Source organism: Schistocerca nitens, chromosome 1 (assembly GCF_023898315.1).
Source record: "Schistocerca nitens isolate TAMUIC-IGC-003100 chromosome 1, iqSchNite1.1, whole genome shotgun sequence".
In the NCBI taxonomy this organism is placed as follows: domain Eukaryota; kingdom Metazoa; phylum Arthropoda; class Insecta; order Orthoptera; family Acrididae; genus Schistocerca; species Schistocerca nitens.
In genome coordinates, this window is record NC_064614.1 from 184,748,323 (window position 1) to 184,820,411 (window position 72,089).

Genomic DNA, 72,089 nt, shown 5'->3' on the forward strand with positions numbered 1-72,089 from the left:
CAGTCACAACAGATGGCTGCTAGCCATCTCTACAAGGACTACAGTGGGTCTGCATCTTTGATGGCCCACCAATACCATTATTTCTACAAGGACTACAGTGGGTCTGCACCTCTGGTGGCCCACCAGTACCGTAATCTCTACCAGGACTACAGTGGGTCTGCTCTGTGATGACCTAACTACCAATATTCTTCAAAATGTCGACTGACTCTGCTGTGGGTTTACTCTGTTGTGGCCCATTACCTGTCTGCATGTCGAGTCAGCACTGTCTTTCCGTTGGAAGGACAACACTACTTCTTCAAGACTGCATGGAAATCCACTATGTCCGTGTGCATTGTCTTTTACTGCTCAGACTTTGAGAAAAACACGGCAATTTTAGTTTGATCAACGATCAGGACTGTCTTTATGGACTGTGAGAAAATTTTAGCTTTTGACCAACATTGTATCAATAAGTGTGTGTATTTGATTTCTTTGTTATTGTAATTGTGAAAAAAATTTTAACAAATATGTATTGGCCAGTGCCCAAAAAAATTTGTAAAATTTTTTGTGGGTAGCATGGGGGCTATGTAAGTAGGCTGTTTAGGTTTTTTTATTGGTAACGCTACCTCTGTATGAAAATCACTGGCTGTGCTGTGTGCAGTCTGTGGCTGCTTTGCATTGTTGTAATACTCGCCATTGTAGTGTTAGGCAGCTGGCTGTGAACAGCGCGTAGCGTTCCGCAGTTGGAGGTGAGCCGCCAGCAGTGGTGGATGTGGGGAGAGAGATGGTGGAGTTTTGTAATTTGTCATGAACTGCTATATATATTATGACTATTAAGGTAAATACATTGTTTGTTCTCTATTAAAATCTTTCATTTGCTAACTATCCCTATCAGTAGTTAGTGCCTTCCATAGTTTGAATCTTTTATTTAGCTGGCAGTAGTGGCGCTCGCTGTATTGCAGTAGTTCGAGTAACCAAGATTTTTGTGGGGTAAGCGATTTGTGAAATGCATAGGTTAATGTTAGTCAGGGCCATTCTTTTGTAGGGATTTCTGAAAGTCAGATTGCGTTGCGCTAACAAAATATTGTGTGTCAGGTTAAGCACAGTCTTTTAAAATTGTTCTAAGGGGACGTTTCAATCTTTTAAGGTTGCCATCACTATTTCATCCCTTAAATCCACTTATTCGTCTTCTGCTGTATTACTTTCCCGTATTCAAGTCAACGATCGCCTAATGCTCCCTCTGAACTCTCAATAACCTCTGGTTATTTCAATTTATCCATGTCCCATCTCATTCATTTCCTACCTTTTTAAAAATTTTTCAGTTTTAATCTACGTTTATAACCAATAAATTGTGGTCAGACTTCACATCTGCGCCTGGAAGTGCCCTAAAATCTAAAATCTGGTTCTGAAATATCTGTCTTATCGTTGTATAATTAGTCTGAAACATTCCAGTGTATATAGTCCTCTTCCACGTATACAACCTTCTTTCATGCTTCTTAAACCAAGTGTTAGCGATGATTAAATTGCGCTCTCTGCAAAATTCTACCTTTCGTCTTCTTCATTCATTCGTTTCTCCTATCAATATCTGCCTACAATTATTCCTTCTCTTCCTTTTCCTACTATCGATTTCTATTCCTCCACCACAATTAAAATTTCGTCTCCCTTAACTTTCTCATCATAAATTTGAAGGGTTGTACCTGATATGGTAACAATCTGCACTCTTTTATTTTAGCAATTTAAGGTTTTGTCAGTGGTTATGTTTTTAACCAACTGATGTCTCTATCTACATATCTTTTGGTGACATCTGTTATCGAAAAAAGTAGCTGTAGCTCTGTGTTGTTGTCTGCCATAAGATATCATTAACAAAAATTCTAGAGAGATAATCACAAGCCACAGAAAAGTGGTGAGAGTTAAGGAGCAGCTTTTACTGCACCCAAAAAAAAAAAAAAAGAAAATTTATGCATTAATTTTGCTTCAATAGAGAGTCGTACTAATTTTTCCGATAGTGAAAGTTTATGGAATCGTGAAACCGCTGGATCAGATTCAGAATGTGAATAGGTGGTACAGTACATTTTTACTTGCTTGTTTGAATATAATCTTGAGTGGCTTATAACTTTGTCTTCAAAAATGAGTGTAGCCTTTGTTTGTATGCAGTAAAATAATACTGAACAGAAGCAACAGACTCAAATTATATTAAATGTGTGTATATGTAGACTGAAGCAAGAAATTAAACTTTATATTCTTTAAATAGAGACTTAAAAGTCAAATTACTTTTTCGTAGATTGTGATTATCTCTCTGTTATATACGGAAATGTTGATTTTCTTCTGCAGGTTACTCCCTAAAGCAAAGAAAATTAAGCGAGTCTATCTAAAAGTACAAAAAGCAGGAAAAAAATGAAAACGTCAAAAGTTGGTTTGAGGCCAAATCTAAGAAGAGAAGAAATAGAGGAAGAACTTGTTGCTGTTGTGGTGAAATAACTGCCGCGTGCAGTAGCCGTGCGGTTTGAGGCGCCATGTCAGGGATTGCGCGGCCCCTCCCGCCGGATGTCCGAGTCCTCCCTCGGGCATGGGTGTGTGTCTGTTGTTCTTAGTATAAGTTAGTTTAAGTTAGATTACGTCATGTGTAAGTCTAGGGACCGATAACATCAGCAGTTTGGTCTCTTCGAAATTCACACACATCTGAACATCTTGAAATGACTTATCAACCAAAAATGGCTATGACGTCTTGCGTCCCATTTCTACTGCCTGCGCTTCAGTGTACTGGTTTTAGAGCATTTTTCGTAATATTTGAAAGAAGTGTGGTTGCAATTATTAATGCAATTTTCCAGGTTTGAAATTACATCTCAAAATGACGACTCAGTGCGACGTAACTAATTAGGCAACCTTTTAAAATTTTCGTTGTTTTACTGACTGTGGCTTGACGACCGTCTATAGTGTCAAATAAACATTTTATATACTACTGTGCGTCATCTGTTATGGAGTTACTCTCTTCAGACTAGAGGAACGGTTTTATGAAAAAAAGTACAGTGGCAATATATATGGCATTTAGTAACTTTGTCCCATATTCTCACAGGAGATACTATTTTGTACTATCCAATCTAGGAAATAAATTTATATAAACATGTGTCCGAATACATATACTTGTTGAGGTACGGAACATTTTCGAGAGTCGCTTCTGCCTGTGGCCGCATGAAGGGGATCCGCAAGATTGGTCACCATACTGACTGTCGATTGTGCGCCGGTCGTCGTCACATCGTCCATGTGGAGACTTGTCTTCCCCCAAACGAGCCCATTCCATGACTCAAGGTTCGTGACGTAGCCGTATAAATCTCGGTGGCATAGAGAACAATATGTTTAATCACTTAGGCGCTAGATGTGTGGGTGTATTGAGACCGTTCACGGAGTTGAGTATAGCTCTCCTGAATCCATCGATTCCACATTCGCATGACAATCGTGGGGTCCTGACAATCCAGGGCAGAAATATCGTGAGATGATGAAACGTAGTACCGATGAACCACGGTCCTGCCACTTTCAATTTCCGTCATGTGCTGCTACGTGCTTTACATGTTTATACGAGGAGTAACGTGATCGTCTCACGAGCAAACAACATTGCAATCTGATTTCTGAATGAGAAGCCTTCTGTGTTATCTTTCCATAGGTACAGCCTGGATATTGCGTTATCCCTTTCTACTTTGTGGTTGGTAATTTTATGTTTGTTGCATGCCGCCTTCAGGTTCTGTTTTAATGGCCAGTAGTGTTGATACACGCCTGAGGTTTAGGTAGTCCACGCTACTGTCGTTCATGTCATGTAATCTGATATCCTGGCAGACTGCACCACTGAGTTCCTAGGAGATCCAACCTACGGACATGCTTCATGGATCGGTCCAGATGTACCTGACTTAACGCTTATTTAATAATTGTAGTACGAGGTGGACGAAAGACTCTAACATATTTTCAAAATCTCCAGAATCAGTATTCACGCTGCAGCGGAGTAAGCGCTTAATTTAGGCTTCCTGGCAGATTAAATCTTGAACCCAGAACCATGGCCTTTCAAGAGGGAACTGATCCACTGACCGATACATCCTGGCACCGCTCAGCGCTCACGTATTTCCTTTCGTACATACGTGCCAGTCCCACAAGATATGCAGGAGAACTTCGGCAGTGATGGGTACTATCGAAAGCTGATATATCGTGAGCGGACGGTGTGTCGTACTTGGACAGGTCAGTCGGCAGAGCACTTTCCACTAAAGGCAGCGTTCCATTTAGAGTCCCAGGTCGGTGTAGAGTTTTGATCTTCCAGGAAGCTGCGCATCGTCTCAGCAATAGTTATTATATTTTTTTCTAAATCACGATTATGAGTAGTAGCAGGATGTATTTGTGTCAGCAACTCATCTCCATACATGTATAAATATGGAACCGTATCATTGACAGACATATTTTATCGTCTGGGATACATCTGTTTCCACATACATATTCCCACGGGTGCTGTACGCCGGAGGGTATGTTGAACCACTACTAGTTATTTGCTTTCCTGTTCCACTCCCAAGTGCAGCGTACTAGCTCTCAGTTTTCCTGTCTCCACATCCTGAAGCATAATGCACTTTTGGAAGGGGGGGGGGGCAGTGGAACCTTACCGCTATCAGGCGTAATTACCGGAATTTAAATTTCCTCAGTAGTGTTTCGTGAAAAGTTCGTCGCCTTCCCTCCTTGAGTTCACGAAGCATTTCCTTAATACTCTCATGTTGATCGAACATACTGACAACGAATCTAGCACCAGCGCCTGAACTGCTTCGATGTCTTCCACTAATCCAATCAGGTAGGGATCCCAAACACTCGAGCAGAACTCAAGAACAGGTCGCACTTGTATTCCCTACGCGGTCGCCTTTATGGATGAACTATACTTTCCAAAAATTCTCCAGATCACCCGAGGTCGACTGTACTACCAGCCTTAAATGCTCGTTCCATTTCATACTGCTTCGTTACGTTGCACTTAGACGAGGAGGAGAAGATTTATGTTTAACGTTCCGTCGAAAACGAGATCATTAGAGACGGAGAACAAGCTGGGAGTAAGGAAACTGGACAAGGAAAGCGGCTATGTCCTTTCAAAGGAACCATGCCGGAATTTGCCTTATGCGATTCAGGGAAATAACGGAGATCCTAAATCTGGATGGCCGGACGCGGGTTTGAAACTTTGTCCTCCCAATTGCGAGTCCAGTGTGCTGACCGCTCAGCTATCCCGCTCACTGTTAGGCATAGATACGTAATCTACGTGTCAGCCAGCACACCAATAACACTGTATGCTAACATCACACGATTGTTTTTCCTACTCATCTGCATCATCTCTATACAGCACACTACCCAACAGGTATTCTTGCTTAGTCAACCAGTATCCTTCTATAGACACTTTCCCGTGTATTCGAGCTTCACCAGCAAAGAGTTGCAGATTTCTGCTCATGCTAATCGCCTGATCAGTTGTGTATACATAGAAGGAGATCAGTACTATCACACTTGTATTGTACTGTATTAAACCGGGGACCTAGAAATGATGGAGAAGCTTCGTCCCGTCGGAGCCCTCCGTGGTTCACAACCCCACAACGGCCCCAGCAGTCCACCCACCCCATCGTCGCCCCACACCGAACCCACGGTTATTGTGCGGTTCGGCCTCCAGTGCACTCCCCTGGGAACGTCTCATACCAGACTAGTGTAACCCCAAACGTTTGCATGGTAGAGTAATTATGGTGTATTCGTACGTGGAAACAGTGTTTGTGCAGCAATCGCCGACACAGTTAACTGAAGCGGAAAAAGAGGGACCAACCCGCATTCGCCGAGGTAGAAGGAAACTGCCTAAAAAACCATCCTCAGGCTGGCCGGCACGCTGGACCTCGACTCTAACCTGACTTCCAGATTCGTGCCGGGTACCGGCAAGCCTTTCCGCTCGGGAAGCAGCGCTTAGACCGCGCGACTAGCCGGGCGGGCGTCCTATCACATTTCCTTGGCCCCTACTGACGATAACCTTGTTTCTGACTTGTCTCTGTGTTGAACGCCATGATAAGCATCCTCAAAGAGATGCCAGGGATCTTCAGCTATTAGAATGACGACTTCAAGTAGGCACTCAATCGAAGGAAGGAGATTAGGGTTTAATGTCCTGCTGACCGGCTCTTTTTAAGAAAACAATTCTTGAAATTCTCTTAAGCGATTTAGGGAAACCATAAAAATCCTAAATCGCGATAGCTAGACTGCGATTTAAGCCTTCGTCCTCCTGAATGTGTGCCCAGTCTCTTACAGTGTTGTACACATTTCGCTTTCAGTCTGCCCACGTTTTCCTGTTAGCCAAGCAGGCAAGCTGCCGTACGTCATCAGCAGAACAGGCAAGTTGCTTTACTCTCATCCAAGCCAAGTATCCCCAACCCAAGCTGTCTCAAGAAATCTTGCTAGCCTGCCCGTCTTCCCACTGTACTATGCTACAGGTAGTGCTATGAATAGTGTTCAGAAGTCTTTTTTTACCTGAGATTCTAAGGGTGAGGCTGAGAGGGTTATTACAAATGATTGAAGCGATTTCACAGCTCTACAATAACTTTATTATTTGAGATATTTTCACAATGCTTTGCACACACATTCAAAAACTCAAAAGTTTTTTTTAGGCATTCACAAATGTTCGATATGTGCCCCTTTAGTGATTCGGCAGACATCAAGCCGATAATCAAGTTCCTCCCACACTCGGCGCAGCATTTCCCCATCAATGAGTTCGAAAGCATCGTTGATGCGAGCTCGCAGTTCTGGCACGTTTCTTGGTAGAGGAGGTTTGAACACTGAATCTTTCACATAACCCCACAGAAAAAATCGCATGGGGTTAAGTCGGGAGAGCGTGGAGGCCATGACATGAATTGCTGATCATGATCTCCACCACGACCGATCCATCGGTTTTCCAATCTCCTGTTTAAGAAATGCCGAACATCATCATGGAAGTGCGGTGGAGCACCATCCTGTTGAAAGATGAAGTCGGCGCTGTCGTTCTCCAGTTGTGGCATGAGCCAATTTTCCAGCATGTCCAGATACACGTGTCCTGTAACGTTTTTTTCGCAGAAGAAAAAGGGGCCGTAAACTTTAAACCGTGAGATTGCACAAAACACGTTAACTTTTGGTGAATTGCGAATTTGCTGCACGAATGCGTGAGGATTCTCTACCACCCAGATTCGCACATTGTGTCTGTTCACTTCACCATTAAGAAAAAATGTTGCTTCATCACTGAAAACAAGTTTCGCACTGAACGCATCCTCTTCCATGAGCTGTTGCAACCGCGCCGAAAATTCAAAGCGTTTGACTTTGTCATCGGGTATCAGGACTTGTAGCAATTGTAAACGGTAAGGCTTCTGCTTTAGCCTTTTCCGTAAGATTTTCCAAACCGTCGGCTGTGGTACGTTTAGCTCTGTGCTTGCTTTATTCGTCGAATTCCGCGGGCTACGCGTGAAACTTGCCCGCACGCGTTCAACCGTTTCTTCGCTCACTGCAGGGCGACCCGTTGATTTTCCCTTACAGAGGCATCCAGAAGCTTTAAACTGCGCATACCATCGCCGAATGGAGTTAGCAGTTGGTGGATCTTTGTTGAACTTCGTTCTGAAGTGTCGTTGCACTGTTATGACTGACTGATGTGAGTGCATTTCAAGCACGACATACGCTTTCTCGGCTCCTGTCGCCATTTTGTCTCACTGCGCTCTCGAGCGCTCTTGCGGCAGAAACCTGAAGTGCGGCTTCAGCCGAACAAAACTTCATGAGTTTTTCTACGTATCTGTAGTGTGTCGTGACCTTATGTCAATGAATGGAGCTACAGTGAATTTATGAAATCGCTTCAATCATTTGTAATAGCCATATATATATATATATATATATATATATATATATATATATATATATATATATATATATTCGTTTTGTTTCATTGTAGGCCAGAAAATGGTTAATTTCATCCTCATTTTTTCCATTTTCGGCCCGTGTTTTGGTATTCTTGATTTATATCGATATGAACGGTCTTCTGTGCAGCTCCACCCCAGTTCGAAGAATCATCAGATCACCTCTAACAAATGTTTTCTGTGGTGAACAGAAGCACCTCTGAAAGTCGAGACCCTTTGCACCTAAGAACCTGAATATGTGCATATTATACTGCAGCGCCAAGTAAAATGAAGTCTGGTTCTGCATCCTTACTGCATTTCAGCCAACTAGGACCCCAATTATACCAATTTTAATTACTTTCTACAGGATGTGTATTATGGATTCGCTGAGTTCATTCAAAGGGGCCAAAATAGTCCATTCCAAATTTCCCAAATGCCTTTTGGTAAACACGAAGTTCGTTTTTCAAGTTATATGCAGGTCTGAGAGAAGAAACTTTTTTTCGCACGAAGTTCTCTTCACACTAAGTTGCATACCATCAGAATGTGGTTTTTAATATCCACTGAGCCATGTTCTTTCTCCTGTTTCAATCAATGTTTTCTCTAAATTTAGAAAGCCTGTACGCCGCTAAATGGCCTACAGTTCTTAGTGCATATTTCCACACACACTTGTCATCTACAAAGTCTTTGTCCTGTTTCAAAATATTTATGGAATAAGGAAACTGACGGTCAGATCTACCAAAATATCATAACGCACTCGCCGGCCGCTGTGACCGAGCGGCTCTAGGCGCTTCAGTCCAGAACCGCGCTGCTGCTACAGTCGCATGTTCGAATCCTACCTCGGGCATGGATGTGTGTGATGTCCTTAGGTTAGTTATGTTTACGTAGTTCTAAGTTCTAGAGGACTGATGACCTCAGATGTTGAGTCCGACAGTGCTTGGAGCCATTTGAACCATTTCTCATAACGCCGAATGAATGCTTAGTATCTTTTCACACAGTTTGTGTTACGGGACAGCTACCGATTTATCTGAATCTGCATCATAAACATAAGAAAACGTTTTCCCTGCTGTACTTGGGCTCTGTTTTGTAACTGGTACGCATTCCTCAATTCGTAATTTCTCCTCAGTCTCCTTCAAGTTTGGTTTACTCATTTTGGTGGTCCCATCGTTGTGATAAATGAGGGGCAGCGAATCTACTCATGCGAACATTCCTGATTGTCACGTTGGACAGATAGCGCAACCTGTTCTCAGGCGCAGCAGGCTGAAGAAGCGTGCCAGGCTTGTGGAAACCCAAGTTAGCCTGCTTTAACCGCTGTGGTTCAGTACACATTTACTCTTTTGTCACCATTTCAGCAGGTTGAGCTGCTTTAGTGGTTGCTGCGGAGATAGGGGCAGGCAGGCTGGAAGGACAATTTATGCACCGGTGGTACATAACTCGCTCGATCGCTCCCTAGAAGTCAGTTAGGTTTGGTCTTCAATGAAGCTACAAAAAATGTCATTCTTATTGAGGCCACTTGGAACAGAAGAGGACAGCCTTTCATTTCCGGAATGAGGCTGCAATTTGTCTGCAAAAAGTGTTTCGCCCCCCCTGCTGCTACAGAGGCTGGGAGCGGCAGTGGTGCCGCAGAGACTGCCAGGCCGCTGGAAGCGTGTAATGGGCGCCCAGCTCTTCCCACCCCACGCCACCCCAGCGCCTGTAACGGGAGGCAGCCGGCGACGGCGTGGGCTGTCGCCCTAATGGTGCCCCAGGGCCCGCGCCGCCGCGGTTACGGCTGGCATCCGTCGCGACGAGCTGGTCTGACGGCGTCGTCTCTCGCCGCTGCTGCGCTCACTCGTAGAGCTGGCTGACCCGTCGTATCAGTGGCTCTTCGCAATGTCTGCGCACTTTCAAGTTGCGAGACGATGAGTAACCTGCGAACCTGGCAATGTTTCGCAATTGCTTAATATCTACGGAAATTGTATATACGTCCTAATATCCTTCTCCCACCTCTCTCTGTCCATATCCTACTCCCTCTCTCCTTCTCCATCCCCTCGTCTTCCTCTCTCTCGTTCTCCATCTCCTCATCTTCCCCCTATCACTTTCGAACTCCTCCCCCCAACCCAATCTCTCTCCATCTACTTGGCATCTCTCTCTCTCTGACCATTTGCTCCTTCCTCCCCCCCCCCCTCTTCATCATCAACATCCACATTATTACTCTGAAATTCATAAATGCGTAAATGTCTTCAGATGCTCCATCCGACCCCCTTTAAGCCATTTCCTTACCGTTCCACTGCCGAACACCCTACGGATAAAACAAACACACAAATCTCCCCATACATCAGATTAAAAACCGGCAGGCAGCTAGATCCCTCAAAATCACCTGGGAAGAAACATCACTAGAACACTGTACGTATCCCAGATACCTAGGGGTCACCCTTGACTGTGCATTAACATAAAACAGGCACTGCCTAAATACCGAGCAAGAAGTGGCAGCCAGGAACAATATCGTCAGAAAGCTGACAAGCACAACGTGGGGAGCACACGCCAAAAACTCTTCCCTTGCATTGTGTTACTCTGTCAGAGAATACGCAAGCCCAGTTTGGTTAAATTCTTGCCATGCCAAAACGGTAGATATCACTGTTAATGTCACATGTCGTATCATCACCGGGTGCCTAAAGCATACTCCTCTGGATAAACTATACAGCCTCGCGGGAATTGCAAACCCCCCCCCCCCCCGCCCCACCATCGGCCGGGAGGTAGCAGCAAAAAGTGAGAAAGTGAGAAGAAAAAATCAGAAACTTCCGAAACTCACCCACTATATGGCTATCAACCAGCAAACCCACGACTAAAATCCAGAAGAAGCTTCCTCAGATCTACCGAGGCTCTAGTTGGGCACCACAGCAATGCCGATTCGAACTATGGCGTGCAAGGCTTACCAGTACTGTGGGATTGATTACACCAAGTGAAAGACTGCCACCCGGCCTCACAGAGAATTGGAGTACATGGAGATCCCTCAACAGGCTACGCTCGGATGTCACGAAATGTAAGAGCAATTTGACTAAATGGGGTTTCCTACAGAAGCCACCACTCTGTGAGTGTGGAGCAACGCAGACGACCTTCGACCTGCTCCAGTGTACCCAATGTCCAGTAACATGCACAACAGAAGACCTGCTACATGCAACGCCAAATGAAATAGAGGTCGCTAACTTCTGCGCGGAAAAAGTGTAAATAATTGTCTTGTAAATATTGTACATTATTTTATACATCGTAAATGCTTCTGATACGAATAAATAAATAAATAAAATTGTGATGATCATTTCACCCAGCGTAATTGGGCACCAATAAACTATTTTTCCATTCTGAGGAGATAGTTGGTGATGGTAAATGCATGAAGAGGTCTTGCTGCAGCGAAAAACGCCTTGGTTTTAATAAATGCCGCCCCAATTCATGTATCATATTCGTGGCATTGTCTCCCTTAATTCGCGGTAATACAAAACGGGCTGCCCTTCTTTGAACTTTTTCGACGCCCTCCGTCAATCCACTCTGACGCTAATCCCGCACCACACAGAAGTACACCAGGAGAGAGCGGACAAGTGTACTGTAAGTAGTCTCCTTAGTAAACCTGAGATATTTTCTTAGTGTTCGGCCACCAAAATCGCACATATTATCTATGTGATCGTTCCAATTAAAATTATTCGTAATTTTAATCCATGAGTATTTAGTTGAGTTTACAGCCTTTAGATTCGAGTGATTTATTGTGTAACTCAAATTTACCGGGTTCTTTTTAGTGTTCATGTGGATGATTTCACACTTTCGGTGATTTATAGTCAATTTCCACTTTTTGCACCGTACAAACCTCCTGTTTAAATTATTTTGTAATTCGTTTTGATCATTTGATGACATTTCATGACGGTAAATGACAGTACCAACTGCAAACAATGTGAGAGGACTGCTCAGGTTGTCTCCTAATTCGTTTATGGGACTGTAGCACTTCCTTTGGGAACCCAAATACTATTTCTGTTTTACTCGATGACTTTCCCTCAATTATAGCGAACTGTGACCTTGCTGACAAGAAATCACGGATCCAGTCACACAATTCCGACGATACTCCGTAGGCACACAAATTCCTTTTTCGAAGAAATTTCGAAAAACTGTATTAAGTAAATCTGCTTCAGTAGCACTGTCATTAATGACATCACCATTGTTATCTCTCAGTGATGGTATTGACTAGAGATAGGCACTCTGCACCTGAACTGCTTCAAAGAGCCCAATCTCTCTAAAATTCGGAAAAACTAAATGGTTGCTCATCTGATTTCAAAATGGGTCTCTGGTGGCTGTAATGAACAGACTGAAAATTCTGCACTAGGCTGCTACAATGGCGCCCTACACCATACCCTTAACACTTACCATGCTAAGCCCTTAGCTGCATGCCACTCCCTGTGTGCTGGCTGATTTTTTCTATTTTCAACAGATTTTAAATAGCTGTAAAGGACGTTTAGTTGGAGATACATAAAAACTACAGGTATGGTTTAAAACTTTAAGGTTTCAACTTTACATGGGTTAACAGTCATGTGTATGGGGCATACACTGTTTCCAAGAAGTGATGCTGATTTCTCCTCGATTTTGCGAAAATAAATTTTTGTCAACAATTTATTTTTACTATTTTATTCTATTTAAAGAAGAAATAAATGTTTGAAAGTGATCATTTGACACTGAAAAGACATCTGTTATACCATTTGCACATAAAGCATATCTACATACACATAAGCTATTTTTCATAGTGAACCACAGTGTGATGAAGCTTGAAGCACGGGGTGACACACAAACCTACATTACACTCACTGCACTCATAAGAAGTATCTTTCCTCCCAGCTCTCCTAGTAATGTTGTTTTGTTTTCCACTACACACTACACAACGTCTTTGTGCTTTCTTCTTCCCTTCTGCCATTTCCACACGGTTCGGAAAATGTTTCTGCGACAATCGAGCAATCGTTGCAGATCCATGAGAATCCTCAATTCTCTCTCCTCTCTGTAACACTAACGCAGTGCAGACCTCCTGTATAAACTTAGGAGTGCTCAGTTTCTTCTCATTGATACAATTGTGCAAAATACAACCATTGGAAACTGCCATAATTATACAGTGGAAGGCAAGCTTTCTCCACCACTTCACTGTTTTGGGATCAAGTGCTCCATATGAAAGACGCTGATCAAAAAGGTCTACACCAGCTTTATGTTTGTTGTAATCCAGCACTGCCACTGGTTTCAACTTCTCATTGCCTTCTCTTGTAGCAACAGGCAACATTGAGGATGTGTGCCTGGTACTTATCATCCACACATCCCTCTTGTCTTTCCATCGCAATGCTAGCACATCGTTCTTGCGGCGAAATATTTGTTCACCCATTTTGAGTTTACCCTCTTTGAGAGCCTTGGGCAATCCTTTTCTGTTTGGCATTACAGTCCCTACAAGACCAGTGTTGGCTCTAGCCAGTTCCTCGGCTAGCTGAACACTGGTGTAAAATCTGTCAACATATACAGTGTGGCCCTTACCTTGGGGTGAGCCGAGCAATCGCTTTACCACTGCAGAAGCACTGTTGTCCAGTTTATTGTCCCATCCGTGAAACTTCAAAGTTGTATACGTACCCAGTTTTGGATTCTGCAAGAATGTGTAGCTTCATGCCATATTTGCTTGGCTTATTAGCCATATAAACTTTGAAACCTACACGCCCTCTGAAAGGACACATGGTTAGCGCTTCACCTGGCTGTTAACTTTCTTTGAAATTCCTTACCAAATCATCCAGAAGAGGCCTGACCTTATGAAGGGCATCAAAGTCTACTTCACCTTTCTTTTTGCTTTGAATTGTCATTTATATGGAACATAGACAAAATATTCAGAAATCTGTCCCTTGGCATAATATTGGGGCAAAAATTGCAGCTAACCACTGGATCACTACACCAGTGACTAGCCATACTTGGCCTCTCACTGATTGACATGTGGAGGATAATAGCCAGAAACGTCTTTGTTTCAGCAGTTGTTAGCGTCCTCCACTGCTTGAATCTAGAATTGGGCCCTAATTTGTTTTCTGCTATCAGTGTGGCCAGCTTCTGTCTAGCATATAGATTTGTTTGTTCCTTCATAATTGAAATAACCCTGTCATTTATAAAGTGAGAAAAAAAATCTAAATATTCACTAGACTGACTGAGTCCTATATTATTTAGCACACCATGAGACCCTGTAAATAACAAAATATTTGGTGGTTCATCCACTATAGTCCAGTCATTCTGTGAAATGTCACTCACTCTTGGCCTCTTTCGATGATGAGTGGGGGGGCAACACAGGCGGAGGCTCACCTTCATCTGACGACAAATCTGTGTCTGAAATAATACAGAACAAATCGCAACATGAACTGTCTTGTTCTGCATCGATTTAGTAAGATGTTATACTTACCTGGACTATCGTTATTTTCCGGCATTTCGTAATCACTGTCACTATCGAAATCCGAAAAATCATCATCAGTAGGTTCAGCAAGTACTTCTTCAATCATTTTCCGAAGTTTTGCATCCTCATCACTCGCCATTGTGAGTAAAAAGAAGATAAACAAGCGAAAACCAAAATACTAGCGCCAAAATCAATGGTAAACAAGCGACAGGACACCACAGAACGCGTAACATACGCGTGAAAAACACACATGAATTCGTTCGGAAATATATACGGATATATCGCATTACCTCACTAGGTGCTGCGATCTAGCGCTAATATGATGAACAACAAGCATTACAGGACCTACAGATTGCAGCGGGAACGCTAACAATGCGTTTGAAACACTAAACCAATGTGGAATGCGGCGGGACGTAATATTACGGCGGCCGCATTTTTTCCGTTTCCTCCCGCGACGTAATGTTACGGCAGCCGCACGGTAAGTGTTAAGAAGGCGTATCCCAAGCTACAAAAAACGTGTTATAGACGATGTGCACATGTGGATTTCCATACCTTATTAGTAAATGAAGTTTCCCTCATCCATGAAAAAAGAAAACAAAGACAGCTCCACTTTTTTTTCTTTCAATTATTGACTGTCGGGCAGTACCCATTGGGCCATCTCAGTAGTAATACTGATTATGACGTTATGAAAGTAAGAGTAACACAACACCCAGTCTCTAAGTGGAAGAAAAAATTTTTGGCTCAACTTGGAATTAAACCTGGGTCCCTTTGCTTCCGATTCCGCTGCGCTAACCGCGCAGCTAGCAAAGCAGGTCTAGCCAACTATGCTTCAGTAAGACACATTAAAGTAGAAAACACTTCCAGCATCATGTTTCCACTCTTGATTTCAAAAGAATGTCTGAAATTTCAGAAGCTCAATAAACGTTTACATACTTTTGAGTGTGTTTTACTTTTTTTGCTTTGACTTAGCGTCTCACTCAGAATGTGTGAGTAACCAGCATAAAAGCGAGCGTATCGCAAAGTGACTCAGGCACCACTCCCCTCCCAACGGCTCAGCACTCCCCACCACTCTCACCGATAAGACCGTAAGCTGGCTGTTTCGGGGAGGAGACCAGACAGCGAGGTCATCGGTCTCATCGGATTAGGGAAGGACAGGGAAGGAAGTCGTCCGTGCCCTTTCAAAGGAACCATCCCGGCATTTGCCTGGAGCGATTTAGGGAAATCACGGAAAACCTAAATCGGGATGGCTGGACGCGGGATTGAACCGACGTCCTCCCGAATGCGAGTCCAGTGTGCTAGCCAGTGCGCCACCTCGCTCGGTAGACCGTAAGCCTTATCTCTGTGCTCACTGCTCGCCAAGATTCTCTGGGGTCGGACTGCAAAGTAGCTCGCTAGCTCATTGCTTCCCCACCACCCTTACTGACCAGATTGCAAGGTAGCTCACTGCTCCCGCCACTCTCACAGACAAGATCGCACTGAGAAGACCACATGACGACTTGAGGCGTCACTCTGTTCACTGCACTTTTAGCACAGTGATGCAGCTTGCCACTCGCTTTTTTGCCTGAACATCTCTCCATCCGAGTTCACCTCTTTATTCTTTGTATCCTTATTTGATTTGTACTAGTAGTCGTATTCTTATTTTGTTGCTCTTCTGTTTTGCTGTCGTGTTCGTGTTCCTGTTAGGTGAACTAATACGTCTTCTTCTGTGTCTGTTGCATTTATAATTGCTGTTGTTGGTGTGCTGCCATCCTTTAGGCAGGTTTTAATTACTGTGGTTGCACAGGATACTAAATATGATGGTACGAATAGCACATAACTATTTTAACATACATGATAAATCATGTACGTATAAAGGCTGTCTCAGGAGAAATCGCCAACATTCAGAGATATGACATGTACAATCATTTGAAGAAAGAAACTAAATATGAACATACTCTCTATTCCAAATGGATATGTAAAGTTACTTTTGTACGTTTTTCTTGAATAATAGGAAATCCGCGGCTTCCAGCAAAAACTTGTCACAGTACAAAATTAAACTACATTAAGTTTACTTTAAAAAGGTCCAGTTCACTTTTCCTTTTCCTCGAGGACTTACAGATTGTGTGCAGAGAGCGAGAGTATACAGAAAATCTTGCACAACGTACATGCGTTGAGGTGTAGATAAGTCAGTTTGCAGTAGTTTCCCTGATTTGATAGACCATGCGTCCTATATCAAGTTATTCGCCTCGACTTCGTCCACGCTACAATGGTACATTGTAAACAATGAGTGTACTGAACAATAAAGAAAATAAGTGACAATATACATTAATTATGTTATATCTCGGAAACGATTCATTACAGTGCGTATACGAAACGAGCAAGTTAAACACTTCGGCTTAAATACAAAGAAATAGATTCTCCAAATTTTCGATAACTGTGTAAGCAGAAACCAAATTCCAAAGATATGGCGGAAGAGTCGAGTGATTGCTTTGCTGAAACCTGGCAAAGAAGGAAATGATCCGAAGAATTTTAGACCATTTGCACTAGTTTGACATTTTTACAAAATGCTGGAAAGACTGATTTTAAATCAAATGATAATTAAATGGGCACCCTAGCTGCAAACAGGCGTTGATGTACTTCATTGGGGACATGTTGAAAATGTGTGCCCCGACTGGGACTCGAACCCGGGATCTCCTGCTTACATGGCAGACGCTCTATCCATCTGAGCCACCGCGGGCACAGAGGATAGTGCGTCTGCAGGGACTTATCCCTTGCACGCTCCCTGTGAAATCCACATTCCCAACATGTCCACACCACTACATTCGTAGTGCGCCTAATAGATGTTTGCCCATTATACTCATTACTCGTGGCAGATTAATCTACCAAGTCCCGTACGAGTTCGGGCATAGCGTGTGCGTTCGCACAAGAAGGTCAATGGCCGGAAGCCATATTTTTTAACTATATATGACGGTAGTATCTGTTCTCGAAAGAACAGTTACCGTGGATGACCATGCAGCTTTGCTAGAAATGAAATGATAATTAAATGGGCCCATTTAATTATCATTTCATTTCTAGCAAAGCTGCATGGTCATCCACGGTAACTGTTCTTTCGAGAACAGATACTACCGTCATATATGATTTTAAATCGCCTATCACCTGCAATTGACCCCTCACTTATACCTCAGCAATCTGGATTTCGTCCAGGTAAAAGCTGTGCTGGACAACTGCTAAATCTCACACAGTTTATAAAAGATGCCTTTGAAGCTCGAAAGGTGAAAGGAGTGGCATTTGTCGATTTATCAGCTACTACTAATCAAGGTCTACAATCTGACCAAAGATTTAGGTCTAACCCGACTCACCGCCTCCCTTCTGCAGAATCGCGGGTTCTTCGTCGACTTTCAAGGATAGCGTAGTCGATGGAGACTACAGAAGCATGGCCTCCCACAAGGAAGTGTTTTGGCTCCAGTTCTGTTTAATAAGAGGCTTGGAACTTAAATAGTGGCAGCAATTTGTTCACAACCGATACAAAAGAGTTACATGTTTGCAGCTGTTACTGCCCTTCAAAGTAGCCACCAGCGTTGTGTAGAACCCGTTGCGAGCGATGTGGAAGGCGTAGTATACCGTTAGCAGAGCCTGTTCTGGTGATGGTGCGAATGGAGCGGTCTTCTGCCTGTAGGATCTCTGGAACAGTTCTGAATCGAAGGCCACGAAGTGGTTCCTTCATCTTTGGAATCAAATGAAAGTCACAAGAACTGAAGTCCGGGCAGTATGGTGGATGGTACAGTACTTCACAGTCCCATCGACCGAACAGAGCAGCCACAGCTTGCGCTGTATGCGGCCGCGCATTGTCGTGCAAAATGATCGGTGGGTTGGGCAGAAAGTGTCGCCGCTTCTTTCGCAAAGCTGCTCGCAGGTGATGCTCCAAAAACGAACAGTAATACTGTGCATTGACGGTCTGCCGTGGCGGAACGTAATGCGTTAGGATAACACCATCACAGTCGTACACGAGAATCGCCATAACATTAGACCGCACCGGGCCGGCCGCGGTGGTCTAGCGGTTCTAGGCGCTCAGTCCGGAACCGCGCGACTGCTACGGTCGCAGGTTCGAATCCTGCCTTGGGCATGGATGTGTGTGATGTCCGTAGGTTAGTTACGTTTAAGTAGTTCTAAGTTCTAGGGGACTGATGACCACAGCAGTTAAGTCCCATAGTGCTCAGAGCCATTTGAACCATTTTTAGACCGCTCCATTCGCACCATCAACGGAACAGGTTCTGCTAACGGTGTACTATGCCTTCCACATCGCTGGCAACGGGTTCTACACAACGCTGTTGATTACTTTGAAGGACAGTAACGTGCAAACATGTAACTCTTTTCTATCGGTTGTGAGTAAATAGATGCCACTATTTAAGTTCCAACCCTTGCATATGTATGGCCCCAAATACCAGGAGTTTTTTATATGCTGTCGACCTAGCTATAGCTACCCATGGCACATATTTTGAATCAGTGGAGAACAATCACACGAATGCCCTTGAAGATCTATCCAGATACTACAACAGAAACCAGCTTAAATCAAACCCTTCAAAGGCCCAAGTGTGGGCTTCTCATCTCAGAAACAAGGAAGCCACTCGTAAGTTGAAAATGGTATTGAACAGTGAATTTACTTTCAATACCTTTTCTTAAGAATCTACTTTATTTACTAGCGATTCATCAACAACATTAACACATTTAATCACACTATGTGAGTTACAATTTATTCAGAGGCAGAAATAACATTTTTTTGACAGTACGAGCTTTCGGGCTGAGAACCTTGCCGCTCCCTTTTAACACGGCCGTAGTCACGACCGCTCACAACAACCACTGAAAGACTACACTGGTGCAAATCTGCAACACATCAGATTACTTTAAACTAAAAATTTTAACAACTTACACAAACACATAAACTATGCTCCCCATAGGAGGGATGGAAATGGTACAAAACACTCACATCAAAAAAATTACTTGTAACCGAAAGTGCAACTTGTTTTTATAAGAAAACTCTTACGGTGGAAGAGTGGCAACTTTATATACTAAAATGACCATTTAAATAAAAACCCATGAAATGCAGTCTTACATAAAATGTACAAACATGCTCTACATTACACAAGATGATAGGCAAGATAAAAACATATTTCAGGAATTTTGCCTTTACACCTTAAGCAATAAATTCGTTAACACCGAATCCGACAAACATGACAGAGGCAACTACTAACGTATGACAGACCGACAGACAGAGAGGCAGACAGACACTAACTGCCTAACAAATGCGGACGGGAGACGGAAGAGCAAGCTGGGGACGAGAGACTGACCAAGAAAAGAAGTAGAATTTAACAAGTAATGAAACAACATATCACGAATCAGTTAAGTTCTGACGAAGACCTGGCGCAGCACTCCCAAAACGCTCTCCCGAACCGTCCGCTGCCAGCCGCTTCAACGGACGCAGGAAGGTTCGCCGATCTCCCGTCTCACGGCGTCGCAGCTCGCACCGGCCAGCCCGATGTCGTGAGTTGGCTCCTGTTGCTCTCGTGTGGGCCGCGAAGCAACTACCCCTGGCTATGCGGCGCGGCCCAGTGGACTGACGTGGCGATCTCACATGCGCCGACGCTCAAGACGGACAAGTCATCTTGTGTCCCAGTGCGCGACCGACCAACTGATCGATCCAACCGCTAATGCCATTACCTGAACAAACTCGAGCAGACTGGCGGCCTAACACAAACTAGCACTCCGGACTAGTGATGGGGAGCTCGTGAATGAGTCGTTCAAATGAACGCTTCACTTCAGTGAAGTGTGAACTAACCACTCAATTTCAATGAACCTTCAAACTCTTCACAGATAGCACACTGAACACTTTTTTTCTAGTTCACTCACTCTCTTCCCCTCTCCCTCTCCCGCTACATCGGCGCTACGTCACTCACTTCACTTCAGTCCTCCCTCTGTTGCCTGTCGACGAATCGCGCGGAGTTTGTGGGGAACGATAGGTTTACGAGGGGTTGGGGCGGTGAGGGGCGAGGGGAAGGCAGCGTCAGCTGCTACGTGCAGTGCTGACATTACCCGTGACTATTTGTGCAGCTATACTTCGCGTCTACGGGTAGCCTACCGTTGGCAGCGCTTGCAGACAAATGAATATTAAAGATATAAACGAAGGGGCTGGCTGTGTGAGCACGCACAGCCAACATGAAAATAAAAGGTTTGTTAATAACACTGAAAGAGGGATTTTACCTGAAATCGTATCAATGACTACAGGTGACAGTTTACGTTTTAAATCTGGAGGGTTATTATTCTCAACAAAAATAAAATCTACAGGAAAACTTCTGAATAATTACTTAACGTAGGTATATAGACTGTGACAGTGGTAAACATACTCATTCTATTTTGGATTAAATTTTACAAGGAACATAAAATTGGACTGCATTTCGTTGGTAGCCCTATTTTTCAGTTCATGAATACAACAAATAATATTTCATTTGGCAGATAAAGACTTTTCTGGACGCTTCATGAGAAAATTTCGAGCAAGATTAAATGTAATACCTTCCTTATATGTAACAGGCTTCTCTGTTTATCTTTCCTTTGTCCCCTTCGACCATGCTCTATTTAAGTTAACTCAGACGCTGTAAGAGCGTAAAACGTTGCGTGCACGTTACTGCATAGTTCAGCCATCTGTTGGTAAAATTATGAAGTATTACGAAGCTTCATTGTACGAGCGAGGCGAAGCGAGCGTAGCAGCGGCTGAGCGGCGAACTGGGCAACTTCGACAGGCTTCCGTACTTCACGAATGAACTACTTCATTTGAACGCTTCACGGCAAACAGTGAAATGAATGAAGTAGTTCACTGGAATGAACGAGTTCGATCCATCTCTACTCCGGACGACAGACAGACACTGACTGCCCCACACTGACCCGCCTGACCAACTGACCAGACTCATCCAGACTGCACCGACTCAGCCTGCCCCCCCCCCCCTGCCGAGCTCATAGCGCCCCTTAAATGCACGTAAACAGGCAACCCTTCCCCTTTCCCACCAGAGGGACACACCAAAGCTGCGATTGCCACAGCGGCGCCACCGCCAGAAACTGAGGGCGACTGCTTCACACTACGCGCTGCGGCGCGTTGTTCAAAACAGCAATTTTAAGTATGGTCGGCGGTCGAACTGGAACACTACAAGACTCCAAAATACCTAGGAGTGACACTTGACAGATCTCTTACTTTCAAAAAGCAATGCATGAAAAGCAAGTCGAAAGTTTCCACCAGGAACAGTCTCCGACGAAAATTCGCCGTATCACATTGGGGCAGTCAACCTGAAACAATCCGAACATCTCCATTGGTACTATGTTATGTGTGTGATGTCCTTAGGTTAGTTACGTTCAAGTAGTTCTAAGTTCTAGGCGACTGATGACCTCAGATGTTAAGTCCCATAGTGCTCAGAGCCATTTTTTGAACCCACTCTACAACTTCTGATTACAGAACGTGCTGAATTTATATTTGCTCTCGCTATAAGCTTTTATAATTTAAAATGGTTCTGTTAATAGTAAACATTTAAATTTTACCAGTGTACTTTTCAGTGATGCACAACGATATGTCATCCATATTGGCTTCGCCTAGAAGAAATACGGGAGATGTTTGGTACCATTTTACCAAATGGAAGAAAAAGGAAAATGCCACTACTATCAGCAGATAATTACCTTGGCTTCTGGCTCATCATCAGACCTGAAGACAAATCTAAAATCGAAGCATCCTACAATAGCAGTGGAAATATTTGGGTCAGGAAACAGATCACGCCCATCAATCGATGCAGAAATTCGAGAAATCATTTCTCGTGAACCTCCTCACAGATCTGCTTCTGCCTTGGGTGAAGGTATCCTCTCAGAAAGGCCAATTGAGTCTCAAGATGCGTCCAGCCCACCAATATCGTCACGTTATGGATCAAGTCCTGACTTATATCCTTTTGTGATGCCTTCACTGGCAACTGATTTTCATTTACTACAAACAATAAATATTTTTTTAATATTATAAGTCCACTCACATTAAATAAAAGTATGGCATTAGATGTACAGCTTTTAAAAGTGATATGCAGACAATACCATCCTTTCTCTGTAGTGTAGAGACAGAATTATAAACGTTGTCAAACTCTCTAATGCCCAGTCAGCATCATGAGCTATCTGAAAAAATTGAAAATAATTTGACAACCGCAAAAGCAGTTTGTGTTCCATCTGTTGCGTGGACGAGTGTAAATAACATTAGTTTCTGTACACTCGCTGCACATTTCATACATAAGAGTGAACGAAGTCATACCTTTTAGAGTTCTCACTATTCAAAGACAGACACATTGCAGAAAACATCTCAAACTGGGTAAAGCCTATTATTCCAAATGAAATATCAATTTTGAAATCACTTCCAATAACAACAGAAAATGTATCAAATACGAAATTAGCTGCCATGCTTCTGAAACTTCCACATATCCCACGTTTTGCAGTCTTTAAACCTCACTGCGCAGCTTGCAATTCGGAAGTCCATACAGAAATCCGTTGACGATGTCAAATGAGTTGTTAACATTCCCTTGAGCTAACTTGCTGAAAACAAAAAATTTAAAAAGAGACAGACTGAAATTGAAACAATATGTCCTAACCAGATGGAACTCCACTCACGAAATGTTGCTAACATTTGCTGTACATAAAAATCCCATAGTTTCTTGTCTCGCATTTTAGGTGGAAAATGGGTCACTTTAATCTTAAAAGGTACAGACTGGGAGATAATGCAACAGACTTTACAGATTTTGCAAGTTTTAGATGAGGTAACCCAAGAAGTGTACTCAGAGAAAACTGTCTCACATTTAAAAATGAAAATCTTGCCAAAATTAATGGAATGGTAATTAAAATCTTTTGAAGACAAAAATAAAGAATGTACTCAGGAAACAGAGTCATTGGTTGATAATTTGCGTATAGAGTTAGCAGAGTGGTTTGGGACTATCTGCAGCAACGAACTGATTAGTCAGTCAACGTTACTGGATCCCCAATCCAAAGCCAAGGATTTTCAGACGACAAAACATTTCAAGACTTCTACATTAAGGGTACTGAATAAATGAAAACGTTGGTTGTTCTAAACAGAGCTCATTTCTCAACCACTGTAGCACATGAGCCTTCTTCAATCTGGGAGGAATTCAATGAGACTGTTAGCTTCAAGCAAAGCCACAACCCAGAAGGTGCAGCAATTGTCGAAGTGAACAAATGTTTAGTGAAGGGACGTTTGCCTAGAAACAGCAATTCCTTAAACTGCTGGGAAACAAGAAAACTGCTTTTGTTCTACAATATTACTTTGATTGTTAACCGGCTTTTGGCTTCAGGTGGCCTTGTAAGCCGAAAACAATAAAAGTAATATTGTAGAAAAAAAAGCAAACTGATGCTTTTCAGTTATTATAATGTTGCTCTACCAAGAACCGACTGAAGATTCTGTTAACAAGAAAATTGCTGTGTCATGGTTCAAATGGCTCTGAGCACTATGGGACTCAACTGCTGAGGTCATTAGTCCCCTAGAACTTAGAACTAGTTAAACCTAACTAACCTAAGGACATCACAAACATCCATGCCCGAGGCAGGATTCGAACCTGCGACCGTAGCGGTCTTGCGGTTCCAGACTGCAGCACCTTTAACCGCACGGCCACTTCGGCCGGCTGCTGTGTCATGCGCTGTGTTAATTAGTTCTAAAAGTATTATGTATCACAGCAACATCTGTGGCCTGTGTGGATATTTTCAAAAGCAGATAAAAGTGCACTAATAAGAGATAGAGACTTACGTCAACTACAATTGGTCAAATTTTATTTTTGAATGAGAATACTGATTAATTTTCCTTTATGGGAACATATATGGTAATACTGACTGTAAATTATGACTGCTGATACCCTTCAACTGCAGCTGAAATAATTTTTATATTGATTTTTTTCAATAAAAGTATCAAAATGTAACAAGAAGCAGTCTTCAATCTAAAAACTTTCTACTTGATAAAAAATATTTGGGATTTTGTTGTAATATTTATAATTTTTAGATCAGATGAAATTTAAAACTTTTGTATCTGAAAATTACTGGGGACGTAACACAAAATTTTACTCCTCTTTGTATGTTCTTTCAGAGTAGGAAAAAATTACATAAAAATACAGGTTTAGAGACCAGAATTAAAAAGGCAATGTACCTTCCATTTACTTATTTTTTTGAGTGAAAGGTGAGTGCTGAGTCACGAAAAAGAGCTAGTTCATTCAGTCAATGACTTGATGTGATTTGATCTCTGAAAAGAACAGTTTTCCCCATCTTTAGTATTAACTGCGTCTCGCCACTGGTGTAATTTACATATGACCGTAATCTCTTGGGTTTTCCCCCAGCCGACCAGAGTAGCCGAGCGGCTCTAGGCGCTACAGTCTGGAATCGCACGACCGCTACGGTCGCAGGTTCGAATCCTGCCTCGGGCATGGATGTGTGTGATGTCCTTAGGTTAGTTAGCTTTAAGTATTTCTAAGATCTAGGGGACTGATGACCTCAGCAGTTAAGTCCCATACTGCTCAGAGCCATTTGAATCATTTTTTTCCGCCAGATTTCGAGACACATTTTAGTTGTGGGAACTATTGAAAGCATATCGGACTGAAGTTCGCTCTTAATTTCGAGTTTCTGTAAAACTTGGTCACTCCTGGGGAGGTTGCGTTCTTTTAAATTTGAGATGCTTTTTTCGTTGCTTTAACAACAGTGTTCTGACCCATTTGGTGTATCATGGGGAATCAGTAACATCTCTTATTAATTTATTTCGTATACACCTCTCAATTCCCATTGATCTGTTTCTTTGAATTTAAACCTCGTCTGGTTTACGCTTACACAGTCAGACTGAAAGGACTGAAGACTGTCTCTTTGGGAGGTGTCAAGCAGATTTTTATCTGCTTTCTTAAATATATGTATTTTGTGTTTGTTTTTGTTGGGTTTGGATGTTACGGTATTCACTCTAGCTACAACAATCTCGCGGTCACTAATCTCTGTGTCTGTCATGTTGCCGCTTATTTGGTTAGGATTATTTGTTGCTAAGAGATCAGCTACGTTTTCGCAGTCACTTACACTTAGAATGGACTCCTGAACTAGTTGTTCAAAATAATTTTGTGAGAAGGCATTCAGTACGATTTCGGACGCCGTTTTATGGTTACTACCGATTTAAAACCATTATTTTTGGCAACATATCGAGGGTAGATCGAAGTAACCACTAACTATAATTATATGAGTGGGGTACTAATTTCAAATGACACTCAAGTTTTCTTTGAACTATTCAGCAGTTGTATCATCTGAGTCAGGGGGTCGGTAACAAGAACCAGTTATTAATTTATTCTGGTTGTCAACTATAGCCTCTACCAATACTATATCACACTAACTTTCTGTCCGTTTTCCTACCTCACCGTCTCTGTATTCCTCTTCTTAAGCACTCACTCTGCCTTTGAGCCTTGTTTATTGTCATTCTGAATGAAACCTCGACTGGTAAAACAAGTCACTTAAAATGAATGGATAAACTGGTTAAGATCATTAACGTAAGGGGGAGACACTTCTCCAGTTGCTGGATCTTTGCGAATAGTACCTTCAATGACAGTATTTTGCATGGTTTTAATCTGCGAATGGGAAGGACTGCAAAGTTTCGGGAGATACAGATTGTATTCTAATCGTCATTCCATAAGCCGTAATTAGGACATTCGTCTTTCATCTTAAAACTGGTTGCGATGAGGATAACAAAATAGCACACTATTTTGCACAAATTTTTTGTAATGTCATATACAATGAGAAAGAGTATAAGTGTGGAAGAAACAATTTGCCCAATGATAGAAATGCCGTGATATCTACGTTAAAACTGACTGTGAGGAAAAAAGGGAAAAACTCACACATCACAGCATTTTCTTTCCCGCAGTTTTAACAGATAATCTCTACATTGTTGTTTAAATGTATATGTAGTCCGTCTGTCTGAATATTAGTAGAGTACTGTGTGACAAACTGCCTATTGGCTTCTGTCTCGGGTTCTTCGGCCGACGTTCATGTAATGATTTTTCTGACGTTTCACCAGCACGAGTGGCTGGCATTGTCAAAGCTTCACCCTCCATTGCCGGTGGTGAACTGGAGTCGAGCTCCTGTTCACCACCGGCAATGGAGGGTGAAGCTTTGACAATGCCAGCCACTCGTGCTGGCGAAACGTCAGAAAAATCATTAGATGAACGTCGGCCGAAGAACCCGAGACAGAAGCCAATAGGCAGTTTGTCAACAAGTGGCCACGAAAGCCTCAACAATTTTGTAGAGTACTGTGTAATATTTTGAAAGAAAACGCTCAAGAACGTCTCGAAATACTTGCTAACTACCTTTCCCCTTCATATATTACATACATATGTATGTGCCATATATATTAAAATATCTTTCCTATGTCTGCCATAAGACATATTAGAGTCTGCTGCAATATTTGATGTAATTCGATCAAGAACTTTTTAGTTTCTTATATATATATATATATATATATATATATATATATATATATATATATGAAATATGTAGCATACGTCCATCAGATAGTGTATTAGAGTAACCTGTAGCAATTGGAAATAAATTGGTCAAAGCTTTTCGAGATTTTTGCTAACAACTTTTCCACTTAATGTTTTAGACATATATTTATAAACCATATATACTCAAAAGGAAATAGCCTATGTCCACCTGAACATTTATTACGGTAACCCTGAAAAAATTGATGTAAATTGGATAAGTGCGTTTCCAGAGTTTTTGCTGTGTTTCCCATTTATGTAGTATGTGTTTATACACCACATATAGTAAAAATATGTACTGTATGTATGTCTGATCGTTTATTACGGTATCGTGTAAAAATATGATGTAAACTAGACAAGAACATTTGGAGAATTTTACTAACAACATTTCACTTTTGTATAGTATATATGCTTCTATATGATACATATTTTTTTTAAAAAAAATAGCATGGATCTGTCTGTATATTTATTAGACGATCGTGCAAAAATTTGAAATAATTTAGTAAAGAACTTTTAGAGATTTCTATTTACATAGTGTATATACACTTACATGCCACATATACTTTAAAATGTTTAGCTATATCTGTTCAAGCGATTATTAGAGAATCATGTTTAAATCTGAAGTAAATCCGTGATGAACTGTTTGATATTTTTGTTAACAACGTTAAACTACAACTTCTCTTTATATAGTAGCATAGATATACAGTAGACGTACTTTCGTTTTAATACATCCGTAATTGAGGAGATCCAACAGCGTATAGAACATGTCGTAAAACAATATTACGTAACTAATGTTTACAGGCAAAAAAATTCTGATCATCCACAGATCTAAACTGAAATGTTCTTCATGGATGCTGAATAAATAATAATAATAATAATAATAAAAGCTTAAACATATTTTCATTTAATAGGTCATATCAACGTGTCACAAAACATGTAATTACAGGATGCTTTATAGGCTATTGCAGCCACGCTCATCAAATAAAAAATTATTTTACAACACTTACAGCGATCGCATTACTGCACTGAAATTGTACAGAAGTCATATTGTACGTAATATTTGCAGTATTTGATATTGTTAATAACAAAAACATCGGTTGGTTCTACCAAGAAATTCGTCAGTAAGTAATGGGAGTTTGGCACTAACAAATCCTCTAAGTTCTTCTTAAACTGGACTTCATTAAAGCTTTGAATTCAGAAAACCCCTAATCGGGATCGCAAATATGTTGCTGATTACTAATTTCGTCTCCTGTACAAATCATCTTCAGATCATAAAAAAATACATTGATTAGTGTACAACTGCCGAATAGATGAGGTCAACCTGCAAGGAATCCTTGAATGTAATCACGGAATCTGCTTGACAGTTCACGCATACAAGCTGTCAACTAAAATATTATTCAGAAAAGAATTGGAAAGGTAATCGAGGATATATCAGATAAAAATCAGTTTAGCTTTATGAAAGGTAAATGCACCAGAGAGACAGTCCCGAAATTGATGATGGAGGTAGAAGTTAAGGAAAATCGTGACACTTTGGAGCCTAGAAAATCTTTGGAAATATTCAGAAGATACGTGTACTTTACATTGAAAATACGAGAACCACGAGAGAACATGAGGACGAAAACCATGAAAGAAGAACTCGGATTAAAAAAGACGTAAGCCGAGAATGAAGTCTTTCTCCTGCATAACGAAGAAGAAATGAAGAAAATAAGAGAATTTGGACGTCAGATTAAAGCTCAGTGTGAAAGAATATCAGTTATCTGTTCTGTCAGACACGTCTTAGAGAGCAGATACCACATCTATAATTAAGATGAGGACAACCAAATGATCACTTCAATGCAGATGCAAACCACGGACATGTCTGACACAACAGATAGCATATACATATTCAAGGTGAGGTCGACCAGTTATCCACTTTAGTGCAAATGCACAACACGCTCGAACTCATAGGAATCATGGAAACGCCGCAGGTAATGAGAATACCAGGCAATGGGCACTACAATTATAGTGTGTGAATAAGTTGAGAATTTCAGTCTCACGGAAGGCGTGCTACCGTAGTTCGTGAGTTTTCCATGAACACTGTTGTACGGATCGCGAAGTGGTCAGCACATCTGCCTAGTAACCAGGGGACTTGGGTTTGAATCCCGGCCCAACACTAGTTTCCAAGTCTTACCACTCCCTTTAATCAATGCCCGCTAACAGCTAATGCCAGTCATTTCTTTGTGTCTCAGTATTATTTATGATCGTCCTACGTTGCAGCAAAATTGTGTACCCTATGACGCGCGCTCTAATTCTAACGTATTTGTATAGCTACGAGGACATGCCAAATTTGGTGACCGCGCAGTTTATGATGTAGACGAAACGCCACCAGGCAACGGACACGATCTCGTGGAATGTTCACACTCATTTGATATCTCGTCACGAGAGAATTGTTTCTGTATTCCACTACATCTCATCAGGCTGTTGTGATTTTGTGGCGTACATGGATAATCATACGCGACTGTAATACAGATGTATGTATAGGAGCAAATGAGATGACATGGCAGCTAAAAAAGTCTACTTTTACACTGCCAGGTTTGGTAAAAATTCTGACCTTTTTGGTATTAATTGCATCAGTGACGGAGGACTTTATCACCCTATATACAGTGTTACGCATCAGGTTTCGGATCAAGCAGGTACAGCGCCAGTCGGGAATGATGAACAATGTCGCTTAATTTCTCTCCTGAAGAGAACATACGCTGCACGTGGCTTCGCGCGGGGCGAACACGCGAATATTTGACGCTGACAAGCGAACGCTGCGGCGCTTTCATAACGTTTAATTAGTAATAGAATACAGATTAATAGCGTGAGCTATGGCCGCGCCGACAGCACACACGCCGCGGTTGCCAGGTGCTCCATAAATCGCGGCCATCCCCACCCTCCTCTCCATACAACTGGGAGCTGCAACTTACCCCTGGAAACCGCGTACCGCGCCGTGTTCCAGAGTCCACCGAGCCGTTTCCGGCCGGCTAACGCCGCTAATTAGTCCCTTCGGCAATTTAAACCGAAACTCGCCGTCTTTCACCGTCGCGGAACGCATTCCGCCATTTACACTGAATAAGCTTCGCCGGAAATGAGCTTCCTTTGTGCACGAGATGCCGTACAACTGGTCTGAACTCAATTTCTGCATCGCTTGTAACGAAATTGCGCAGGCAGCGTGTGATTTGTTGCCGACACTTGCAAACATTATTCTGCTCTACTACCACTTCCCTCCACTTCGTTCTTAACAAAATCAGTAGATTTCAGGAGTACCCCGAAGACCTGTGATAGGGCCGTTACTGTCCAGAGGGTACAAATGGTACGAGAAGGCAGTGATTGGAATATATCCAACAAGTAATTGGGACGTAGCGTGTAAGTGGTACTCTAAAAGAAAGGCAGCATCAAACAAGTCAGAGGACTGATGGAAAAAAACCCACCTCTCTCCACCAACCTCCCATAAAAAACAATAACATGACTGTATATTTCACCTTTACATTGACGTGGACATTCGTTATACTGCAACAGTGTTTAGTTCATGTCCAACAATATTCTCAAACATTTTCGGCTCTGTCATGTCGTCCTAACATGCGAGGAAAAACGTTGTATTACAGTTGCTAGACACATCATGGCAAAGCTTACAAGAAACTTTATATTAAACCGGCTAAGAAACCTGGCGTTGCCTTAGCGTTTATTCCCGTGTTCTGTTAGTCCATCTCCTCTTCCCTCCTCTCTCCTCCATCTGTCCATTTTGTCCTCCTCCTTCTCTCTGTCCATCTCCCTGTACACCATCTCTCTGTAATTTTTCCTCCTATCTATGTAATTATGTAGTTATGTACTTCTCAATTCGTTCGAACAATCAATCATTCATAACAGGAAACACAGTCGTAACTCAGTCACTCAAAATTATTCAGAAATTTTGCTTGTTAGAATGAAATCAGGCGATGATTCTTCTTCTCTGCAGGCTCGTGCTTTGCGGCAGTCTGCTAATCTGTACAAATAAAATGCCTCGTATTTTTGGGAGCGTTGTATAATCAGTCGGGAAACCTCAGATCAAGCATATATTTAGCTTTCATGAAGTTTAACCTTCCGAAGAAGTAATGGAGCTCTTGGATTATTAAATGCAGGTTCGTATCCAGTCTTTCGGAAGTTCCCTTCTGATTAACAATATATCGATGAATATCATTCATTCTCAAATGTCAATTAATTTAAATTGTTACATACCTTTTGTATGAAGGAGCAATATATATATATATATATATATATATATATATATATATATATATATATATATTTATTTATTTATTTATTTATTTATTTATTTATTTATTTATTTCCCTTTTAATCGTACAATTTCGTATCCGTTAGCTTTTGTCATAAATCTCAATATTCAGATTACAATTCTTCAAACAATGCTCAGGCTAATCGGCACGAAGACAATCTCGGAAGCTTTTTTCCTAACAACAGAGAGTGTAATCCAAAGAATAATTGTGCGCTCATGGCATAGCTATTGTATGAAACGACTTTGCGCATGGATTCTGCGAGTATGAAGATAGAAAATTAGTAAACGTCATTCAAGGGTAGAATTGTATCAGAATAATTCATCGAATATAAAGAGATATTACATCTCCATTCATCTCCCACCTCTCCCCACTCCATCTCCCTATCCAGTCCTTATCTATCCCCTCTTCCCCTCCATCTCTTCGCCCTCCTCCCCCTTTCTCTCTCCATCATATCTGTGCAGTCCTCAAGCATCGACTGCACACCGACCAGAGAAACGATATCAACAGGGCGCTGACCCGCGCTCCAATTGAAACACCTCCAGCAAAACGGAGTTCAGCGCCCTCTGTCAACATTGATTTAAGAGGTCGCCCATCTATGGTCGGCCCATTTCAGTGGCAGAATTCGAGACCATCAGTACCGTTAGGAAGACAATGCTTAACCTGCGTTCAGCGAGTAGTAATAGCGAATAGTAATTGCTTGTAGAAGGCATAAACAGCATCTCAGGTTAAGTTATTTTTATTTCATTTTTAGGAATTAAGGGTTATATTAAGCTTCAAGTGTTGCGAACAGATGATTTGGTTCTTGCCACCAGCTGTCGCAACTTCTCTCCTTCTTTGTTTGTGTCGAAGCTGTCTCCATAGTAGCCGACACAATATTCTCCTCCCCCCTTTCCCACCCTCTGTTCAGTCTTCTTCTCCCCCTCCCCATCTTCTCTGTTCATCTTCTCCTCCTCCCACTCCGTGCATATGCTCCACTCTCCCCTCTCTGCCACAGCATCTTCTTGTCCCCTCTTCTCTCTGTACACCCCATGCCTTTACTGCCCACGTTATTACCGCAACTCCCACACCAAAGGGAGTTTGGTGGTTTTTGTCCCCACAGGATTTCTTTCCAGATGGTAATATGTGTACCATGCTTGGTTTAAATCGATCGAGGAGCGTACGAGACGCTAAAGATATGCATATGTCTAGTTCTCTGCTGCTGTTCTGTTGTGCATACGATGTTAAGTTTCTCTAGGGATGGATGATCTTAGGTCCCGAGACACGTTGACAAAATTATTATCTCACAACTGGTTGACACACCGAATAGCACAAATAAGAAACAAATTGCACTTCATTCTTCCAAACTATTCCAAGCTAGCTAAACACAGGAAATAACTGACAACAAGTCGTTTTACGTCATCCCTTCTCATTCTCACCCTCTCCCTTATTGGTAGTGCGTAATCTTACTCCCAAACTCTTTTATACATATAATAATCAATGTACTTAAAAAGTTTGGTTGAAATAGCTCAATTTGTTCCTGACTTATGCTTCAATATTATTTTCATTCTCACCCCTATGGGATGTAGATACTTCTTAACCCTACAATGCTTCTTTCCAGATATTTAGTACACAATAAACCCCAGATTCCTTAAGGAATCAGACTCTCGTGTATAAAAAAGCTTAAAACCTCAGATTACTTCACAACTGAGTTAGTACGTTACATATTTGAAGTAAAGGATGTAAGCGAGAAAAAGTTTAGAAAATATTTGAAATTATGTTTAACGTTTGTTGAAATTTGGTAAGTACTTTCGTTTCAAAATTCACTTCAGAAAATAATTGAGATTAACTGAATAACCTTTTGATAAATTTCCATATAATCTCACATAGGTTAACAATGATAAAATCTCAGATCCTTCTCTCTTTATAGAACTCTGAACCAGCTTATTTTTTACAAAATGGTGCTCAGCGATCTACAGTTATGCGCTTCTGAGTCCCATAGGTCCATACATTAGCACTTCTGTATTGCCAGTCTTTTTCCGATCGCAAACATTTGGCTGTAGACGACCGCACACCACGGAGCAACTCTATTTCTCGCTGTAAACGCATTCCTCCCGCAGGCCAAATACCCTGGCTCCATGTATTTTATCAATTTTAGCTTTTCAGTGGCTCGTCAGTTGTTAATCCCAATAATAAATTGATAAACAAGTGAAATATCTCTGAGCAGCGCAGATACGGCCTGAATATCATATGGCGCCTCGTGGAAGGGTAAATATTGTGAACAAGTTTCCACGAACCCACTCTTCACTAGCTCCATCGTTTATTGTGAAACTTGCCGCAACGTTTATTGTGAACAGTAATTTAAGGAAATCTGCAGTAGTAATGTACCCTCGTCAAAAAAAAAAAAAAAAAAAAAAAGACATCTTATTTAATATGTAGTAGCAAGTTCTGCGCTGCTTCTCCTCTCAGGTTGGATTGTGATTACCAAACACCTTTTGCAACTGGCGATTGCTATGTCCATGGCCTTGTTAGATTTCTGATCTCCCCCTGACTCCGAGGAAAACGATGAAAAACCTGCGGTAAGGTCATCCAACCTGAGTTCCGTTCACCCTTCCTCAATGATTAATCATTCTTAGTGGTTATTAGATTTTACAACTACACCCAAATTTCACCACAGCTCAGTATAGCTCGTAATACGACTTTGCAATCGTTACAGTAGTTTGAATCTTTTGAAAAAAGATGTTATCCTCGCAGAGAAGCTGGGTGATGCAACGTCTGGGCGGTGTCGACAAATGCCTGTTATCCTCAGCAGCACTGCCACCTATGGAGCGTCGTCGATGGATGAAGATTGGGTTGGCCCTTGCACTGGACCAGGTGTCATGGACTCGCATCGGGATCAGGAATTGGGTGTTGTGGGCATGAAAAAAATGAAAAGTATAAGCATTTAGACCCCTTACCCATTACTCTCCTAGTCTCTTAAATAAATGGGGTTAGTGGAATGTTGTGGTTAACACGTATCTGCACTGACATGGTAGATTCAGATCGACTTTCACTTCATATCATCTGTTAGGTTTGTGTCACTCATGTAACACTAATTTGACGTCCCAAACGGCTTTTCCTTGAATTCCGTTTCCAATCACTAATATCCATTTTTTATTTATCTCAACACGACTTAACTTCAAACAAAATTTCTCTTCACTAATTCGTATTGCTCATGCCCTCTCAACAGTCACAGATTGACCTCGGGCACATACATAATACACTTCAGCCCGTAATCAACTTTTCAGGAAGAGTTACGTTTAAATGCACTTATTAAAAGGTTCTGCATATTTTTATTATTACAATACCAATTACTTGGCGGTCTTCTGTCAGAGTCCTTTCGTTAAAGTAATCTACCACTACACGTTCAATAATCATTTCAACCTGCATATCCGCCTATTAAAAGGGAAGCCAATCACAAGAATATGACATGCACACCCCTGGTCTTAGTGGTAGAAATATCGACTCTTAGACATTGTGTTTAATAATGTATTTTAATACGACAGTATGCCATCATAGGCAATTTATAACACTTAAAACACTTGATAACGGCACTTTGAAGCCGAAATCAACATTGTGTTAAGTGTAAATGTAACACTGTAAATAAACAACAGTCTAATGGCGGTACTGACTTCAAAGAAATATGTTACGACTGTGGCCCCGCATTATGAAAAAATTATTACTTCGGTACTTATTTTCTCCAGCAGTAAAATTAACTAGCATAACTATCTTATAATTCTATAAATCTTTAGCTACATCGGTATTATCGATTTGTACAGTATACATATTTAATCTGGTTGAAAATTGATTTCTGAAAAGAAAACATGTAAATTCTACATACCCAATTATCGCCAGACTAGCAGTGGTTGAATATAGTTAACTTACGAAAACAAATGATTACACTGCTTAATACCGCTACTAATCTCTACTACTAAAATAAAATCGAATTAATTAAATTCACAACACTTACTACTTAAACTTAATTTACATTAGTTCTACATTCTGGTTGGGTTGGGTTGTTTTTGGGGGAAGAGACCAAACAGCGAGGTCTTCGGTCTCATCGGATTAGGGAAGGACGGGGAAGGAAGTCGGCCGTGCCCTTTCAAAGGAACCATCCCGGAATTTGCCTGGAGCGATTTAGGGAAATCAAGGAAAACCTAAATCAGGATGGCCGGACGCGGGATTGAACCGTCGTCCTCCCGAATGCGAGTCCAGTCTACATTCTGGAACACGTCTTTAAAACATCTAACACATGTAGTGAATCAAGTTCTTTCTCTGTCTCTTTGTATAATAATTCTTTATGTCTTGGTGAGGGTAGAGTCCCTTCACTTTCTTCGTTCCTGTGTATGCTAATAAGTACGCACCAGGATGTGGAATTCTCATATCTCAAAAGGACCTAAAAACAGCATCTGCCATTTCTTACTGAGTTTCTTCAACAGTGATGCCTGTGGGTGGTTCCTTATGGGCACCATATCCCCCACATTAAAGGTTTGCCCTCTTCTCAAACTACTGTTGTGCTTTAGTCTCAACTTCCTGGCCTCTGCAGCCATGTTAAGTAAGGCTATTTGTATTTTTTCTTCCCAACTCGGTTTCGCATTCTGTAATTTGGGTAAACTATTGACCCATTCATTGTTTTCTTCTTTCCCAGACATTAGTTCCACAGGTGTAATTCTTGTTGAGGGATGGGGTAGAATATTCACAATTTGCTAAAAATCTGGTAAGTAATCTATCCACTTCGTCTGGCGATTTGAACAGCATGCCCTCATAAATCTATTGATCTCTCGATATATCCTCACAATTGGACTTGCCTGACGGTGGTATATTGATGTTAATATTGGCATAATTTCGTTTTGGGCTAACGTTTTCCTCCAAGTATAGGAGCTAAACTTGTTGGCAGTATCTGACAAAATCTCTTGTGGCTTGCCGACTTGCAGTGCATACTATTGTACTAACTTCTGAAGAATGGTTTTACTCGTGGTTGTTTTCAATGGATATAAATTTACATATTTTGTAAATGCATCTAGGAAACCTATGATAAGTCTGCATCTACCTCTTGTTCTTGGTAACGGCCCGCATACATCAGCAGATACCAAAACTCATGGCTTTTCTGGTAAAGTTGAATGGAGTAAACCCATGCTCCCTCTTTTATTTGGTGCATGCTGTGATTATTCTCTGATCGTTCCCCCTCAAGTTGGGGAAATAGCAGTAGCACACTTAAGCATTCCGAAATGGTTCCATAACAGAAGTGTATACTGTATCTAATCAGTTTCGTAGCTTTCGGGAATATATGACCCCCAATTATCACTTTTGGTACTCCATCTGTGGAATAATACAGGGCGCGGCACAACCGAGTAAACCGTTTTAAGGAGCAATAAAAAGTAAATCTGGATGTATAGAGAAAAAAAAATGTTATTTTCTAAGTTTGTACAATATACCATTTTACATTCATTTAGTTTAGAAAATAATGTCCTCAAGATGGCGGCCGTTAGCATCAATAGATTGTTGTAGACGATCCCAGAAGTTTCGAGCAGCTCTTGCACACATATCGCGGCGTATGGCATTTGCTTCGTCAATAATCCGCTCTTTTAACTCTGGTCACCGTGGTCTAGGGGTAGCGTCTTTGATTCATAATCAAAACGTCTTCGGTCCCGGGTTCGATCCTCGCCACTGCCTAAATTTTGATAAATAATCAGCATTGGCGGCCGAAGACTGTCGGTATAAGAAGTCAGACTCATTCTGTCAAAGGCCTTGTCAAAGAGGGCGGAGGAGCGGATAGAGGTTCAGGGCACTCTCTTGTCCTAGGGGTGGGAAATTGCCCCTAAAGGCGGAAGAATCAGCTATGATCAACGACATGAGGATGCAGAAGGCAATGGAAACCACTGCATTAAAGACACGTAACGTGTATCCACAGGACATGTGGCCTGTAATTGAAGAAGTGTCATGATGATCTCTCCATTGGCAAAAAGATTCCGGAATAGTCCCCCATTCGGATCTCGGGGAGGGGACTGCCAAGGGGGAGGTTACCATGAGAAAAAGATAGAATAATCAACGAAAGGATAACGTTCTACGAGTCGGGGCGTGGAATGTCAGAAGCTTGAACGTGGTAGGGAAACTAGAAAATCTGAAAAGGGAAATGCAAAGGCTCAATCTAGATATAGTAGGCGTCAGTGATGTGAAGTGGAAGGAAGACAAGGATTTCTGGTCAGATGAGTATCGGGTAATATCAACAGCAGCAGAAAATGGTATAACAGGTGTAGGATTCGTTATGAATAGGAAGGTAGGGCAGAGGGTGTGTTACTGTGAACAGTTCAGTGACCGGGTTGTTCTAATCAGAATCGACAGCAGACCAACACCGACAACGATAGTTCAGGTATACATGCCGACGTCGCAAGCTGAAGATGAACAGATAGAGAAAGTGTATGAGGATATTGAAAGGGTAATGCAGTATGTAAAGGGGGACGAAAATCTAATAGTCATGGGCGACTGGAATGCAGTTGTAGGGGAACGAGTAGAAGAAAAGGTTACAGGGGAATATGGGCTTGGGACAAGGAATGAAAGAGGAGAAAGACTAATTGAGTTCTGTAACACGTTTCAGCTAGTAATAGCGAATACCCTGTTCAAGAATCACAAGAGGAGGAGGTATACTTGGAAAAGGAAATACGGGAAGATTTCAATTAGATTACATCAGTCAGACAGAGATTCCGAAATCAGATACTGGACTGTAAGGCGTACCCAGGAGCAGATATAGACTCAGATCACAATATAGTAGTGATGAAGAGTAGGCTGAAGTTCAAGACATTACTCAGGAAGAATCAATACGCAAAGAAGTGGGATACGGAAGTACTAAGGAATGACGAGATACGTTTGAAGATCTCAAACGCTATAGATACAGCAATAAGGAATAGCGCAGTAGGCAGTACAGTTGAAGAGGAATGGACATCTCTAAAAAGGGCCATCACAGAAGCTGGGAAGGAAAACATAGGTACAAAGAAGGTAGCTGCGAAGAAACCATGGGTAACAGAAGAAATACTTCAGTTGATTGATGAAAGGAGGAAGTACAAACACGTTCCGTGAAAATCAGGAATACAGAAACACAAGTCGCTGAGGAATGAAATAAATAGGAAGTGCAGGGAAGCTAAGACGAAATGGCTGCAGGAAAAATGTGAAGACATCGAAAAAGATATGATTGTCGGAAGGACAGACTCAGCATATAGGAAAGTCAAAGCAACCTTTGGTGACATTAAAAGCAACGGTGGTAACATTAAGAGTGCAACGGGAATTCCACTGTTAAATGCAGGGGAGAGAGCAGATAGGTGGAAAGAATACGTTGAAAGCCTCTATGAGGGTGAAGATTTGTCTGATATGATAGAAGAAGAAACAGGAGTCGATTTAGAAGAGATAGGGGATCCAGTATTAGAATCGGAATTTAAAAGAGCTTTGGAGGACTTACGGTCAAATAAGGCAGAAGGGATAGATAACATTCCATCAGAATTTCTAAAATCATTGGGGTAAGTGGCAACAAAACGACTATTCACGTTGGTGTGTAGAATGTATGAGTCTGGCGATATACCATCTGACTTTCGGAAAAGCATCATCCACACAATTCCGAAGACGGGAAGGGCTGACAAGTGCGAGAATTATCGCACAATCGGCTTAACAGCTCATGCATCGAAGCTGCTTACAAGAATAATATACAGAAGAATGGAAAAGAAAATTGAGAATGCGCTAGGTGACTATCAGTTTGGCTTTAGGAAAAGTAAAGGGACGAGAGAGGCAATTCTGACGTTACGGCTAATAATGGAAGCAAGGCTAAAGAAAAATCAAGACACTTTCATAGGATTTGTCGAACTGGAAAAAGCGTTCGACAATATAAAATGGTGCAAGCTATTCGAGATTCTGAAAAAAGTAGGGGTAAGCTATAGGGAGAGACGGGTCATATACAATATGTACAACAACCAAGAGGGAATAATAAGAGTGGACGATCAAGAACGAAGTGCTCGTATTAAGAAGGGTGTAAGACAAGGCTGTAGCCTTTCGCCCCTATTCTTCAATCTGTACATCGAGGATGCAATGATGAAAATAAAAGAAAGGTTCAGGAGTGGAATTAAAATACAAGGTGAAAGGATATCAACTATACGATTCGCTGATGACATTGCTATCCTGAGTGAAAGTGAAGAAGAATTAAATGATCTGCTGAGCGGAATGAACAGCCTAATGAGTACACAGTATGGTTTGTGAGTAAATCGGAGAAAGACGAAGGTAATGAGAAGTAGTAGAAATGAGAACAGCGAGAAACTTAACATTAGGATTGATGGTCACGAAGTCAATGAAGTTAAGGAATTCTGCTACCTAGGCAGTAAAATAACCAATGACGGACGGAGCAAGGAGGACATCAAAAGCAGACTCGCTATGGCAAAAAAGGCATTTCTGGCCAAGAGAAGTCTACTAGTATCAAATACCGGCCGTAATTTGAGGAAGAAATTTCTGAGGATGTACGTCTGGAGTACAGCATTGTATGGTAGTGAAACATGGACTGTGGGAAAACCGGAACAGAAGAGAATCGAAGCATTTGAGATGTGGTGGTATAGACGAATATTGAAAATTAGGTGGACAGATAAGGTAAGGAATGAGGAGGTTCTACGCAGAATCGGAGAGGAAAGGAATATGTGGAAAACACTGATAAGGATAAGGGACAGGATGATAGGACATCTGCTAAGACATGAGGGAATGACTTCCATGGTACTAGAGGGAGCTGTAGAGGGCAAAAACTGTAGAGGAAGACAGAGATTGGAATACGTCAAGCAAATAATTGAGGACGTAGGTTGCAAGTGCTACTCTGAGATGAAGAGGTTAGCACAGGAAAGGAATTCGTGGCGGGCCGCATCAAACCAGTCAGTAGACTGATGACCAAAAAAAAAAAAAGGGGGTGTGAGGGTGGCTTTTAAAAACCTTTTCCTTCAGATATCCCCAAAGAAAGTAGTCACAAATGCTCAAATCTGGTGACCGCCCAGGCCAACCGACATCACCCCTCAAAGAGACAAGACATCCCGGAAAAATTTCTCTCAAAACATCAAGTGAAATTCGAGCTGTGTGAGCAGTAGGTCCATCCTGTTGGAACAACAAGTCCCCCAGTCCATTTTCTTCAACAGTCTCGTCCATTCTGGGTTGCAGAGATTTTCGCAACATTGAAGTATAACTTGTGGAATTCACTGTCACGGTCACTCCGTCCTCCTCAAAAAAGTAAGGGCCTACCACGTCAAACTGTGATGTGGCACACCACGTTGTCACTTTAGGAGAATGTTGCTGTCTTTCATGAATAATACGGGGGTTATTTTCAGCCCAGTAGTGAACGCACTCACAAAGATGAAAATGTGCCTAGTCACTGCTGAATAAAGCTGTGTTCGGAGGGATCTCAGAAAGAACTTGTTCACACAGATTTTGACGGTAATTCTTGATCAGTCATTATTTTGAAAGGGTGGAACTTAAAATCGCATTGCAGAATCCTTCTCAAACTGCGGTGTGAAATCCCCAATGCAACAGAATGTCTTCGAGCAGAACGCTGCGGCAATTGTTGAACTGCTGTTCTCAGCCGTTGCAAATTTCCTGGCGTCGGCCATGCGTAACTGTTCTTAGTGTGCTACCAGTTTCCTCCAACTGCCGAACCCAGCACCGAATTGTGTTTGCATCAGAAACGGCATTGTTGCGTGGAATGTTGAACCGTTGCCGAAAAGTTCGTTGTGTAGCGAGCACAGATCTGTTGTTTTCGTAATAAGTGCGAACGGCAAAACTGCGATGTGCACCGGTCCAGACTATGTTGACTACTGAAATGGAGTCAACGACTGAACAAAGGCAGACCACGTGCTACTGCTTACCCCCATCACAGTTCCAGCGGTAATCGATGGAAACTGCTTAGTCGGTTCTGCCGCACCCTCTACTTCGTTTGATACCCTAAAATACTGCTTTAAGTCTCAATACTGGGGTGTTTCCAACTTCTTTTGTATACCACGCCAGCGTTAATCCCTTTTTTTAACGGTGATACGTCCTGACATAGTTCTAAATAATATCTCCATGCTGTTTGTTCCTTCATCAACAATACTGGAAATTCTCCCCGTCTCTCATCCTATGTTTTTTTCTTGCTCTAATCCCTCAGGAAGTCTAGACAGGGCAACTGCGATTTGATTCTCCTTTCCCTGGATATATTGTATTGATACATATACCCATACAGCGCCATTGTCCACCCTAATAGTCTCGGTGTAAGCAACTTGCACAGCTCAAGTACTAAAGGCTTGATGATCACAGTATACTATTGCCTGTTGTCCATATAATAATAATAAAAGTTCTTAAAGGCCCAGACAATTGCTAAACCCTCAAGTTCGGTACTTGTATATACCCTTTCACAGATTGTAAAGGCTATAGGACAGGATGTTGGTTGTCCCTCAATTGTCTAAATTTGTAACAGACACGTTCCTAACCCCACATTTGATAAATCAGCTATCGAGTGAAATTCAATTTCCATATCTGAGTGATATATCAATCTTGCATTTTCTAAAGAGTATTTAACCGCCTCAGATGCATTCTGACATTCAGTTGCCGTTACCAAGAAATATTCTTAATACCATTTGTCTTAGCGCTGTCATGTAACATTTCTTTTTAGTCTATCGTGTGGCCCACAAATCTTCTCAATTTCATCCCAAAATGCGATATTTATAAATTACCCGTTATTCCACATCTCCAAAAACTTTCCAACAACCGGACTAGTTAGTTCCCATGCTGTTCCCAGAACGCTGCAGCTGTTGATATGTCATCCACAAGCAGTGTTTGCTGACTTCGCAGCTCCAGCACCAAACTCGCATCCAGCGCCATTATAAATATCCCCGTACTTACATTCAGCCCGAAAGTCCTTACTTTAAACTAATAGCTTCTTCTGGCCTATATGAAAGCTGTATATTTCCTTGATTGTTGGTCTAGCTGGATCTGCCGGTATAAGACCTGCATATCTATACTTGTGAAATACTTTGCCCCATGAAACTTTTCAGTCATTTCGTCGATATTCTCTGTGTGGGTTCTCACTGATAGAATAATTATATTTATGACCCGTGCAACTAATACCAATCTTACTTTCCCTCCTGATTTATATACAACTATCATTCTATTTATTTCTTCATCTATATATTTCTTCAGTTTTCACGGAATTGGAAACGATTTGTTACAATATTTCTTGTTTGGAAGTAATTCTAAATGGCTTGTAAAACCACGGATAATTTCAGGTCTTTCTTCAAAAAGCAGACTATATTTTTTCTCAATTGTTGACAGCTGTTCCATTTGTTTGGTCTCTATTACAACAGCTTGCTATGCCTTCTCTTCTACCTTTCATACATCCCAAGTACCTCCCTCCCGTTTCCTTTTTCTGGACTCTTCCGACATCTTTCCTCTGTGATAAGTTTAATTCCACGCTGCGACGCGGGATTATCCGAGCGGTCTAAGGCGCTGCAGTCATGGACTGTGCGGCTGGTCCTGGCGGAGGTTCGAGTCCTCCCTCGGGCATGGGTGTGTGTGTTTGTCCTTAGGATAATTTAGGTTAATTAGTGTGTACGTTTAGGGACTGATGACCTTAGCAGTTAAGTCCCATAATATTTCACACACATTTCAACATTTTTTTTTAATTCCACGCTCAGGACAATACTTTCCTTGGCTTCATTCCTCACTGATAAGATCCACTACTTTCCTCTGATAGCAAAAACTGACTTTACCCTCTGAGAAGTCTATTTTCAAGTCCTTCTCTCTCATTGTCTTCAGTCCAATGATTCAACCTTCAATTAATTTGTGTATTACCAGGAACACGCACAAAATCTACATTTCCCTTCTTCATTTCTAACATGGTCTGGATCCAGATAGTTGGCAAGTGGGGACCTACAGCTCCAATGAACTTACAGTTGTGTACTGGTAACTCTGTTTTCCAGGATAATGTTTTAAGCAAATTGTGGGATAGGGCGTTAACTGAAGCTCCAGTATCCAGTATTACTTTAACAGGGAACTTAAAGATTCCTGCATGTATAGCCAAGACCGGTAGTGTATTAGAAACAGGCTCACATGCGTTCACATCAGTAGGGTGACAAACTTTGTACGAGCCCATTTTGTTAGTGCGGGTTGCCTACATCAGGGGCAGGTATGCACTCAAGGGCAAACCAATTGTTCTCCTTTGATTGGCAGGTACTTAACCCATTGTCCTCCTTTGACTGACAGGTCCTTAAACAATTGTTCTGTTATCTGGTTTTCCATGTCACTGCACTTAACCTATTGTCCCCCCCCTCACTCCCCTTACCCCTCAGCAACCACCCTTCCTCACTGCTACAGGTACAATTTCCGGTCTGAGTTATTGAAATAGCCACTGTCACTACTATTAGTTTGATTGACTACTTAATTAACCTCTCCCATCTGGTAAACTCTTCCCCTCCCACCCTCTCCTCCTCTCCAGAAAATGGTGGGAAAAATACTTAGTTGATCAGTCAATTTGAGGGAAATCGTATTGCTGAGTATGGAATATTGTTTTAGCGGTTTCAAAGCAGTGTATGGAATATATGGAAAGGGTTTATTGTTTATATATAAAAAAAATCAGTTTGTGGGGATCGTATTTCTCTTGCTTGTCATTCTCTGCTGTTTGGAAATTTGTAGAACAGTTCTGAGAGTGACAAAGGTCCACTTAGGGTGGTCTGGTCACCCGACAGGCATGGTTGACCACCGGCCTTGCTGGGAAATATGTAGTGCTGCAACAAGTATATATATATATATATATATATATATATATATATATATATATATATATATATATATATATATATATATATATATGATGCTGTCTGTCTGTGCGGTATATGTATGAATGATGTAAAAGGGGTGATTTTGTATGGAACAGCATAAGAATTGTATGTTTACTACATCGACATGGTACACAATGATATATTGCTGGGTTGGAGATCGGTTTTGTGCTTTAATATTCAAGCTCCTATCCTCAGTGGGATTGCAGTGTAATTGAGTAAGAGCCTTTCCATATTTCACGGTGTGTAGGGGCACTTTGCAAGGTTTAATTGTAGGTACAATATGGCGATCTGTGTAAAATAGTTTTTTCTCACTGAAAGTCACGTCTGCAGAAAGACAGAGGCATCAGTAACTTGGCGAGTAAATTAGATAAGAGCAAATAATAACGCTCAATTCATTCACAAGACGTTATTTGCGCTGGGATACAGGAGTCTCTACATAGCGGTGGGAACCTTTATGTGTGTTGAAAGCAGAAAGGGTAACATGTGATGGACGGGGTACCATGGTAGGACAGAGAGGAAGACTGCATTCCATGTTATTCTGCGCTAGTTTCATAAACACATTCTGTCAGGGGAAGAATTTCGGTGCATACAAGCTGAGACATCAAGAAAGCGAGCCTTTACTATTTCTGGGAGACTATGCAATTTCCCATAGGTCGTCGACTTGTTTTTTATTTGACATAGCCATGTGACATCAGTATAAGATTGAGAAACTTGTTAGATGCACTTCTGATGTTTTGTAGCTACGCGCACACACTTTGTGGCATTGTGTCAGTCACACTGGGCAGTTAAGCACGGTTAGACATGTCTCGCAGATTGCGCTAGGATCAATGCACCCGGTGGTATTCTGGGAAGCATTGCAACATCTCTCGGCACTGGACCTGCATCGCAGCTATGTGCCATCGCGCCAACAACAGTACCTAGGTGAACACGTGCTTCGACTAAGTGGTCAATCAAACTAATAGTAGTGACAGGAGCTATGTCAATAACTCAGACCTGAAAGTGTACCTGTAGCAGCGAGGGCGAGTTTTCCTGAGGGGTGAGGGGACTGGGATGGGGTGGAGGAACAGTAGGTTAAGTGCAGTGACATGGAAAACCACTTAACAGAGTAATAGGTTATCTCAGGCCTGAAAGTGTACCTGTAGCGCTGTGGGTGGGGGGTTTCAGACGGGGAGGGGAGTGGGGGTGGGGTACAATAGTTTAAGTGCAGTGACATGGGAAACCACTTAACAGAACAATAAGTTATGGACCTGTCAATCAAAGGATAACAATAGGTTAAGTACCTGTCTGTGAGTGCATCCCGGCCCCTGAGTGCATACCTGCCCCTGATGTACTGCCCTACTATTCACATCCTTGGTTAAGTCTTCTATCATATCATATCACTGTTGTACCTAAAATAGTTTACAAGTTGTTGTTCACCCCTCGTAACTTCTTCATCAACTGAATATGTGGGGTGTGACCTGGTCGTATTCAGTTTAAACTTCTGTGACTATTTGGGCCAGTGTCACCGGCTTCGGTTATTGTAGAGGTTTCCTCCGTCCTTGATCGGTTACCTGTTGGTCTAGGCTCTGGAATATTTTGGTGTTGTTATGCCTGATTATGGTTAACATTATATACGATATTGTATCTCCCTATCGTATCTTTTCTGTCTGTTGTTATTGGATCTGAAACTGTTATTGTCACCCTGCTCTTTTCGGCTGTTATTGAGTCCATTAATATAACCATTATTACTGTTGGCCTATTAACGTTATTCTCCTTCCACCTGATGTTTCTTCCATTACCACCATTACAACTGACTCATCTATTCTCTTGTGGGTGAAAGCCATTATAATGTATTTTCCCTCTCTGGTCTTCTTGCAAGAAATCTATTGAATACACTGCCAAAACAAAGTCTTCCCAATTGTCCTTAGATACATGTAATAATCTCCCCCGTATCTCCATCAGAGAATCGGCGTTAATGATAATTATAGCACTTTCGTGATCGTTCAGTTCGTTCAAATATCGTGCCTTGTTCAAATAGGTTACCATTGGCTGCCATTTTTATACGAGCATGGCTCTGGTAATGAACTTCCTTTTACAACCTCTCTTGTATCCCTCTTTACCAATAACGATTTACGGACACCTTCTGTTGTTGTTGTTGTTGTCGTCTTCAGTCCTGAGACTGGTTTGATGCAGCTCTCCATGCTACTCTATCCTGTGCAAGCTTCTTCATCTCCCAGTATCTACTGCAACCTACATCCTTCTGAATCTGCTTAGTGTATTCATCTCTTGGTCTCCCTCTACGATTTTTACCCTCCACGCTGCCCTCCAATGCTAAATTTGTGATCCCTTGATGCCTCAAAACATGTCCTACCAACCGATCCCTTCTTCTAGTCAAGTTGTGCCACAAACGTCTCTTCTCCCCAATCCTATTCAATACCTCCTCATTAGTTACGTGATCTACCCACCTTATCTTCAGCATTCTTCTGTAGCACCACATTTCGTAAGCTTCTATTCTCTTCTTGACCAAACTGGTTATCGTCCATGTTTCACTTCCATACATGGCTACACTCCATACAAATACTTTCAGAAACGACTTCCTCACACTTAAATCTATACTCGATGTTAACAAATTTCTCTTCTTCAGAAACGATTTCCTTGCCATTGCCAGTCTACATTTCATATCCTCTCTACTTCGACCATCATCAGTTATTTTGCTCCCTAAATAGCAAAACTCCTTTACTACTTTAAGTGTCTCATTTCCTAATCTAATCCCCTCAGCATCACCCGATTTAATTTGACTACATTCCATTGTCCTCGTTTTGCTTTTGTTGGTGTTCATCTTATATCCTCCTTTCAAGACACTGTCCATTCCATTCAACTGCTCTTCCAAGTCCTTTGCTGTCTCTGACAGAATTACAATGTCATCGGTGAACCTCAAAGTTTTTACTTCTTCTCCATGAATTTTAATACCTACTCCGAATTTTTCTTTTGTTTCCTTTACTGCTTGCTCAATATACAGATTGAATAACATCGGGGAGAGGCTACAACCCTGTCTCACTCCTTTCCCAACCACTGCTTCCCTTTCATGCCCCTCGACTCTTATAACTGCCATCTGGTTTCTGTACAAATTGTAAATAGCCTTTCGCTCCCTGTATTTTGCACCTGCCACCTTCAGAATTTGAAAGAGAGTATTCCAGTTAACGTTGTCAAAAGCTTTCTCTAAGTCTACAAATCCTAGAAGCGTAGGTTTGCCTTTTCTTAATCATTCTTCTAAGATAAGTCGTAAGGTTAGTATTGCCTCACGTGTTCCAACATTTCTACGGAATCCAAACTGATCTTCCCCGAGGTCCGCTTCTACCAGTTTTTCCATTCATCTGTAAAGAATTCGCGTTAGTATTTTGCAGCTGTGACTTATTAAACTCATAGTTCGGTAATTTTCACATCTGTCAACACCTGCTTTCTTTTGGATTGGAATTATTATATTCTTCTTGAAGTCTGTGGGTATTTCGCCTGTCTCATACATCTTGCTCACCAGATGGTAGAGTTTTGTCATGACTGGCTCTCCCAAGGCCATCAGTAGTTCTAATGGAATGTTGTCTACTCCTGGGGCCTTGTTTCGACTCAGGTCTTTCAGTGCTCTGTCAAACTCTTCACGCAGTATCTTATCTCCCATTTCATCTTCATCTACATCCTCTTCCATTTCCATAATATTGTCCTCAAGTACATCGCCCTTGTATAAACCCTCTATATACTCCTTCCACCTTTCTGCCTTCCCTTCTTTGCTTAGAACTGGGTTGCCATCTGAGCTCTTGATATTCGTACAAGTGGTTCTCTTCTCTCCAGAGGTCTCTTTAATTTTCCTGTAGGCAGTATCTATCTTACCCCTAGTGAGACAAGCCTCTACATCCTTACATTTGTCCTCTAGCCATCCCTGCTTAGCCATTTTGCACTTCCTGTCGATCTCATTTTTGAGACGTTTGTATTCCTTTTTGCCTGCTTCATTTACTGCATTTTTATATTTTCTCCTTTCATCAATTAAATTCAATATTTCTTCTGTTACCCAAGGATTTCTATTAGCCCTCGTCTTTTTACCTACTTGATCCTCTGCTGCCTTCACTACTTCATCCCTCAGAGCTACCATTCTTCTTCTACTGTATTTCTTTCCCCCATTCCTGTCAATTGTTCCCTTATGCTGTCCCTGAAACTCTCTACAACCTCTGGTTCTTTCAGTTTATCCAGGTCCCATCTCCTTAAATTCCCACCTTTTTGCAGTTTCTTCAGTTTCAATCTGCAGTTCATAACCAATAGATTGTGGTCAGAATCCACATCTGCCCCTTCTAAGAATCTTCAAATGTTCGACACTTTTCTATCACGTCCGTTACCCATAAACTAATGAATGGATGCATTCAATATCTTGCCGGTCTGACCGTACTCGTGGTAACAATCCCTTAAATCTCCTTATACATACCGACGAATTAAATGTTCTTTTCTCGGGGAAAACTATCTGAAACTACCTGTTTCAACACCTTTTTCTCCAAGATCGTTTTTGTTTAATCATTGGATGGCGACATACTTCCGCAAGTATGTTCGTTCGGCCTAATACATTGGTATTGCTCCGCACCTACATAGTCCCAGACAGATCTGTGACTCGGGGATCGGGGTCCCCATTCTTGGTTGATTTCAGTCCTACCTTCCCTTGTGACCCCTCGCATTTCCTCCAAATCTTGTGTGCATGATTGTATATTTTGTGTGATTTCTCCTTTCCATTTATCAGATTCTGTCCCTAATTGGTTACGTACTTCCTTCATCTCCTGATCAATTTTATTAGGTATGGGTAAGCCTACATTTGTTATATTCTCCAGGGCCTCTCTGGTTCAAAACTTGCTGCTCATTGTTTGACGCCCAGTCTTCCAACTGTTAATTAAATTTCTTGTTTTGTGCTTGAAACTTTTGTTCCATTAGCCCTTCACGTCCTGCAGCTACGCCCTTTACCGTTAATGACAGATTCTGCCCTTCTGCCTCCATCGTCTCTTATCTTCCCTGCACGGTTTCGAATTCCTTGTTTATCCCGTTCATCTTTATCAGAAATTGTTCTTGAGTTTACTTTAAGCTCTTTATCTCCCTTTTCATTTCCGCTTCTTTATCGGTCAAAGTAGTAACTTCATCTAATATTTTGGCATAGAGCCCATCTACCTTTCCTGACAAATTCTTCACTTTGGTAAACCACTTTATTTGTTCTGATACTAAATTATCGACCCTGGCCACCGCTGTAGCCACAATGTTCGTTTGCTCCTTAACAATGGTGTTCTCCGTTATTACCAAATTTGCCTGCGCAGTGGCTAAATTTTTCGCTGTTGTCGAAATATTTGCCCGTGTAGCTGATATATTTGAGTGTTCCGTGGCTAAATTTGTCACCGTAACCGTTAAAAGATTCACCGGATTTAATCATTCCGACAAGGATCATTGCCCTTTCCTTGTCTCGCCCCTACTGGTAGCTATAAATTGGGCTCCTCGCCAGTCTACATCTACATCTACATTCATACTCCGCAAGCCACCCAACGGTGTGTGGCGGAGGGCACTTTACGTGCCACTGTCATTGCCTCCCTTTTCTGTTCCAGTCGCGTATGGTTCGCGGGAAGAACGACTGTCGGAAAGCTTCCGTGCGCGCTCGAATCTCTCTAATTTTACATTCGTGATCTCCTCGGGAGGTATAAGTAGGGGGAAGCAATATATTCGATACCTCATCCAGAAACGCACCCTCTCGAAACCTGGCGAGCAAGCTACACAGCGATGCAGAGCGCCTCTCTTGTAGAGTCTGCCACTTGCGTTTGGTAAAAATCTCCGTAACGCTATCACGGTTACCAAATGACCCTGTGACGAAACGCGCCGCTCTTCTTTGGATCTTCTCTGTCTCCTCCGTCAACCCGATCTGGTACGGATCCCACACTGATGAGCAGTACTCAAGTATAGGTCGAACGAGTGATTTGTAAGCCACCTCCTTTGTTGATGGACTAAATTTTCTAAGGACTCTCCCAATGAATCTCAACCTGGTACCCGCCTTACCAACAATTAATTTTATATGATCATTCCACTTAAAATCGTTCCGTACGCATACTCCCAGATATTTTACAGAAGTAACTGCTACCAGTGTTTGTTCCGCTATCATATAATCATAGAATAAAGGGTCCTTCTTTCTATGTATTCGCAATACATTACATTTGTCTATGTTAATTGTCAGTTGCCACTCCATGCACCAAGTGCCTATCCGCTGTAGATCTTCCTGCATTTCGCTACAATTTTCTAATGCTGCAACTTCTCTGTATACTACAGCATCATCCGCGAAAAGCCGCAGTCGTTTGACCATTAGCTTCTCGTTTCCCCTGCATTTTAGTATATGATCTAATTTTCACCATAAGACGCAAAAGTTCTTTTAGTCCTCACCTATGTGCTCTTAGATTGCACAAAACCACGCCTTATCGCAAAAAATAGCAGCTACACAAAGTTTCCTATATGCTATTACCCAATTTTCCAATGACCAGAGTCAAAAACTGTGTCTATGTATAACAACTTTATAACTAATTATTGAAAGTAGAACTTGCCATCTAATTCAGGCCTCGGAAAAAGTCTCTCCAAAGACAAAATTGGTGTAGGCAATGAGGTAGCCTGACATTCTTGTGCTTCCCTTAACTCCAGACTTGATCAATGTGAAATTCGATTGTGATGGACCCGCTTCGTCGTGGTTGACTGTGTGACTTGGATGCAGCTTACACACAATAAGCAGATCTCCACCTGTAAAACATGACATTGTTCAAAGACAAGTATTAATACATACACTATTCATTCATAAAAATAACAATGTGCAACACATATTACGTTACTACAACAAATAAAATAATTTACAATAGTGAAAATAGAAATCCGCTGTTTCGAGTCCTGTGAGGCCTTTGCCACTTACAGGACATGCCTTATCACTTTTGTCTATTTTTTATGTGTATGTGCGGATATATTTTACTGAAGGTGCAATAAATCGTGAAAATAAAACAAACTTGAAATAATAATTTGAAGCTAATAGAGATCCACTAACGTCTGAATCGTGTCTACTGCTCTACACTGAGAAAATTTGTGTCGTGAATAAGCAAAAATTCCTTTGCTAATGCTTAGAAGAGTCAGTTACTAGAGCACGAATTACTGTTCTTATAGTACCTCCACAGTCTTACAGAACATAACCATATATCATTAAGTCTTCGTTGAAAAATGTCCTGTGATAAGATTTTAACCTAGGAAGACTATTAAATCCGTAGTGTTGAAATCTCGTTAATCTTGCAGAGCAGAAGCAACTGCTCATATCCTTCGGTCGCCTGTAAAACTTTTATTGTTCATAAATAGGAACTTGTATCTGGTACTCGGATACTGGTTCTGTACGACTCAGTCCACATTTGGTTATATGATGCGTAGCCGCTCGTAGATTTCTATTAATAGCACGGAACACTTGTAAACTACCTTGATCGTGCTTGTTGATCCACAAGCAAACATCATCAACCAAAAGTCAGAAGTTCCCATAGAAATTGTATACAATTTATTTTCTCAGAATTCACTTCATAAAATAACTGAGATCGATTGCATTACCTTTCACAGAATTTCGGAATTACTGAAGAATGGGATACAACCCGTCGGCTTTGTAAACTGACGTCAGAAGTTAACAGAGATGCTGTATTGCACAGATTTAACAGCAAAGATGAATGTTGAGCAACAAAGGAATGCAGTACAGAGAAATCAGATGGTAGACGTATCACGTACATCCACACTTCGAACATAATGTTAAGTATATCGCTTCTTTGAGTCCTGTTCTGCAGTTGACCTATATAGCTTAACTGAAGAATGAGATACTAGTGCAAAAAAGAAAGAAGAGAAAAAACGTAGTAAGGTTAGCATAGAATACCTCAGTTGACGTAAATTACTTGTATCCCCAACTTCAGTTGATCTGTACAGGTTAAATGCAGTATGGGATACAGGTTTAATGTACGTCGACTTTTTCGCCTTCGCTAGCACTAGTGTCCTATTCTCCAGTTGATCTAATTATGTCAGCTGAAGTACTGGATACAAATTTTACAGGTGTTGCTTTTTACGCCTCCGCTACTACTAGTACCTTATTCTTCAGTCGTAGTAGTACTAGCGCCGGCGAAAACCTTACAACAATCGAATTTGCATTCTGTACTTCGGTTGACATACGTACGTCAACTGAAGAGTAGGATACTAGAGTTACCGAAGGCGAGAACCTCGACATACGTAAAATTTCTATCCCGTACTTCAGTTAACCAGATGCTGATGCTAGCAAAGGTGAAAAAAAGATTTGGATCCGGTACTTCAGTTGACCCGTACAGGTCAGCTGCAGAACAGGACACTAACTTCGTAGTTCAACTGAGGTACAGTATCCCAACGTTATGTATGTGGCTTTTTTCGTCTTCGCTAGCACTAGTATCCTATTCCTCAGTTGACTTATATCGGTAAACTGAAGTACGGGAAACAAATTTTCGTATGTTACTCTTTTCCTATTCGATAGTACTAGCACGGACCGAAGAATATCTTAATATTAGTTCTAGCGAAGGCGAAAGAAATCGACAACTGTAAAATAAGTATTCCCTGCTGCGTCAGACGAACCATACTTCAAGTCTTCCATATTCATGGGAATAGAAAAATCCACGCCTACAAACGAAAATCAGAAAGTAAAAATTGTACAGAATGAAAAAAATTCTTCAAAAATATCTAAAACTCACTAAGAATGAAGGTAACTACCGAACGAATTGGAATAAACAAATGATTTAAATTAATACAAGCGACAAAAGACGTAGACAGTGCCTAGCCCTGTATTTTGAAAAACACATTCATTTATTTCAGTTGACACTGAGACACCTCGCCGCAGATGATAACAGATTTATTATATGTTGTTTTTGTGGTCTTCAGTCCAGAGACTGGTATGATGCAGCTCTCCACGCTACTCTATCCTGTGCAAGCTTCTTCATCTCCCAGTACCTACTGCAGCCTATATCCTTCAAAATCTGCTTAGTGTATTCATCTCTTGGCCTCCCTCTAGAATTTTTACCCTCCACGCTGCCCTCCAATACTAAACTGGTGGCCCCTTGATGCTTCAGAACGTGTCCTACCAACCGATCCTTTCTTCTAGTCAAGTTGTACCACAAACTCCTCTTCTCCCCAATTGTATTCAATACCTCCTCATTAGTTATGTGACCTACCCACCTAATCCTCAGCATTCTTATATAGCACCACATTTCAAAAGCTTCTATTCTCTTCTTGTCCAAACTATTTTCGTCCATATAGAAACGACTGCCTGACACTCTGACACTTAAATCTATACTCGATGTTAACAAATTTCTCTTCTTCAAAAACGCTTTCCTTGCCATTGCCAGTCTTCATTTTATATCCTCTCTACTTCGACCATGGTCAACTATTTTGCTCCCCAAGTAGCAAAACTCCTTTACTGCTTTAAGTGTCTCACTTCCTTATCTAATTCCCTCAGCATCACCCGACTTAATTGACTACATTCCATTATCCTCGTTTTGCTTTTGTTGATGTTCATCTTATAGCCTCCTTTCAAGACACTGTCAATTTCGTTTAACCGTTCTTCCAAGTCCTTTGCTGTCTCTGACAGAATTACAGTGTCATCGGCGAACCTCAATGTTTTTATTTCTTCGTCATGGATTTTAATACCTACTCCGAATTTTTCTTTTGTTTCCTTTACAGCTTGTCAATATACGGATTGAATAACGTCGGGGAGAGGCTACAACCCTGCCTCACTCCCTTCCCAACCACTGCTTCCCTTTCATGTCCCTGGACATGACTGCCATCTGGTTTCTGTACAAATTGTAAATAGCTTTTCACTCCCTGTATTTGATCCCTGCCACCTTTAGAATTTGAAAGAGAGTGTCCCAGTCAACATTGTCAAAAGCTTTCTCTAAGTCTATAAATGCTAGAAATGTTCGTTTGCCTTTCTTTACTCTATTTTCTAAGATAAGTCGTAGGGTCAGTATTGCCTCACGTGTTCCAATATTTCTACGGAATCCCAACTGATCTTCCCCGAGATCGGCTTCTATCAGATTTTCCATTCGTCTGTAAAGAATTCGCTTTAGTATTTTGCAGCCGTGACTTATTAAACTGATAGTTCGGTAATTTTCACATCTTTCAAAACCTGCTTTCTTTGGGATTGGGATTATTACATTCTTCTTGAAGTGTGAGGGTATTTCGCCTGTCTCATACATCTTGCTTACCAAATGGTAGAGTTTTGACAGGACTGGCTCTCCCAAGGCTGTCAGTAGTTCTAATGGAATGTTGTCTACTCTCGGGGGCCTTTTTTCGACCCAGGTCTTTCAGTGCTCTGTCAAACTCTTCACGCAGTATCGTATCTCCCATTTCATCTTCACCTACATCCTCTTTCATTTCCATAATATTGTCTTCAGGTACATCGCCCTTGTATAGACCATCTATATACTCCTTCCGCCTTTCTGCTTTCCCTTCTTTGCTTAGAACTGGGTTTCCATCTGAGCTCTTGATATTCATACAAGTGATTCTCTTTTCTTCAAAGGTCTCTTTAATTTTCCTTTCCGCAGTATCTGTCTTACATCCTGACATTTGTCCTCTAGCCTTCCCTGCTTAGCCATTTTGCACTTCCTGTCGATCTTATTTTTGAGATGTTTGTATTCCTTTTTGCCTGCTTCATTTACTGATTTATTATATATGGCTCGAAAATAAAGACATTAATATCTGTGAGTTACCTATGACGCCATTGGTCAAAGCCGAAGGGTTATATCCCATTCTTCAGTTGACCCGCATGATGTGCAATACTAATTACTTGCAGAATAAACAGCCAAATAAACAAAAAGAACAAAGAGAAGTTGCCAGCTTCCAGCTCCTCTCTTACACATGCATTAATGTTCCTTTCTCTGCCAATACTCCGGTATTCCTACCATTTACTGCGTTAGTTATCTACTGTGTCAAAACTACCGAACCGTAGATTCGGTAGAGCGCAAATATGTTACCCATTTTAATAATTAACTACTCAATTTCTGGACGTATTCGATTTGATGGTTCAGCGCTTGCTATATTTCAACCGTAGGTGCATAAGTTTAATTTAGAAGGCTCTGTCCTGCCGACTGTTTTACTTGCACCACATCTGCATTTTACTCCAGAGTACACCTTTCTATCATGTGGTTCTAGCGCTTCAGAGTAAAAATAGGCAAGGCTGAACAGTCAGAACTCAGTCACCAACTCGCCTTAAAGATGGCACTAATGTGATCAGCCGGAATATCTGACGATGCTTCGAGATGATGGAATATTCGATCCACCGGGAAAATTTTAAGAGCAACATGAGTCCTGCTATGATTAATTTACCACTTGGTAACATCCTGTAGGCTACAGCATGTTGTAAAAATAATGAAATCTGGGCTCGCAGGACAGAGCGGATCAGGTTATAGTTGTGGAAAGGGGACAAGATCCGTTATTGTTAGTTGTACAAAACACACAAACTTTGTTTTCCTAAAAAAACTTAATCACACATCCCCTTAAAAGGATTCAAAAACAATACGGATGAAAGCCCGAACACAAGTGATTAAAATTGCTTTAAGGAATACACGCGGCTGAAGGCCTTACTTAAAATAAATTTTATATAAATACTCGGCTGAAGGCCACACAATAGACATAGAAGAACTGAGGCTTAAGGCCTGGATAAAAAGAAATTCAAAAAGAAAAGAAAATTTAAAAAGGTCTTAACTTAAGACGGCTGAGGGCCTTATTTTAAAATTATAACAAACTAAATTAATAGGTGGCTGAAAGCCTCGCACAGTACTTGGGACAAACATCACAATGTAAAAACAACAGAACAATGGTGCTCAGAACAGTTACAAGGGTCGGCCTGAGCAGGTAACTGTAACGTCAGGTTAGGTGAGATAGGCAGCCAAGAATAAGATTAAGTAATCAGATGGCAACCCACCCAAGGACGGCTGAAGGATCGACCAACAACCTAATCAAATTCCTTCCGCCGACCAACGCCGCGGGCGAAGATACCAGCAGCACTACGTCTTCAAAATTCGCCTAGGCACAATAACCATTCAAAAATACGAACAACGCCAAAGGCTGTCGAACTACACGCGGTGCCGGTCAGCATCATCACGGCGAGGGAAAGCACACTGCGGAGCACTACGCTAATGATGTCGCCGAGGAGACTTACTCGGTGCTCCGTCCCAACCGACCGACTGCCTACTCCAGTACGCATACAGCATTAACATAACTTCTCAGTCGAAATTACACAAGGTAGACGCAGTTCCACGAAAACACTTCCACAAGAACTCGAACAACCGCAAAAGCAATCACTGTGGAACAACAAGGACGAATGATAGTCGATACACACAGAAAACCCGAAGCGGTCGGCGACGAAATATGTACGTCGTCCGATGAGACGACCGTCCGAACGAAAGACCAAGATCGTCCCCACTCAAGTCATGTGTGTCGGCAACGGTCGGGCCGGCCGATGTGGCCGAGCGGTTCTAGGCGCTTCAGTTTGGAACCGCGCGACCGCTACAGTCGCAGGTTCGAATCCTGCCGCGGTCATGGATGTGTGTGATATCCTTGGTTTAGTTAGGTTTAAGTAGTTCTAAGTTCTAGGGGACTGATGACCTCCGATGTTAAGTCCCATAGTGCTCAGAGCCATTCGAAACATTTTAGCAGCTGTCGGACGAGTCTTGGCTTTCCGGAGCTCCCTGCAGCTCCATCCCGACTCAACTCCATGTCCGTTCGGAACTCGGAGACACGGCGACCCGGGTACACTGGCTAGGGCCCAACCATGCAGAGGTAACACAATTTGCCCGTTGTCCACCCGACGTCTCTGCACAAGGAAGGAACCGACTCACGTCCGGCACGATGACCAACTGACGAGGCCCAGAAACGGTCAAAAGACCAAATACACGTCGCCCCGTGAGACGACCGACCGAACGACCAACCAACGGTCGTTTGCGCTCCAGTCTCCTTACGTCGGACAGTACACGTGTGTCGCCAACGGTCGGCCAGTACTGGCTGTCCGGAGGTCACTGGCGCTGCGTCCCGACTGAACTCTGACAGACGACGACCCGGAAATACTAGCGGTCACTCCAGAGACAGTGCGCTAGTGCACTTACCCATTAGCGCTACTGCTGCCACTCACGGGCAAGCAAACCAGCAACTTAGTGACGCCAGTAACTCGAATAAGAAACGAGGCGGCAGTACCGTAAAGACAAGACAACAAACAATAAACAGCATGAACACGAGCCGTGAACGGCTCAAATACATACGTCTCGTGCAACTGAGACGCCTGTTTAACCATGACAGAAAGTGAAGCTCCCAGAAGGGGAGGAGAGATCGGAATGAAACTTCATGAGTTGAGAGGGTACGTGATGTTATTTCAGTGATTATATAATCAAATTTACAGAGAATCTGGCAGTGTTAAGCCACGTATAAGAACGGCACTGCATCCCTTCTTTCCGGTACGTATGCACTGATCTGACTGAGAATGGTGTCGTAAGGCGGTTGTGTCTTTTCTTGTGAGTAGCTGGCACGCAACTGTTGCAACACGACTTTGATGCTCTGCATACTGGCACTGCGGCAGTAGTTGATGTCCGAATTGATCCCACACATGTTCTATTGAGCACAGGTCTGGAGTCTTGTTGCCCATGAGAGCACGTCAAAATCACGCCCTGTATAGATGAGCTTTGTCCTATTGGAAAATGACAGCACAATACTGTCACGTGAGAGGAAACACGCTGGATATCCGTCACGTACCGCTGTTGCATCAGTGTTCCCTCAGCCACAATCAGTCGCGACTAGAAGTCTTACCCGACTGCTCCGCACACCACGACACTGAGAATAAGACTAGCGAACCTCTCTAAAAAATTGGAAGAAGGGAACCTCTCCCTAGTTCGCCGCGATAATCCCCGATGATGGTGATCTGGGGCAGTGAAGAATGGCCATTCATTACTTACTAGAAGTCGGTGGCATCCGCTATCATGACACCACTCCAAATGCAGCGGTGTGAATGCGCGCCTACGTACTGGGTGATAATTCACTAGTCGGCTGCTACTGGTCTCCAACCAACGGAATGGTAGGCGCAAATGAAGAGTTATGACGAGCTTGGTTCAGAATACAGTGATCAACACTTGAGGTGGTCAGACTTTGTCGACGAGAATCTTGACTACGAATATCCCTGCCTTCACGTTCCCATGCAGTCCAGCATCGAGCCACTGTCACATCGGAATGCTAAACAAATCTGGTTATAAGCGATTCGACGAGTCAGTCAAATGGTGACCCACAATGAGGCCTCTTCCAAACTCTACCAGCTACTGATAACGCTGCCTCACACAGGTACACAGGAACTCTGCATCCTTCACAATGATCACGCAGCATCTGACGCTGGTCATGTCCGTTACATACCCCATCACGCTTGGTAAAAACACTCAAAACAAAAAACAGCAATGCACTTCGATGGGCGTCCTGCTTGTCATAGACGATTGCAACACTAATCATTGACATACATCCCTAAGGTGTGTATGTTGTAATACACCACTTCAATAAAGTCTGTACAATGATGTGTCCACTGACAGATGTTCGTCATTATTCTCATGCAAGTGTCATTGAAGGGAACGTTCTCTTTAGTAAAACATGACTATTTTTACTTGTCTGATTGTCTTGAAGCTGGCCTCATTGTCTTCTTATCAGGAGTGTGACTATGGTCATACGTCTTGAATGCGAGAAGAGTATATGCTTTATAGTAAGGTTGAAAAATTATATTCATGCTAAGAATCTTAGACTACAAAATATAGAGGAGAACAACTGTATATTGTAAGAAACATAATATAAAACATGTAAGGACTTAAATAATGTGGAGGTTTATGAATATTGCTAAGAAAAAGTTCCACCTATCATCCAAAGAAAAGTCTCAACAATGCCAATATGAAATTTACTACAATAAGACCCCAAAATTACGTCTGACTAGGCCCTGACGTGCCAAAATCAGTAGGGGTTATTCTAGCTGAAACGGCACTATACTTACGAGATCGTCCCAAAGGAATACAGTGAGTCGCTACCAAATTATTAGATTAGATTAGATTTACTTTCATTCCAATTGATCCGTAGTCAGGAGGTCCTCCAGGATGTGGAACATGTCAGAAAAACAACAATACATGACAAATATTTACAACTAAAACAAATAAGCTAATGTACCATTCCTCAGGTCCCAAGTGGAATGATCGTCATTTTTTAATGAACACTAAGAGTCATTTTACAAATACTAATGCACTGAATTTAAAATATAAAAGTTTTTATTTATTTATAAGGTAATAAACATGTAATACAACTACTGTAATACTTATTTACAATGAACACATTACTGCACTGAAATGGTGCAGAAGTTAGATTATACTTACACACACACACACACACACACACACACACACACACACAAATTTTCAATGAACACATTACTGCACTGAAATTGTGCAGAAGTTATGTTGTACTTATATACAAATCAGTTGGTTTTACTAAGAAATTCATCAATGGAATAGAAGGAGTTGGCCACCAATAAATCCTTTAGGCTTCTCTTAAACTGAATTTCATTGGTTGTTAAGCTTTTTATGGCTGCTGGCAAGTTATTGAAAATGTGTGTTCCTGAATAATGCACACCTTTTTGTACAAGACTAAGTGACTTTAAATCCTTGTGAAGATTATTCTCATTTCTAGTATTGATTCCATGAATTGAGCTGTTGGTTTGAAAAAGTGATATATTTTTAATGACAAATTTCATTAAGGAATAAATACACTCCTGGAAATTGAAATAAGAACACCGTGAATTCATTGTCCCAGGAAGGAGAAACTTTATTGACACATTCCTGGGGTCAGATACATCACATGATCACACTGACAGAACCACAGGCACATAGACACAGGCAACAGAGCAGGCACAATGTCGGCACTAGTACAGTATATATCCACCTTTCGCAGCAATGCAGGCTGCTATTCTCCCATGGAGACGATCATAGAGATGCTGGACGTAGTCCTGTGGAACGGCTTGCCATGCCATTTCCACCTGGCGCCTCAGTTGGACCAGCGTTCGTGCTGGACGTGCAGACCGCGTGAGACGACGCTTCATCCAGTCCCAAACATGCTCAATGGGGGACAGATCCGGAGATCTTGCTGGCCAGGGTAGTTGACTTACACCTTCTAGAGCACGTTGGGTGGCACGGGATACATGCGGACGTGCATTGTCCTGTTGGAACAGCAAGTTCCCTTGCCGGTCTAGGAATGGTAGAACGATGGGTTCGATGACGGTTTGGATGTACCGTGCACTATTCAGTGTCCCCTCGACGATCACCAGTGGTGTACGGCCAGTGTAGGAGATCGCTCCCCACACCATGATGCCGGGTGTTGGCCCTGTGTGCCTCGGTCGTATGCAGTCCTGATTGTGGCGCTCACCTGCACGGCGCCAAACACGCATACGACCATCATTGGCACCAAGGCAGAAGCGACTCTCATCGCTGAAGACGACACGTCTCCATTCGTCCCTCCATTCACGCCTGTCGCGACACCACTGGAGGCGGGCTGCACGATGTTGGGGCGTGAGCGGAAGACAGCCTAACGGTGTGCGGGACCGTGGCCCAGCTTCATGGAGACGGTTGCGAATGGTCCTCGCCGATACCCCAGGAGCAACAGTGGCGGTGCGGTCCCCTACGGCACTGCGTAGGATCCTACGGTCTTGGCGTGCATCCGTGCGTCGCTGCGGTCCGGTCCCACGTCGACGGGCACGTGCACCTTCCGCCGACCACTGGCGACAACATCGATGTACTGTGGAGACCTCACGCCCCACGTGTTGAGCAATTCGGCGGTACGTCCACCCGGCCTCCCGCATGCCCACTATACGCCCTCGCTCAAAGTCCGTCAACTGCACATACGGTTCACGTCCACGCTGTCGCGGCATGCTACCAGTGTTAAAGACTGCGATGGAGCTCCGTATGCCACGGCAAACTGGCTGACACTGACGGCGGCGGTGCACAAATGCTGCGCAGCTAGCGCCATTCGACGGCCAACACCGCGGTTCCTGGTGTGTCCGCTGTGCCGTGCGTATGATCATTGCTTGTACAGCCCTCTCGCAGTGTCCGGAGCAAGTATGGTGGGTCTGACACACCGGTGTCAATGTGTTCTTTTTTCCATTTCCAGGAGTGTATATTGGGAAGCAGTAGTTAGTATCCCTAGTTCCCTAAAGAGGCTTCTGCAGGATGTTCTTGAGTTCACACCACATATAACTCTTACTGCACGTTTTTGTGCCCGGAAAACTTTAGCTTGGCTTGATGAATTACCCCAAAAAATAATTCCATATGACATTATGGAATGAAAGTAAGCATAGTATGCCAGCTTTTTCATTTTTATATCCCCTATGTCTGACAAAATTCGCATTGCAAACAGAGATTTGTTAAGACGCTTCAGCAGTTCTGTGGTGTGCTCCTCCCAGTTGAATTTATTATCAAGCTTCTATCTTCTTGTCATCGTATGTTAGACATATACTCTTGGGACACCCCTTACAAGTTCTGAACTGCATTTAGTGTGTTTTTTCAAAGTTTAGTGACAAAGAATTGGCTAGGAACCAGTGATTAATGTCCGCAAATATTTTATTGGCTGATCTTTCTAAGACTACACTTGATTTGCTATTTATTGCAATGTTTGTATCATCGGCAAACAAAACAAACTTGGCATCTGGTAATGTTACTGATGAAAGGTCATTGATACACACAAGAAAAAGTAAGGGCCCCAAAATGTCTCACTCAACGAACCGACCATATCAAGGTGAAACTCCTCTAAAACCTAGTATCGGAGAACATGTATCGTCAAAGAAATGATGGAAAGGTAAACAGTTGACAGCTATCTAGGTATTCAAAACCAAACTAACCGAGGTTTTCCGTACAAGAGAACAATTGTACTTTGAACTGTATTCAACCTGAAAAGGAATAACTGTTTTGTTTTCAAATAAGTACTAGCTTCTATCACTATAAAAATCTTTGGTTTAAATCATTGAAACAATAACGACGTTGATTTCTAGATACAACAATAAACACAAGAGATAAGAATTTTCATTATACACTACCGGCCATTAAAACTGCTACACCACGAAGATGACGTGTTTCAGAAGCGACATTTAACTAACAGGAAGAAGATGATGTGATATGGAAATGATTGGCTTTTCAGAGCATTCACAAAAGGATGGCGCCGGTGGCGACACCTTCAACATGCTGACATGAGGAGAGTTTCCAACCGATTTCTCAAACACAAACGGCAGTTGACCGGCGTTGCCTGGTGAAACATTGTTGTGATGCCTCTTGTAAGGAGGAGAAATGCTTACCATCACGTTCCCGACTTTGATAAAGGTCGGATTGTAGCCTATCACGATTGCGGTTTATAGTATTGCGACATTGCTGCTCGCGTTGGTCGAGATCCAATGGCTGTTAGCAGGATATGGAATCGGTGGGTTCAGGAGGATAATACGGAACGCCGTGCTGGATCCCAACGGCCTCGAATCACTAGGAGTCGAGGTGACAGGCATCTTATCCGCATGGCTGCAACGGATGGTGCAGCCACGTCTCGATCCCTGAGTCAACAGATGGGGACCTTGGCAAGACAACAACCATCTGCACGAACGGTTCGACGACGTTTGCAGCAGCATGGACTATCAGCTCGGAGACCATGGCTGAGGTTAATCTTGACGCTGCATCACAGACAGGAGCACCTGCGATGGTGTACTTGTAAGTAGGATGTTTAGGTTATTTTATTGGTAACGCCACCTCTGTATAGAAAATCACTGGCTGTGCGGTGTGCAGTCTGTGGCTGCTTTGCATTGTTGTAATACTCGCCATTGTAGTGTTAGGCAGCTGGCTGTGAACAGCGCATAGCGTTGGGCAGTTGGAGGTGAGCCGCCAGCAGTGGTGGATGTGGGGAGAGAGATGGCGGAGTTTTGTAATTTGTCATGAACTGCTATATATATGATGATATCAAGGTAAATACATTCTTTGTTCTCTATTAATATCTTTCATTTGCTAACTATCCCTATCAGTAGTTAGTGCCTTCCATAGTTTGAATCTTTTATTTAGCTGGCAGTAGTGGCGCTCGCTGTATTGCAGTAGCTTGAGCAGCGAAGATTTTTGTGAGGTAAGTGATTTGTGAAAGGTATAGTTTAATGTTAGTCAGGGCCATTCTTTTGTAGGGAATTCTGAAAATCAGATTGCGTTGCGCTATAAATATTGTGTGTCAGTATAAGCACAATCTTGTAAAAATGTTCAAAGGGGACGTTTCATACTCAACGACGAATTTGGGTGCACGAGTGGCAAAACGTCATTTTTTTCGGATGAATCCAGGTTCGGTTTACAGCATCATGAGGGTCGCATCCGTGTTTGGCGACATTGCGGTGAACGCACATTAGAAGCGTGTATTCGTCATCGCCATTCTGGCATATCACCCGGCGTGATGGTATGGGGTGCCATTGTTCGCATTGACGGCACTTTGAACAGTGGACGTTACATTTCAGATGTGTTACGAGCCGTGGCTCTACCCTTCATTCGATCCCTGCGAAAACCTACATTTCAGCAGGATAACGCACGACCGCATGTTGCAGGTCCTGTACGGGCCTTTCTGGATACAGAAAATGTTCGATTGCTGCCCTGGCCAGCGCATTCTCCAGATCTCTCACCAATTGAAAACGTCTGGTCAGTGGTGACCGAGCAACTGGCTCGTCACAATACGCCAGTCACTACTCTTGATGAACAGCGGTATCGTGTTGAAGCTGCATGGGCAGCTGTACCTGTACACGTCATCCAAGCTCTGTTTGACTCAATGCCCAGGCGTATCAAGGCCGTTATTACGGCCAGAGGTGGTTATTCTGGGTACTGATTTCTCAGGATCTATGCACCCAAATTGCGTGAAAATGTAATCACATGTCAGTTCTAGTGTAATATATTTGTCCAATGAATACCCGTTTATCATCTGCATTTCTTCTTGGTGTAGCAATTTTAATGGCCAGCAGTGTAAATAACCAGTATATTATCACTCAACCTGCAGTTCCAATTAGGTCACGGCTTTTACACGTTTTGCTAACATGCATTCGCTACTCGAAGTCCACATTACGTTGTAGCTCAGACAAAATAAGAGTGTTACATGTGTTGTAGCACAGACCAAATTAAACTTCAATTTCACGTGATGGCGAGCTATGTCCAAGTCTATTTAGCAAACGCTACTGAAATGTGAAGGTGCAGCTTACTACTTGTGGCTGTGCATGCTGCAGGGTATTCAGTTGTACTCGTAGCCAGCAACATGCCTCTTGCAGCTCGCAGAGCGCCGTGATCCGCAATGCAACTGGTCTCTTACTACACAATTAGTCAGAGCAAACCTCTTCTTCCATAAAAAACAACTTAGCGGCAGTTTTTATAAAATAGTAGCACCATCCAGCAGTCTTCAGAGGCTAATTTTACCAGTGCTAAAGTTTCACCACGCAAACACCATACACGTGTACTGTGCTGACTCTACTACTGACTACTTACAATTCGACAATCTTTGTTCGAGAACTGTAGCTTCTCAAAACGTGAGGGAAACCGAGGCTGAGATTAATAAGCGGGAATTCCTTTAACAGTTATTACTTGTTTCTAAATCAATGAAAGTTTACAAAACACCGCTCTAGGCTTTTTTACAATGTAAGCAGATATTTAATTATTTCTCCTTTTTTTGGGGGAGTCGTCAGTCTTCTGACAGGTTTGATGAGGCCCGCCACGAATTCCTCTCCTGTACCAAACTCTTCATCTCAGAGTAGCATTTGCAACGTACGTCCTCAATTATTTCCTAGATGTATTCCAATCTCTGTCGTCCTCTACAGTTTTTTCCCTCTACAGCTCCCTCTAATACCATGGATGTTGGGGTTGGGTTATTTGGGAGAGGAGACCAAACTGCGAGGTCATCGGTTTCATCGGATTAGGGAAGGATGAGGAAGGAAGTCGGCCGTGCCCTTTCGAAGGAACCATCCCGGCATTTGTCTGAAGCGATTTAGGGAAATCACAGAAAACCTAAAACAGAATGGCCGGATGCGGGATTGAACCGTCGTCCTCCCGAATGCGAGTCCAGTGTGATCATGGATGTCATTCCCTGAAATCTTAACAGATGTCCTATCATCCTGTCCATTCCTTCTCCTTGTGAGTGTTTTCCACGTATTTCTTTCCTCTTCGATTCTACGCAGAACCTTCTTATTCCTTACCTTATCAGCACACCTCATTTTCAACATTCCTCTGTAGCACCACATCTCAAATGCTTCGAATCTCTTCTGTTCCGGTTTTCCCACAGTCCATGTTTCACTACTATACAATGCTGTACTCCAGAAGTACATTCTCTGGAATTTCTTACTTAAATTAAGGCCTATGTTTGATACTAGTAAACTGCTCTTGGCCAGGAATGTCCTTTTTGCCAGTGCTAGCCTGCTTTTAATGTCCTCCTTGCTCCGTCCGTCACTGGTTATTTTGCTGCCTAGATAGCAGAATTCCTTAATTTCAGCTACTTCATGACCATCAATTTTCACGCTGAAACTTCCTGGCAGATTAAAACTTTGTACCAGACCGCGACTCGAACTCGGGAACTTTGCCTTTCGCGGGCAAGAAGTTAGGCTGTGAGGACGGGGCGAGAGTCATGCTTGGGTAGCTCAGTTGGTACGCCGGCACGGTAGCTCAACGTGCTCGGTCAGAGGGTTATCTGCCCTCTGTAATAAAAAAGCTGAGTGACTGGATCAATAACGAACTTCAATGGGCGTCAGGGGACGTCCGCCACAAACAATTGCAACGAACTACAACGAACAAAATGAGATTAATAATAAAAAAAATTGGTATAGCACTTTCCCGCGAAAGACAAAGGTCCCGAGTTCGAGTCTCGGTCCCGCAAACAGTTTTAATCTGCCGGGAAGTTTCATATCAGCGCACACTCCGCTGCAGAGCGAAAATCTCATTCTGGAATTTTCTCGCTGTTCTCATTTGTGCTATTTCTCATTACTTTCGTCTTTCTTCGATTTTCTCTCAATCCATGTTCAGTACTCATTAGATTGTTCATTTTATTCAGCAGATCATGTAATTCTTCTTCACTTTCACTCAGGATAGCAATGTCATCAGCGAGTAGTATCCCTTGCCCTTGAATTTTAGTTCCACTTCTGAACCTTCCTTTTATGGCCATCATTGCTTCTTCGATGTACAGATCGAACACTAGGGGCGAAAGACTATAGCCCTGTCTTACACCCTCTTTAATCCGAGCAGTTCGCTCTCGGTCGTCCACTCTTATTATTCCCTCTTAGTTCTTGTACATATTGTGTATTACCCGTCTTCCCCTATAGCTTACTCCTATTTTTCTCAGAATTTTGAACATCTTGCAGCATTTTACATTGTCGAACGCTTTTTTCCAGGTCGACAAATGCTATGACTGTGTCTTGTTTTTTCTTTAGTCTTGCTTCCGTTATCAACTGCAACGTCAGAATTGCCTCTCTGGTGCCTTTACCTTTCCTAAAGCCAAGCTGATCGTCATCGAACAGGTTCTCAGTTTTCTTTTCCATTCTTCTGTATATTATTCTTGTGTGTATCTTTGATTCATGAGCCGATTGTGCGATAATTCTCGCACTTGTCAGCTCTTACAGTCACCGGAACTGTGTGGATGATATTCTTTCGAATTTCAGATGATACATCGCCAGACTCATACATTCTACACACCAACGTGAGTGCCGGCCAAAGTGTCCGTGCGGTTAAAGGCGCTGCAGTCTGGCACCGTAAGACCGCTACGGTCGCAGGTTCGAATCCTGCCTCGGGCATGGTTGTTTGTGATGTCCTTAGGTTAGTTAGGTGTTCTAAGTTCTAGGGGACTAATGACCTCAGCAGTTGAGTCCCATAGTGCTCAGAGCCATTTGAACCATTTTGAACCAACGTGAGTAGTCGTTTTGTTGCCCCTTCCCCCAATGATTTTAAAAATTCTGATGGAATGTTGTCAGTCCTTTCTGCCTTATTTGCTCGTAAGCCCTCCGAAGCTCTCTTAAACTGTGTTTCTTATACTGAATCCACTATCTCTACTAAACCGACTCCTGTTTCTTCTTCTATCACATCAGACAAATCTTCCCCCTCATAGAGGCTATCAATGCATTCTTTCCACCTATCCGCTCTCTCCTCTGCATTTAACAGTGAAAATCCCGTTGCTCTCTTACTGTTACCACCCTTGCTATTAATGCCACCGAAGGTTGTTTTTGACTTTCCTGTATGCTGAGTCAGTCCTTCCGACAATCATTTCTTTTTCGATTTGTGCACATTTTTCATGCAGCCATTTCTCCTTAGCTTCCCTGCACTTCCTCTTTATCTCATTGAATTTCCATGAACATTTTTGTGCTTCCTCCTTTTATTAATCAACTGAAGTATTTCTTCTGCTAACTATGGTTTTTTCATAGTTACCTTCTTTGTACCTATGTTTTTTTTTCGAACTTCTGTGGTGGCCCTTTTTAGATATGTTCGTTCCTCTTCAACTGTATTCTCTACTGAGCTATTTCTTATTGTTGTATCTACAGCCTTAGAGAACTTCAAGCGTATCTCGTCATTCCTTAGTACTTCTGTATCCAACTTCTTTGCGTATTGATTCTTCGTGGCTAATGTCTTAAACGTCAGTCTACTCTTCATCACTACTACATAGTGAACTGAGTCCATATCTGCTCCTGGGTACGCCTTACAATCCAGTATCTGATTTCGGAATTTCTGTCTGAGCATGATGTAATCTTATCTGAATTATTCTTCTATCACCTGGCCTTTTCCAAGTGTACCTCCTTCTCTTGTGATTCTTGAACAGTGACTTCGCTTTTACTATTTGAAATTTATTACAGAACTGAATTAGTCTTTTTCCTCTCTCATTCTTGTCCCAAGTCCATATTATCCGGTAAACTTTTCTTCTCCTCCTTCCCCTAGAACTGATTTTCATCTCCCTTTATGTCCTGTACTGACCTTTCAATATCCTCATATACTTTCTCTCTCTTCGTCATCAGCTTGCGACGTCGGCATCCATATCCGAAATATCGTTGTCGCTGTTGGTTTGCTGTCGATTCTGATAAGAAAGACCCTATCTCTGAACTGTTCACAGTAACACTCTTTGCCCTACCTTCCTATTCGTAACAAATCCTACTCCCTTCATACCATTTTCTGCTGCTGTTCATACTCCCCTATACTCATCTGACTAGAAATCCTTGTCTTCTTTCCCTTTCACTTCACTGACCCCTACTACATCTGTACTGAGCCTTTACATTTTCCTTTTCAGATTTTCTAGGTTCCCTACCTGATTCAAGCTTCTGACATTCCACACCCCGACTCGTAGAACATTACCCTTTCGTTCATTCCTCCCCCTTGGCAGTCCCTCCCAGATATCCGAATGGGAGACTATTCCGGAATCTTTTACCAATGGAGAGATCATCATGACACTTTTTCAATTTTAGACCAGATGTCCTGTGGATACACGTCACCTGCCTTTATTGCAGTGGTTTCCATTGCCTTCTGCATCCTTATGATAATTGCTGATTCTTCCGCCTTTAGGGGCAGTTTCCCACCCCTAGGACAGGAGAGTGCCCTGAACCTCTGTCCGCGCCTCCGCCTTCTCTGACAAGGCGCAGAATGAGGGTGACTTTTTATGCAGGAAGTCTTCGGCCGCCAATGCTGATAATTAATTAAAATTTAAAGCGCCGGGCGGTTTCGAACCTGCGACCGAGAACGTTTTGGTAATTAATCAAAGACGTTACCGCTTTTTTTTTCATGTTCATTTTTGTTCGGCTTCGTTCTATGTGTTTGGTCTGGGCGGACGTAATAGGACATCCGTTCAAGTTGCTCGGTGTTTCCTTTACTCAATTTTTTATTACAGAGGGCTACCGCCTCTCTGACCAAACACGCTGAGCTACCGTGTCGGCATGTGTAACTTGGGTTGATGGCCATTTCCGCCATAAGATGGCAGCACATTACGGTGGTTCATAACCCAGCGCCCTCGCTTCCTCCAATTTTACAACCGGATTGTGTCATTGCAACCGCTAGATGCCATGACCGTCTACATTAGGCGTGTCTCATACAACGCCACTTTCAGTGCCAGGGACCACTGCTTCAGCGGTGCCAAATGATATTTTTCGAAGTTATGATGTATAAAGACAAACAAACTACCTGAATACAATACTAAACAATATCTTCATTAACTGTATTACGATGAATTTTGAGAAAAATAATATATATATATATATATATATATATATATACTCAAAATTCATCGTAAATACACATAAATATTTACGGGTGGAGTAATGAATTTTAGAGAACCAAGATTATACGAATTTTTCTACTTGTAAATGCAATTACCAACACCCACTGGTATATAAGGTATCAGAATGTGCATGAAGTTTGATTATGTCACGACATTTTCGAAGTTACATTGACATCCGACTGCGAGCATGTCTTCTGGGTGCTTCTTGCTTCCTGTCAGGCAGTGTAATTCCAGTTTAGTGGAAAAAATGGTTATCACCCTCCCTCCCACTATATGCTCACAGTTATAAGTTAATCCACCACGAGGTGCTCTTCATTAATGGAAGGAAATGGCATTATTCTCAATGCACTTCAAGGACGTTTTACCCTTCTAATTTTTGCATCTTTTTTGAGGTATCGTTGCTCCTTAATTCGATCGTATCAAAAAGCTCTAGTTACGAACACGAAATTCTCCTCTCGCAGAAGTACATTACGTACCCTAGTTGATGTAACCCTAGTGGGGAACGTTCTTCGCTACCTAGTGTCACAGTGCACACTAGTTGTTCCTCGGTTCCCCTGCGACCTCGTCCCTCGCATTAGGCGCCCGCTGCGAGGTAAGCGTTCTATTTTTCCTGCTCATTCTTCGCGATGCACTCGCGCGCGGGCCGTATTCAGTGCGAGAGCGAGCGACACCTATTTTCGCCGGCACGTTCCAATTTAAAGTTTCTGCTTTTGTTGAGCGGCGCCGCGCATCCAGTGTCGGGCATTCAGGACTGGCGGACGACCTCGTGCGTCTGCCGCTGGCAGCCCGCCCGGCTGTGCTGGGGCTGTTTTGTGGGGCCGACATCGCCCCCCCCCCCTGCCACCCCACCCACTACCACGTCACAAGCGACTTCTGCGCCCGCGCTGAGTGCTTGTTAGCGGACGGGCCTGCGATGCCCCGCGCCGCGCCGCTCGACGCCAACTTGTTCGCCACAAACGAAACGCGGGCGCTCCGGGCTGGTGTAGGCTACACGCAGATGCCATTAGCGTAATCTGCGCGCCCGCTTAAGTGTGTCTCCGGGCTGCAAGGTCGTCCCAGCGGCGAAAAGCGGGGTGCCGCCTGCTTCCGCTCCCACGGGCAGCGATAACTTTGCCAATATCGCTGTCCGGAGCCACACCGCACAAAAAGAGCCAGGCGACCGGACGTAAGACGGCCGTACATCAAGAAACTGCGAAATTGTTATACATTGCCAGCTTACGGCACTTTCTGTTGTTCGTTGTTACTTCTACCCCATCGCCACACAGGGGCAGGCTGAGCTGTCAGTGATTGCCGTACTTCAGCCAAACAATTTTAAATACACTAACGGGAAAAGAAATCGTGACACAAAGAAGGAATTGTGCGATACAAACGAAAGTTGGTAGGCAAATTCTACATCGGAAAGGTGATGTCTATTAAACTTTCGCGCCACTCGCATAAGACTGGCGCTGGTAGCGCCGCTATGAGGATGCAAATCAGGGTCGTTTTAAAGTCATGCTGTAACAGTCGGGAGCGTTAGTTACCTTTGACATTGAAAGTGATGAGTTGATGTTCGTCAAAAATGCCTTTAAGGGGCAAAGACGCCATTATTGATACCTCAGTAAGTTTCTACATCTGCATTTACATTCATACTCCGAAAGCCACCTCACGGTGTGTGGCGGAGGGTACCTTGAGTGCCTCTATCGGTTCTCCCTTCTATTCCAGTCTCGTATTGTTCGTGGAAAGAAAGATTGTCGGTATGCCTCTAGGTGGGCTCTCATCTCTCTGATTTTATCCTCATGGTCTCTTCGCGAGACATACGTAGGAGGGAGCAATATACTGCTTCACTCCTCGGTGAAGGTATGTTGTCGAAACTTCACCAAAAGCCCGTACCAAGCTACTCAGCGTTTCTCTTGCAGAGTCTTCCAGTGGAGTTTATCTATGATCTCCGCAACGCTTTCGCGATTACTAAATGATCCTGTAACGAGGGCGCTGCTCTCCGTTTGGTCTCCTTATCTCTTCTATGAACCCTATCCCACATCGGTGAGCAGTATTCAATAAGTGTACTGTAACCTACTTCCTTTGTTTTCGTACTGCATTTCCTTAGGATTCTTCCAATGAAAATCAGTCTGGCATCTGCTTTACCGACGATTAATTTTATATGGTCATTCCATTTTAAATCACTCCTAATGCCTACTCGTAGATAATTTATGGAATTAACTGCTTCCAGTTGCTGACCTGCTATAATGTAGCTAAATGATAAGGGATCTTTCTTTTTATGTATTCAGAGCACATTACACTTGTCTACATTGAGATTCAATTGCCATTCCCTACACCATGCGTCAATTCGCTGCAGATCCTCCTGCATTTCAGTACAATTTTCCATTGTTACAACCTCTCGATATACCACAGCATCGTCCGCCAAAAGCCTCAGTGAACTTCCGATGTCATCCACAAGGTCATTTATGTATATTGTGAATAGCAACGGTCCTCCGACACTTCCCTGCGGCACACCTGAAAACGCTCTTACTTCGGGAGACTTCTTTCCATTGAGAATGACATCCTGCGTTTTGTTATCTAGGAACTCTTCAATCCTATCACACAATTCGTCTGATAGTCAATATGCTATTGCTTTGTTCATTAAACGACTGTGGGGAACTGTATCAAACACCTTGCGGTTCTAGGCGCTACAGTCTGGAACCGCGAGACCGCTACGGTCGCAGGTTCGAATCCTGCCTCGGGCATGGATGTGTGTGTTGTCCTTAGGTTAGTTAGGTTTAAGTATTTCTAAGTTCTAGGGGACTGATGACCTCAGAAGTTGAGTCCCA